Source organism: Equus caballus, chromosome 6 (genome assembly GCF_041296265.1).
Source record: "Equus caballus isolate H_3958 breed thoroughbred chromosome 6, TB-T2T, whole genome shotgun sequence".
In the NCBI taxonomy this organism is placed as follows: Eukaryota; Metazoa; Chordata; class Mammalia; order Perissodactyla; family Equidae; genus Equus; species Equus caballus.
Window position 1 is genome coordinate 14,582,715 of NC_091689.1, and position 72,089 is coordinate 14,654,803.

Genomic DNA, 72,089 nt, shown 5'->3' on the forward strand with positions numbered 1-72,089 from the left:
GCGGCCACCTCCTGAATGTCTCTGAAATATACTAGGTCAAGTCTGACTGGCTGTTTCTCAGAATCAAGAAGCTGCATTTTTCTATATGTGCTCTCAGTCTTCTCTTGGCTTTTACTTCTTGAATATGTATCTCTATTTTCTTCTAATGGTATTATCTTTTTTAAATCCTATTATTTCTAAATTGACAGTAGACATTTTAATTCAATTACAGTATTATCTCATCTACCTGTCACGGCATAGAATCAAAGTGTGCTACAAAATTGGATTTTCCAGATAACTGAATGTGACCATTTCAAGCCCCAACACTTTATTTAATTTTAATTATTTCCGTGAAACATATCCTAAACTGTATTCTAAAACTACCTGTACTAACAGAATGTACTGAGGATCTATACTTTTGTTGATAACTCCAGATGATCGTTAGAGAGAAAATTCATTTCCCCAGTCTTTAATAAAGAGAAGACTTTAGATGTGTCCTACTTAAAAAAATAACAAAAATACGAAAATGAATGCATCATTCAGTGCAAAAAATTGCGGCTGAGGGAGTGAGGGAATAGAGAGAAAAACAAAAAAGCTACAGAGGGAAATTCAGAAAATTGGCAATCTCCCCAAGGAGAGCTAATATTTCTCATTTCTAACACTTGAATTTTTCCCAGTCTCCAGCAAGCCCTATATGTATGTCTGTAAATAGACATGTGTGCTGTGTATAATGTTCTGGCATAGTTTTTTTTTCATTTAAGAATATGAACTACCCTGTAAAATGGGTAAACTGAGGCATGACAGATCTAAATGATAATGTCCTAGAATTTGGAATTCAAATAAGTGTCCTATATCCAAACCTACTTTCTGTGACTTCATATGTTCCCTTTGAATCAGGCCTAAGAATAGTTTGGACACCACGGAGAACACCCTCTCTGCCCACATGATAACTGGGGCAGGGAAAAGCCAGGCTCACCTTGAAAGGCATGTGGCTCTGCACCAGGCAGTCAGGGTCACTCAGCAGGATTATTTTTGCTATTCTACTTGCCTTTCCTCCTTGGCCATGGCCCAGAGCATTCTGGGCTCTGTCATCGCTCTGCATTGTGTGGAGTAGCGCTCTGCTCGTGGAGCAGCCCATTGGCCTTAATACCTGAAGCCACAGCTGCATTGTAGGATTGCTCATGATCAACCTAAGGCCTCCTAAGCCATTACTTTTTCTCTCTCTTCCACATATGATCACAGAAGGCATCACTGTGTCACCTTCTATCATCTGCTTTTGAGGGAAGTAAAGTTTGATGAGCCATGTAACAATCTCTATTAGAGCTTAAGAAGGCAATGGGCCAGACAGTCAAAGATGGGCTGCCCAATTTTCCAAAAAGAAAAAACAGGGATTTATTCTAGGTGAAACTGGCCCTGGGAGGATAAGGGAACATGGCATTCTTTCTTCTGACAAGACAAGAGAAAAATACAAATCTCAAATTTCTGGTGCTGCAGAATGAGGGTGATAGACACAAGTTAATGTAGATGGATATTAAAGTAGTTCATATTAAGGATAATATTAAATAATATAATAATATGAACAACAATAGACCAAATATGAGATTCATTAGTCCATGATGCCAAAGCTCCATCATGCTGAATGAAGGAGAGCACAGCATCCTTGGCACATTTTCAGGGCAAGAATTGCAAATCCTCAAATTACAAAATTTTTCTGTATTATAGTGTGTCTTGTATAATAATGTATCTTGCGTAATTGAAAAAAATTGGACTGAGATAAGAATACGTGAATTTTAATCCCAGCTTTGCCACTAGTCAATATCCAGCTTTTGGCAAATCATTTATCTTTCTTTGTCCTTCAGTATTTTTGCTAAAAAATGGGAAAGGAAAATTCTCACTAGTTGGTCCAGGAGGTCCCTTCCAACTCCAAAATTCTTTGATTTATGTGGAATCCATCAAGCCTTCAACACTGTGCAATTATAAAGGAGGTCATGTAAACACTAACATTGCAGTCACATATATGTTAAATAACTTTTGCCTATAGGGCTACAGGTTCTCAGCTTTCAAATTATTTTCTGTAAAGTCAGCCCCAGCTATTTCTGGGTAAGATGCTGTAGCAAATGCTGGTGGAGCTTTATCCAGATCCCCTCAAGTCCCTTTTACTGTTTCCATGTGCCCTCCCCCAGCTTCTGAGGGCCTTGCTTCTAAGGACTCACGCTTGCGGCTTCCTTCAGAGGACTGTCCTTGACCTAACTGAGTTGCTTTGTCTGCTCACCAAGTGCCAGGAGGCCCTGAGACAACGGCTGACTTGACAGATGAGTGAGGGGGTCTCAGAGCCCAGCCCTCTGCCTTAAGGCAGCACATAATCCATAAGGAGCGCTCTGTGAGGGTTGTTGCCTGAGATCTCACCCCTATCTGTCCTGCTTCTCCCATTCTCTAGGGTGTTTCACATATACTTAGGTGAAAACCTCTTCCTGCTCTTCTGAGCTGGCCTTCTTTTAGACATCCACTGCCTGCCAGCCACTTGAGGAATGTGCCTTGCCAGGATGTGGCTGGAGGTGACTTCACTGGGCACACTGCTCGCCTGCCAGGGATGCTGTCTCCCAGGGCATCTCCAGACTGTAAATAAGCAAGATGCCAAGAGGCCCTATCTCCTCTTCAGTCCTCTTTGCACCACCTGAATCACGGTGCAGTCTTGTCAGAGAGGAGGAGATGTGTTTCTCTTCAACTCTGTCACACTTTGTATCTACACCCCAGAACTGAGTTGCTGGTGCCCCGTGTTTCATAAGGCCTATTGTGCAATCAAGATCTTCCTCTTTACTGTGATGTTTTCAGTAGTCAAGCTTAGTCACTGACATGAAGCAGACAAAAGAAACATCATCCTGGTTTCTCCATTTCCCCATCACTCCTCTGCATGTCAAATTTTACAAGTAGGTTCCTCGAAAATCACTGGTATCTTGTTCAACCTAAATTCTTGCTGTTACATCTGGAATCAGGTACCACATCTAGAGAGATCGGAATTCCAGACTTAGCCTTCGTGATCTCTTTAAGGCTCTCTCATCTCCAAGCCAATCAACTTAATAAATTTGGTCCTCCCAAAGCAAGGAAGTGGTAGAATTACTTTTTTCATAAAGCACTACTTTTAAAAAAATCCACTAATAAAAAGTGATTAATAACTAACTTATTTTCATGGATTTTTACTAGAATTTCCATCCAGGTATATTCATTCTTTTTTGTTATCTTCTTCAAGAACCTTAAAGTAACAATATTGGTTAATTTTCACATTATTTATCTGGTAATCACCAGCAAATGTGTCATTTATTCACTCCAGAAGAAAGGAGACTTTGGTTAAGCTGGTAGTGAAACCATACCAATAGTCCTGTTTGTTCTGGACTTCCTCAGGCCAATTTGGCATAGTAGAAACTATCCGGGGCAGTGGAGCAAAATCTAGATTAAGACCAGCATTATTAACATGCAATATGCACAGAAGACCTGACTTAAATCACCATACTCGACCCTACTTTTAAATAGTCCACTCTACACTGGGATAAAAGAGGCATCACAGTCGCCTTCCAGCTCCTGTGTACAATACATCCATCATATAAGATTAGCTTCCCTATTTAAATCAAAAACATCTTATCGGTTGTTTCCTCTCATCCATCGTTTTGTCTCCCTACATTGAAAATAATTGCATGTGTCTGTCAAAGTTTATTAACTAGGCAGTGGAATAGAAAATACATTTTATTTCTAGTATGTCTGTTGACTCTTAAGTGAACTTGATCAGACAAAGCGTCAGCAGGAACCAATCACATTTTATGCTCCATCCTACATAGGACTTGGTGTGGGGTATTGTGATAAAAGAAAGCTTCCAAGAAAGGCATGGTTTCTCTTTTAATCAAGTTTATAATCTAAGAAAGCAACATGGAGACAGAACGAGCATTGTTCAAACACATTGTTCAAACACACTTTTAAAAGCACATTCTTCATCTGGCTTTTATAAAATTTCTCCTTGGTAATAACTTTTAAGGAGATGAAAAAAATTGGCAAGAACAAGATTAAATCAAAATGTCCCAAATAATATGACCAAAGTAACTTTAGAGAAGTGGTTCTTAAACAGTTGCAGGGTCATCAATCCCAGAAAAACATGTCAGTGTGTAAACACTGACATTTTGTAGAAAATGTTAAGGAATTCAAAAGCTCTGAAGCTCCCTGTTGAACCTCCATTTTAGGGTTTTCCAGAAACAGTTTATGAGATGTCCAGTCTTGTTAAAATAGAGGAATGTTTGCCCAAACTCTCTCCCTACACAAATTCTCTCTCTTTCCCTCTCTCTTTCTCTCTCTCTCTCCCCTTTTGGTCTTCTGTGAATCAGTTCAAAATACTAAACCACCCACGTTCTCCTATACTTAACAAGAGTTTGGTAGTGAGAAAATAGAAATAAACAAGAACTTCACAAAGCTTTTTGTTTCTCCTCTACCTCCTGACGATGTGGTGATGATGGATTTAGAGAGATCACCAATTCTAATCCATGCCATACTATCCACTCTCTTTGCTTTACTCTAGAGGCCATGCCTACCTCAGAGAACCTGAGTGTTGCTCAGAAATACAAATGCATTTGATTTTGACCTTTAGACACTGCTGAATATGTTGACATTCTCCATGTGGAATGTGTCTCATTTGAATTTTTTAAGCTATGCTCCTGTTTCCCCGTATTATTTAGAGTAACGCTAGCTGCTGTAACAAAAAACTGCAAGCCCCAACATTTTCGTGGCTTAACCCACTGAGAGTTCATTTTGTATGCAGAACAGATGTTCTGTTCCTAATAATTGAGAACAAATGTTTCTGTCCTCAATGAGCAAGTCAGCCCTGCTCTTCATACTCATTCAGGGATCCAGCCAGAAGATGCACAGAAAGGGTAGAGACGCCACATCTGTGTCCACCTCGAGCAGTGAAAGTGCCACACATTGTTCCCACACATGCTCCAGTGGTGAGAACTAGTCACATGGCACCGCATATGAGCGAAGCGGTGGAGGTGGGGCTGGAAAATGTAGTCTCTTGTTTGTCAGCTGTTTCCAGCAATCCTGCCCTGGAGAAGATGATCACAGATTTTGGTGGGCCGCTGGACATCTTTGCCTTAGCACCATTTTGATAAGCAGAGCGTTTCTCACCCTGCCTTGCTTGAGAATCACTGATATGCTCTGTCCAGGTGTGTGGTAGTTATCTATTACTGCGAAAAAAATTTCTCCAACCTTAGTGGCTTAAAGCAACAAATGCTTCTTATCTCAGAGTTTCTGTAGGTAAGCATACGGATGTGACTTAACTGGATGCCAGTGGAGGTATCAGCAGAGGCTGCAGGGAGGATACATTCCCGAGCTCCCTCTCCTGGCTATTGGCAGACCTCGCTTCCTCACTGGCAGTTGACTGGTGGTAGACATCTGGCTCCCTGCCATGTGGTCCTCTCCATAGAGCAGCTCATGACTTAGCAGCTCCATATGGCTCTCCCACAACAAGGCAGCAAGGCAGTAAACAAGAATGCCTGGGACAGAGGTCACAATCTTTTTGTGGCCTAATCTTTGTAGTTTCATCCCAGCACTTTTGCCATATTTGATTCATTTGGAACAAGTCGTAGGTCCAGGCCCTATTCAAGGGGAGAGAAAGACACAAGGGTGTGAGTACCAAGAGGCGGGAGTCTTCAGGGGCCATCTTTGAGCCTGCCTGCTAGAAGTGTGGATGCACAAGGGGAGGTGAGGTCAGGTGTGTTTCCTTCTTGTCTCTTTATCTGCAGTCTCTAGCATTTAAAAATACATAAACAAACATCTTTGTGCTTGCTCTGGTAACAGGCATGCGAGAAGATGGCTATGCCACAGTCCCCCCTACTGCAATTTCGCTTGCAGTCATTTCAGTTAGCTGTGGTTAATGCAGTCCGAAACTATTAAATGGAAAATTCCAGAAATGAACAATTAACAAGTTTTAAATTGAACGCTGTTCTGAGTAGGCTGATGAAGTCTCTCACTGTTCTGCTCCATCCTGCCCAGGACGGGAACCATCCTTTCTTACAGTGTACCCACCTTGAATCCACTACCTGCCCATCAGTTGCTTAATAGTCCTCTTGGTTATCAGATCAACTGTCCTGGTATCACGATGCTTGTGTTCAAGTAACCCTTATTTTACCTGATAATGACCCCAAAGTGCAAGAATAGTGGTACTGGCAATTTAGACATATCAAAGAGAAGCCATAACATACTTCTTTTAAGTGAAAAGGTAAAAGTTCTTGACTTAATAAGGAAAGAAAAAATACTGTATGCTGAAGTTGCTAAGATTTACAGTAAGAATGAATCTTCTATCCATGAAATTGTGAAGAAGGAAAAAGAAATTAGTGCTAGTTTTGCTGTCGCACCTCAAATAAGTATGTATAGGTAAAAACAGTATATACAGGGTTTAGTACTCTCCCAGGTTTCAGGCCTCCACTGAGGGTCTTGGAATATATCCCCCACTGATAAGGGGGGCACTATTGTACATCTAATTTCTGTTCCCAAGCACAGTACTAAGAGAACACATGGTAGGAGGCAGGAGCTGGTCAGGGTGGCCAGTTGCAAAGCCCATGCAGAACAGAGGCTCTCATGGAGCATGTTGCCTGAGCTGAGCTCCTTGTTACTCACCTGAGTATCACAGGCTCATGGATTCTTTTTTCTCTGCGTTACTTTACTTTTTTTACATGCTTTAACTTAAACAATGAAAACTTCATGATCCAATAATTGGTCTCAGATATGAGTAAACTGGTTAAATATTTATATTAAACATTAATGGGCCCATAGAGAGCTGTGTTCTTTAACTTACTAAATGTCAACAATTGACATATACAAATTTTTTTAAAACATCCACCATAATTGCTTCTAAACTCTATTTATTTATTACATTTGTAAAAATTGTTTTTATTGTGATACAATAGACATAACATAACCATTTTTAAGTGTATAGTCTGTGACGTTAAGTACATTCATATTCTTGTGCAACCATTAGCAACATCCATCTCCAGAACATTTTTGTTTTCTCCAGCTGAAACTCTGTATCCATCACTGATTTTTATAACAAAACCTCAACACTTACTGTCATTTTCTTCTCCTTCCTTGGAAATCTTTTTTTAATTGTTTTTTTATTAAGACTTTATTTTTACAGCCATTTTAGGGTCGCGGGAAAATTGAAGTGAAGGTACAGAGATTTCCCATATACCCCCTACCCCTGCACATGCATAGCCTCCCCCATTATCAATATCCCCGACCAGAGTGGTACATTCGATACAATTGATGAATCTATATTGATACAACACAATCAAAAGGCTACAGTTTACATCACAGTTCATTCTTGATGTTGTACACTTTATGGATTTTGACAAATGTATAATGACATGTACCCATCATTATGGTATCATATAGAGTATTTTCACTGCCCTAAAAATCTTCTGTGCTCTGCCTCGTCATTCTTCCCTGCCCCTCCCCCGGCAATCTCTGATCTTTTTACTGTGTCCTTAGTTTTGCCTTTTCCAGAATGTCATTTGGATGGGATCATACAGTATATAGCCTTTTCAGATTGGCTTCTTTCACTTAGTAATATGTGTTTAAGTTTCCTCCATGTCTTTTCATGACTTGGTAGCTCTTTTTTTAAGCACTGAATATTTCATTGTCTGGATGCACCATGGTTTATTTATCCACTGACCTATTGAAGGACGTCTTGGTTGCTTCCAAGTTTTGGCAATTATGAATAAGCCTGCTGTAAGCACCCCTGTGCATGTTTTTGTGTGGACATACGTTTTCAATTAATTTGGATAAATACCAAGGAGTGTGACTGTTGGATCTTATGGTAGGAGTATGTTTTGTTTTGTAAGAAACTGCCAAACTGTTGTCCAAAATGGTCTTACCATTTTGCCTTCCCACCAGCAATAACGAGAGTTCCTGTTCTTCATATCCTCACCAACATTGGGTGTTGTCAGTGCTTTGAATTTTTAGCCATTCTAATTAGTGTGTAGTGGTATCTCACTGTTGTTTTAATTTTGATTTCCCTAATGACATATGATGCGGAGCATCTTTTCATATGCTTATTTTCCATCTGTATATCTTCTTTTGGGAGTTGTCTGTAAAGGAGTTTGGCGTAATTTTTGATTGTGTTGTTCACTTTCTTATTGTTGAGTTTTAAAAGTTCTTTGTATATTTTGGATAACAGTCCTTTAATATGCAGGCCTTTTGCAAATATTTTCTCTGAGTCTGTGGCTTGTCTTCTCATTCTCTTGAGATTGTCTTTCCCAGAGAAGAATTTTTTAATTTTAATAAATTCCAGCTTATTAATTATTTCTTTCATGGATCCTGCCTTTGGTGTATCTAAAAAGTCATTGCCATGCCCAAGGTCATCTAAGTTTTCTCATATGTTATCTCCTAGAAGTTTTATAGTTTTGCATTTTAAATTTGGGACTGTGACCCATGTTAAGTTAATTTTTATGAAGGGTGTAAGGTTTGTGTCTAGATTCATTTTTCTGCTTATGGTTGTCTAGTTGTTCCAGCACCATTTGATGCTTAGAAATCTTTTAAAATTTGATTGTTTTCCTAATTGATACCCTTTGCCTTTCTGTCAAAAGCAACCACTCATTATTCAAATTAAGCCAGAGATTAGAGTTTTATTCAAGAAGCTAAGATGGCTTAGCTCCTTGGTCCCTTGCAGCTCCTCAAATCTGCAGCTGGGTTTCTTTCAATGACACCAGCAGGTTTAACTTACCTTAGCCTGTGGGACCTTATTAAGCCCCTAAGAATAATAACTAACATGAACTTACATGTTTATCTGGGCCACACTGTATTAATCTCTGCTATTGCTGATCTAGGTCTTTCTTTTCATCCTGATTGTAACAAATGAGACTCTTGCTTTTTTCTTGGTGGTCATATAGCGGGATTCTAGTAGCCATGCATTATTTTCCAGAACTAAGTTTCTGCCTGTTCCTCTGGTTCTCACCTCCAGCTGCCTGCCTGGCCTTCCTAGATTTTGCAGGAGCTGACGAAATGTGCCTCTCAGTGCTGGGCTCTGTGCCTGCATCCCTACTGCTCCCTGTCAGAGCCCTCTTATCCTCTCTGTTACCTTGTGCTAGGTCTTCCATGATCATCTATCTCGCCCAAAAGAGACTGACTTATCTCTGGGCTCTGGTTATTCTTTTTTGTCCATCTTGCTGAAACCCAAATCTATGTTCTGTAAATTTCCTTAAGCAGCTTTCACATTCCTCTCAGACAATGAGACTGTTTTGAATTTACAGTAGTCAAGTTTACCAAATGCCTCCAGAAGAAAGAGAAACAAACAAACTACTCATCAGGTCCCAAAAGCAATTGGTTTTGTCCAATGTTGATCCATGTGTCTAAATTCTAATTCTACACATCAACAGAGACTACTTGTCAATAAAAATCTGTTTTGCTTCTTCTAGAGTAATACGGTGTGTCTGGGTGCTCAGCTGCTCAGGTATACTCTATCTTTCTGTCTTTTGGTAGTTAGATGTGGCTGTGTCACTAAGTTCTCATCAATGGAGTATGAGCAGATGCGAAATGTGCAATTCCTGCCTCACTTGCTTGGAAAACTTTTGCTCTGGAATTGCTCCTCACTTTTCATTCTGCTAGCTGAAGATGAGAATGAGATGGCATCCCTGGAATCTACATGTTGAAGATGTCAGATCTGCTTCACCGTCCAGGGCATGACATCCTGGGTAGGAAGTCCTTCCTACCCTATACCATTAAGAGACAGACACAAAATGAAATTCTATTTTGTTGAACCATAGTAACATCAGCTCAACCTTCACTCTAATGAATACAATATAATTAATAGAAATCTTATATTCGTCATTTAAAAAAAACAAATCTAAATTTTTCTCTTTCTTCCGCAGGTTTAAATAGCTGATGAAGACCAAATGCATTTAAACAGGAAATAATTAAAATACCACATATGCTAGAAATCACCTAAACTTCTATTTTGCTACTTGCTTCACTTTACCACTCCTTTCTTAGGAGGAGGGGTGGAGAAGGGGAAACCCTAAGTGACATCTATCCTTCATACATCAGGCAAATAACAGGTTGCAGTCAGTTTGATATTTCTAGATATAATGATGATTGATTATCTCTCAATTGGCAAGACTGATTATATGCTGACATGAGAACCAAATAACTTGTTAAAGAAATCTGATTGACCATATTGGAGTCTCATGGGTAGATGTTGCATTTATAATGTTCACAGAAGGTGCTTGCAATTCTTTAGGCAACAGATATTGCACAAAACTGAAGAAACAAGAAAAAAAGGATGGAAATGTCTAAAGTATGTGTAATCCAGGGCAATTATCACTATAAAAGTTAATAATTTTTGGAAAACGATGTTCACAGAAAAAATATAGGAAGCTTATATGTTAATGGTTCCCAAACTGTTTAGAGCCACAGGCTGACCTGGGAAGTTAATAAAACTTCAGGCCCCTTTCCTGGGAAAATACAGAAACATAATTAATTTTGAATGCAATGTGAGATGGTCCACAACCACCCACCAGCTCAGATATATCCACAGATCACAGATTGAGAAGATGTTTTTACAGGGGAAAATTCAAAGAATAAATATCTTTCTTCTGTTCAATAATATTTACATCAAACCAGCATTTATTGTGTACTGATCTACCAGCAAAACCTGGGTCCGATGCTGAGATTTAAAACAACACATGGGTCCTCTTTATTGAGCGGCTGACAAAATACACCTAACAGATATTTACAATGAAATGTGATGCAATCGATAAGTGAGTAGCATGTAAAGAAGACAGAGAAAGGACTAAAATCTCTATCTGAAGGAGCTGGAGAAAGTTTCATTTTTGCCTGGGTAATATTTAAGAGCGATCTAAATAAACAAAGAGTAGCCAGTCCTGTGAAAGCAATATTTCCAAAGCTGCATTCATACATGGTGATAACAATAATTGTTATGGAGCGTTTATTATGTGTCAAATGCTATTCCAATAGATATTTGAGCCTCACAAAAGCCCACAGCCGTGAGGTAGATATTGTCTCATCCTCTTGGCAAGCTCAATTCAAGCGTCTTGTTATCATCACCCAGCTAGGGGGCCAGATTCCATCAAGTGTCTGCACACTCTTGGCCATCATGCTCTGCTAACCAAAAAACCATCATATTGTCTTAGATCTATATTTAAAACAGTATATTGGAGGACAGGAGGGAGTATGTTAATTGTATGCCAACTGATCATACAGATTCAAATAAGAAAGTTTGTGGACAGACGTTTCAATGCACAATAACCCAAAGGAATACGTATTATTTCCCAGATTTTATAGGTGAGACACAAAGAGTATAAATCAGTGGTTCAAAGCCACAGCCACATGAGAGAAGACCCATGTGTGAACACCGGCCTTCTGCCCCCCAGTGTACTCCATCTCCACTGCATCCCGCTGCTCCCCTGCCCCTGGGGAAGTACATACCATCGGGGATTCAGAACTTTTATGAAGAGCACAAGAAGTGAAGTGACTGCACCAGATTCAGATCCAGAATTTGGATTCAAGTCTGTACTGTACAATTAAACCTATACACAGTCATTTGACCAACTAAGATGACAACAAACTTTCCATTTCTATCGTCTTCCAGTAAGTAAAAACGCAAATAAGAGGTTGGGAAGAGGTGTGGCGTGAGATAATATTCATCTTAGCTGATTAAATCAAAATAGGTATTGAATAGCAGATGAATTAAAGCAAGTTTCAAGTTCTAAGTTCAAAACATCAGTTCCCAGTAGCCAGTAATACAATGAGATAGTAAAAAATCTGCACAAATCTTTTCTACATAAAGTGACAATCACTCTGCATAAGGTCTCTTTAATATATACACCTAATGTTTGGAGAATATTGTCAAGTTCTATAAAAAAGATAGTATAGATAAATAAGGGATGAATGATGCAGCATAAAATATAGGACAAACAATCCTTTCTCTTAAATTTGCTCTCTCAGACCTCCTGAGATTTTCCTTCTAACGTCAGTGTGCAGTATTAGAAGTTATCATGAAATTATACAGATTTCTATTCATCAAACCAACCTCCTTATAACAAATACTTTTAGATTTCCACTCATTTAACTCACAGTTTGGGTTTCAGGCCAAACACACTGTGCCCACACTGTTATATGTATATTAACACTTGCAATAAAGAAACAAACACTAGTTGATCCAGTCATCTCCCATTGACAGACCGTCACCATTCTGGTACACATAAAAACATACATTTCAAAAGCTCAAGACACATGGCACTTTTCCCCCTCAATACAGGTTCCTTGTTTATTACCACATGAACATTTCTCTGGTGTATTTTTAGTACAACGTGTTATCCTAGACTGATCATATGTTCACAGATTGTGGGGAGCCTGTGAAAGACTCTCCGCTGTACTTGCTATTGGGCGAAACCACGTCTGCTACCTGGTACTCATGCAGAGTAAACTGTAAGTAGAGACAGATGGTATGACCAAGTAGGAGAGAGACAGTCTGCAAAATCAGGAGAGCTTTGCTCTAGCAGGGGATGAAAGAGGAATGAACAAGTCCACCACAGCATGAAAATAAGATAAAATTGTAAAAGAACGTCAGTGTTGAAGGTCACTCCTTTCGATTTTGCCAAGATCTCAGTACCAAGTGAGCATGTGAACACTGCATAGAAGGCGATAACTCTATGTTCTGCACATGGTGAGCAGGGCCTGACTGTTCAAACCACAGGGGTTTAATACAGGGTTTAATACATGATACTTTGCATGAGATAATTTGACAAACACAGTCACTCAAGGACATGTTGCTCAATCTACTCCATTCTTCATTAGAGAATAAAAAGAAGTAATGTTTCACTGAAGGTTGTTTGTCAAATTATAAATGAGACCTGACTGGTATTATATACTGTATATTGTTCATGCTGCTCTCATTTTCATCCAGTCACTAAAACGGGGATCACATTGGTTTTCTTATTTTGAATCAGAAAACTCAAATTCGTTTTCTCCTCCCAGCCAGTTTACTGTGGTTTAGTACCTTCCAAGGGGTGAGAAGAGGTTAGCCAAATGGGATCTTCTTTACGTTTCCCATATGAACTACTACCCCTGGGCATTTTTTCCCCAGAGTATTTATTTATTTCTATAACAATAATGTTCATGCTTATGCTTATAAAACAGGCATACCAATTGGATTTTTAAAACACAAAAACATCTATCTGATAGAAGCCGTCCCAGTTTCAAGGAAGTCTTTGATATATTTATGTGGCTTCTATTCTCCCAATTATACACCCAGGTCACTAACTTGACAAAACATAGGTCATTGACCAAGGCATTCTGTCAATGGATGCAGAACGAATCAAGGATGAGAAAAAAATGTTTGCTTTGGTTATAGGTCATTATAAGTAAATGCTTATAGCTGAAACAACTTACACTTAGTTAAATGTTGTTTCTTATACTCTCCAATGGCACGCACTGCATTATGTTTGGCAACAAGAGGCTGCTAAAATTTCAAATTCAGCCAATGAGCTGATGATCCTAGAACAGGTATGACACACTGGAAGCAGTCCAAGGGCTGCAGGAGCGCCTCACCCTGGTCATTCTGGAAGCAGCTCTAGTGGATACTGGTTCTAACTATGCTGACTTCACCCATGAACCCCCAAAGATCTCACATAATGGCTTATATATGGCAGACAATAAATAAATATACACATTCTGACTACATGCAACAAGGCCCTAAACGTAGTAAAATTATTTCATTAAGATGAAATAAATTTATAGGTACAGAATGTCATTAGCTTCTGCTCCTCTGTGCAGGCAAATAGAATAGCAGGGAGTTTGAAGAGTTGTTAACCATCTGTTATTTGATATGACCATCCTGGTTGGTTGAATGGTCTGATAATTTGGAAATTATCCAAAGATTCAGTGTTAAAGAGTAGAAGAGCCCAGAGAAAGAGACAATGTGCCTGAGTTCTTCTTTGCTTAGCTCTCTCGGGCTGGCTCTTCCTATTATCAATGCACCCCAATTCCATCATCGGTAAGTAATGACCTGTTCTATTTTTCAGAGGTGTTCTGAGGATGTGTTCTCAGAGTACTTTGTTACTTCTTAAACCAATTATCCTTTTAAACAATGTTTACCTTGTTTAATTATACAAATAAGTACCCATTGTAAAATACTGAAGAGAGAGAAAAGCATGAAGTAGACAGTAAAACTCACTCTGAATCTTACTGTCTGGAAGTAGCTGATATTAAATAAATAATAGTTAAATTCTTGAAATATTGCTTTCCAGTACTTTTTTTTGCCCTGCATGTATAAATGTTTCATTTTAGAAAATTAGAATTGCATTTCACATACATTTTTAATCCTGTCTTTTTCATGTATTGAACATTTCTCTATCTTTATGAACATTTCTCAGAAGTCTGACTTTTTAAATGATATTTGAAATTAGTTGATGCACCACACCTGATATAACTATTCCTCCAGTTTTAAACAGTTAAATTGCTCCCTACTTTCCAAAATTATAAAGAAAATGTCATGAGTAGTTGGGCATATGAATTGCTCTCCACATCACTGGAGCGAAGTTGAAAAGGTGGAGTTATTGGGTCAAAAGAAGAGAATTTATTTTTTTTTAGGCTTTATATTAATGTTGCAATATTGTATCCAGATAAATGACATGAATTTGCTGCCAAAATTAGCTATGTGTATTCTATCAACATTGAATATAATCACTTAAAAATGCTGCCATTTTGGAATACGTGAAGTGCTACGTCAATCATTTTTTTTGCTAGTAAGTAAGGTGGTCGTATATGCGTGTGTTTGTTGTATGTGGTGTGTTTTTCTTTGGCTTATTCATTAACATCTTTTGTCCTTTTTATTTCCTCTACAGGTTTTAAATTGTAAGAAATATTTATATTAACTTAACATGATTCCTTTCTCATGTTACTTTTCTCTATGTTTATTTTAGCTAACAATTAACTTGAAAGTCTTTCATTATGTATTATTTCAAGACTTACTATAACATTACAGTAATAAAGATAGTGTGGTACTGGCAAAGGATGAACAATTAAATCAATGAAATGAATAGAGAGCCCAGAAATAGATTCCTACTGTATGATCATTTGATATTCAACAAAAGTGACACAGCAATCCAACAGGGAGAGAAGAAGCTTTTCAGGAAATGATCCTTGAACAATTAGATATTCAAATAAAAAATAAACCTTAACCTCCAACCTACTACAAACATTAACTTGAGATAGATCCTAGACCTAAACATAAAAGCTAAACTATAAAGCTTTTAAGGAAAACATAAGATATTTTTGTGGCTTGAGGATAGGCAAAGCTCTCTTTAAAAAGACACAGAAAGCAAAATCCATGAAAGAAAAAATTGATTAATTATAATTCATAAAAATTAACAACTTTGGCTCATCCAAAGACATCTTTAAGTCAATGATAAGCAAGCTATAGACTCTGAGAAAATATTTGGATTCACATACCCAACGTGGGACTGGTAACCAGAATAGGTGGGAAAAAAATCTCCTATAAGATAATCATAAAAAGACAAACTACCTAACACAAAATGGAAAAAATATTTAAACATATGCCTCACAAGCAATAATATATAAATGGGCAATAGGTACATGAAAAGGCACTGAATATCATTAAGCATCAGGAAAATTCAAATTTAAGCTACAATGAGATACCACCATGCATCCACTGAAATTGCTAAAATCAAAAGACAGACACTGTTAAAGTTTGGTAAGGATGGGCAGCCACCGGAATTTTCGTGTGGTCTGGGTGGCAGTGTCAAATGCTACCATCTTAGAAAATTACTCCTGCTTTCTTAAAAAAAGTAGGCAAACACCTCACCTACAACCCAATGATTCCAAAGAAACTATGTCCAAAAAGTCCTTGCACAAAATCGTTCGTTGAAGCTTTATTCTTAACTCAAAAAGGAAACAGCCTACATGTCCAGCAATAGGATGCATAAATAAACTATGCTATATTTCTACAGTTGGGTTCTACTTGGCAATAAAAAAGAACAAGCTACTGCTATATACATTAACACGGATGAATCTCAAAAACTGTGTGCTGAGTGAAAGAAGTTTTACACAAAAAGGTACGTACTCTGAGATTCCATCTATATGAAGTTCTGTATTAGGCAAGACTAATTTATGGTGTGCATGGGGATGAGGATTTACGGGGAAGGAATATTAGGGAGCTCTGGAATGACAGTCATGTTCTGCTTATTAATGGGGGGTTGCTTTGCTCAGGTCATCAAATGGTCACTTAAGATTTGTATATTTCATGGTCTGTAAATATTACCTGAAAGGAAGTAAAAAGAACTGTAAATTGAACTCTAGTTAATGATATGTATACTTAAGTATTTACAGTGACATGTATGAAAGCCTGCACTTACTTTGAAATGCATTTGAAAAATAAGACGAACAAGTGAATATATATGTGATGAAAACAAGTATAGTAAAATGTTAATTATGTTAATTGTAGAATCTAGTGGGTGTTCATTCTGAAATTCTTACAATTTTTCGTTTTGTTTGCAAACTTTCACCATAAAATTTGCGGGAATGAGGGAACTCGCAGAATAGGGCAGAAGAACCATTCCTATCTTTTTGATGTGGATCCTGTAACAGGTTGGAATAAAGACGAACCAACTGTGAAGGACTGTCTTATTTATCAAAAACTTCGTGATTCCTTTAAGATGTTATAGTAATTCAATTTTTTAAATGAAGAAGCTATAATTCTTAGAGCAGTTTTAGATTCACAGCAAAATTGAGCCAAAAGTACAGAGACCTCCCCATCATCACACAAGCACAGCCGCCCCCACTATCAACATCTCAAACCAGAGTGGTACATTTGTTACAACTGATGAACTTACACTGACACATCATTATCACCAGAATCCATAGTTTACATTAAGGGTCATTGTTGGTGTTGTACATTCTATGGGTTCTGACAAATGTGTAATGACATGTCCCCACCATTGTCGTATTGTACACAATAGTTTTACTGCCCTAAATATCCTCTGTGTTCTGCCTATTCATTCCTTCTTCCTCACAACCCCAGACAACCACTGATCTTTTTACTGCTCCACAGTTTTGTCTTTTTCAGAATGTCGTATAGTTGACATCATACAGTCTGTAGCCTTTTCAGATTGCTTTCTTTCACTTAGTAACATGCATTTAAGTTTCATCCATATCTTTTCATGGCTTGATAGCCCATTTCTTTTTCGTGAAGAATAATATTCCATTGTCTGGATGGACTACTTTTTATTTATTCACTCACCTTCTGCAAGTTTCTATTCTTTCTGGTAATATATATTGGGATAGGCCCAAAGATTAGGCCTTTGTCTGTCTCTCCATTGTATATGGAGAGAGCAGGGGATGTGCGCCAGGGCAGAGAGACCCAGGCCCCACAGACTCATCTTAACTGCTATACAAGTCTTCTAGTCAGAGATTCACTTTTAAACTATTTTAAATACGCCATATGAGAAAAGGCCTTCTGTTTAGTTCACACGCTCAGTCTAGGGGGTTGGAGGAAGAGGATTGAAGAAGTGAATGTCCATGGGCAAGGCAAGCCAGACCTTCATCAGCTGCAACCCTACTGCGCAATAGCACTCCTGGCCTCTCATGGCAAAGGAACAGAGAGTGATTATGTCAAGGTGGTGCACTGAAAGGTAAAAGCAGAACTAAGAAGCTTTTTCCTCCAACTTATTCTCACTAATCTGCCTCCTATCCCGGTATGACCTGTCTGCAAACACATCGAGACCCTCCCCAACAGGCAACAGCAACAGGCACTGTTTCTTGGTGGTCTTCACTCTCAACACAGTATTTTCTTACTTTTTGTTGGTTTCCCTCACCCGTGCCTTCCATGAACTGTAGTTTCTCTAGGATTGATTCAGGAAAATACAACCACCAGCCCATCCAAGTCCACCATTATGACAGGTACTAAAAGCTTCTATTAGAGCATTCTGTGTCTGGTTATGTAGATTATTATTTTTTTACCTCTGATATTTATTTAAATTAAAATTTAAGATATTTGTCTAAATTTTCATAAATAAGTAATCCTAAGACTTACTAAACTTAGTATTTCTCTTTTTTAAAAATATACTTATTTTGTCTTTTATCCTCATCATCACTTTCCTTGTCATCTTTAAGACTTTGGGAGGATTCTTAGGTTACAGGCTTAGTTCACATATTTTCTATTTTTCTGTGTGTGCAGTTCAATTTACACAGAATTTGACACAATGAACTTTCCTCTGAATACCTCTTTGGACAGATTTCTTGGGTTTTAATATGTGTTTTTTCCTCAATCAGAAGTAACCTATTTTGATTGCAGATTTTCTTCATTTTTCAAAAAATAAAATAAAATATATTGGTAATTAAGAAAACCCCCAAGCACTGATAGCTGGGGTGCCAGCTGTTACATAAAAGTTCAGAAACTACCAATATTCTAATCATAAGTAGGAAAAGAAAATCACTAGCACAGAGTTGAAATCCCATATATGCACAATTTTATAAACAGTTGATTTTCATTCTAAATTTTTCCTATTTTTGTACAATAAGCAATTTTTCACAAGGGATCTGTGGTGTGGTATTCAAAGAAGCAAGACTGTAACGCTTTCCCTCTGGTAGTGTGGGGGACTGGAATTGGCCACCCCAAACATGAGAATTATTTTGGGCTGGTTAATTTTAAAAACTGCAGACATGAGATAAACTCTGAAAAGTAGAATTTACTTACCCTTTGTAAGAGACATTTACATTTGTGAGGAAAATCTCCATCTATAAAGGTGTCTCCCTCTCTGTACCAGGAAGAAGGGGGGATGACCTTCTCTCTAAAAACTCTTGTCAATGTGGAAGGCAAGGGCTTAAATCTGCATAATAACCTTATTCTTGTTTACTGTACTTATCTTGTAATCTCCCATAACTGATTCCACCCACCCCTAATATCTCCCTTTGTCTGTAGCTGAAGATGGTATTTAAGATGAGAACCTCCACCATTTTGGTGAGTTGCTCAGTTTTCCTGAATCTGTCCCATGTATACATGTTAGAAAACTTTGTTTAATTTTCTCCTGTTATTCTGTCTCATGTGAATTTAATTCATTGCCCCGTCAGAAGGACCTAGAGTAGCTAGAGGAAATGTCTTCCTCCCTTACAGTAGCAACATGTCAATCATTTCACTTAATTAATCTCCTAATGATCCTGAAACATTTGCTTTACACCTGAATGATCTCATTCTAGCACCAGGCAATTTTCTGGAACATTTTCAACTTGAAATTTATTGGTAAACCCAAGCAAATACATTGCAGACAGTGTGGGGAGGAAAAACTTAGGATCAAATCTTTTGCCAATGAAGTGTATAATATTTTCTTCGACAGAAGCAAAGTGATCTATTGCATGTCACAGCTAAGCTGTAAAAACACCACGACCTTTCATCAGTCTCAATTATTAGAAGTAATAGCCTCAGGCTGAAACTACTTGGGAATCCCTGACCATATTTAACACAAAAACTGTAGAATCGAATGCAAACTGTACAGCCAAACTATGCCGTGTTAGGGCTGCCCAGTGGTCCATTTATCATTTTTTTCTGCTTACTCTGTGGCTGACATCTACTTATTAAGTCTTTCCCTGGGTCATTTCACACTGCTGAAGAGGCAAAGTGGAAATCCCATCAGGAGGCCTGCATGTCCAGAGGGAAGGGTGGCATTTTATTTGTGATGCATTTGTTTGTGGTCATCATCTTATTAGGCAAAAGGAAAACTGTTGGTCCTGATAGTCCCTTTCCTGCTGTTTCAAAAGTCATATCCAGTGTGAATGAGTGCCTCAATATTCAGGGAAATTCTAGGAAAAAATAAACTGCTGTTCTGCAAAATGGTAATATTTTTCAGTAGCTAGGGGCCACGCCTTGTAATGGGGGAAGCCAGGTCCAACTGAGGGCTGTAAACAACCTATGACAATCTCCCAGGGGACAAGCAAAGACAGTTTGAATCAATAAAAGAATGATTCAAGGAAAATAAAATTTTCCGTTGAATTCTACACTAACCATCCTTAATGGAGGAACTGGCAATATTTCACTGAAAGAGATAGTAACAATATGCAAACAGGTTGCTTTTGATTTTGGGATGGAATTCAGAAAGCTTTCTTTTCCCTATTCTTTAACTGAAATTTAACACTTTACTTAACTAAGGATTTATGAAACAAACCACAACGGTATTTGCTGTCCCTCTGTGTTACCAAGAGAAATTACAAATATCACCTATCACATGTCAGTTGTAGAGGTATTATGAAGTACCATTCACACTCACCACTATTTCAAAAATATAATATTTTTGGACCTGCCACTAGCTCTTGTTGTGTCATAAAGAAACACACACATTATTATATCACTTTTTAATGATTTGATAACCGTATTTCAATATTTGATTTCCTCTGGAATCCTTTGTATTTTATTCTGTGCATTTTAAAAACAGTTTTCTGAGAAGGGGGTCTATAGGTTTCACCATACTGTGGAGTCCACGGCACAAAAAATATTTAAGAATTTTTGAATCAAATGGGCAAAGTTACTACTAGTGTTCCTCCAGGGTGTGTGTGTGTGTGTTTGATTTCAATACATAGGCATAGACCCATTCAGATTGCTATAACAAACCAGTTTCAATTTCAATTTCCAAGAATTGTTTTTCCCACTTTTGAAGTTCTAGATGCAACTACGGCATCTAAAAACAATGATATGTACAATAAAGTCTATAAGATGTGTTTTTAAACGTACCAAATATTATGACATTCTAAATATATAATTAATAAAAGATGAAAGCTTAATATAGACCTAAGACTCTCCATGAGGCCCTTTTTGTAGAAACCTGGGCTGCGGGAGGAAGGGTAAGAATCAGATTTTATTTCCTTCACAGTAACCTCAGTGACTGGTGAGCTCCCCCAGACTGAGTATCCTGGGTTGTGAACAACGGGAGGACTGATGAGACCCAACAGAGTCTGTAAGGGGTGGATAGTCACCAGGGGGAGGTGGTGGCCTGCATCACTGCAACAGAGTCACGTGTTTCCCTCTAAATAACCCAGGTAGATACTTACAAGGTAAGAGACAGCTGGAAATAGCCCCCAGGCCCAGAGAGCACAAAGACATCTTGCAACAATGCGAGTCAGGTGAGACCTGCCTTTTATCTTCATTCCTTGAGAAGAGGCTGGAGCAGGGGTTGGAATCAAAAACAACTCTTACTAAGGTGGGGAGGGAGAGATGGAGGCAGTGAAGACCACACCACTCCATTGGCTTCCTGTCTGCAGCAATTCTCAGCTGGGGGAGACGAGAATATTTAACTTTAAATCAAGTTTGGAGTTTTGCATATTGGATGTATCTGGACATTCTAATTTCTGAATCAAGATTCTGTTTGGTGACTTAAGGATTTGTAGGACTTATCAGCTCCATCATCTCACAGCCTAAGACACAGCTCAGGTAGAGCAAGCGATTCTACTGAATTTTAAAAAGACAGTAGATTGTAAAGTTAAGTGGAGCTATGGTTACACCTTGTGAGTCTGTACATTCAGTATAAAATTTATATTGATTTCTGTCTCTTTCCTTGGACATATAAAATCTCTACTCCAGCTAATTTGCTGTAGTCATAGACCCCTAGTCAGGTTCTGCCTTCCAGACTCATTCTTGCCCAGAAAGCCTTTTCATTTCATTCTAATCCACTGTAAACCCCACCCCCCTCCAGTTGATCTGGCTCAAATCCATTGCTTTAGCAATATTTTATTTAACTCCACAGCCCACACTGATTTTCTCCTCCAAATTTCTACTGCTTTTTGCAGTACCATTTATTTGACTTATCATTACCATATTCTATTTTTACATAATTTTGCACCTTTATATCTGTGTTTATCAGTGAACTGAGGGCTACCACAAAGTTGTACATCCTTGAGCTGTACATATATTAGCTATAAAATTAAATCGAATTTTAATCTGTTCCACAGATATCTTATATTGAGTGTCATCCGCAGAGTCAATTATTTTACACTTAAAAAAATTTAGTACATAAGGCTTGTTTCTTCCTTATGTGCTTGCCTTTCAATACCTACAGAATTTTTTCTTTTTCTGAAATAAGTAATCATATTTTTCTAGATTTCTTTTTTGAAATTGTGGGCAACTTCTGGTCTTAGAAAATCTAGGGGTCCATTTCTTACCATTTCATACAGAACATAAATCTTGGAATATTATCTGTTTTTATGTAAATATCCTAAGGATATGCTTTAAGGAGTTCTCCGGGTTTTATTTAAAATCTCCAACATGAAAGGCTGGAGGCAGCAAAGAGATGTCTCAAGGGTCTTGTGTGTTTTAGAGAGGAATGTCAAGAATGTGGGCTTCTCAGCTTGTAAAACAATAACTTCTTTGATGGCATGTTCAGTTGTGCTTTGCCTGGCATTTTCTGTTTTTAAATCCAAAGGTAAATTTAACTTAGGGAGGAGATATTTCTGTTTGTCAGTTTCAAAAGGGATTTGTTTCATGGTGTTCTTTTTTTTTAACCAGTAAATCTTTTGAAATTTGATCTTTACCCTTGTTTACCATGGTGGTTTTTGCTTCAGACATTAAAATTTGTAACATAGCCCCTTCTCTATCCCTAAAAGCAGGAGAGAGGGAAGACTGTTCAAGAAATTCTGTTGGTAAAACTATTCCCAATGATCTTGTTTAAGGCAGATTATGCTTTTCAAAACATGCCACTAATCTGTATTTTCTTGTGTTGTAATAAAAGTAGTAGCTGTCATCAATAAAATATTCCTTTGCAGTTTGATCAAACATCTACTGAAAGAATGTTCCATTTTTGAACTCACGCAAGAAAAATTTCCATGGTTTTGGGCCTTTTGCAAATGCTTACCAACCAACACTAATAATTAATATCCTCATGACATTTTCCTATTTTTGCACATTTTTCAACACATCTTTCAGTATTTGGGTTAATTCTTTTCTGAGTCATAGTTCTAAAGCATTGAAAAACAACTGAGAATTCTCGGTATCCGTCACACAGGTTGATTCTAATATTGTATGTCTAACGATACCTAATGTTCCTTCTAATTTATGAAAGTCATCAACTTATACTTTTATCTCTTGTGGGGAAATTAAAAATTAAAAAAAATAAACCAATCTCTTTTTGAGTCAGCAAAAATGTAAAAGTGAAAGCTAAACCTGAATTTTAATACTATAAATACATCATTTTCAAATGATTCATCTACTAACAAAGGAGTAAAAGTCAGATACAGGAAAATAACCATGGCTTTTTTTTACTGTGAGAGTAAGAACCATCTAAAGGCTGGACATAGCTTTGAGGTTATGGGGTGGGCAAACTACAGCCCATGGGGCCAGATAGGCCCACCACCTGTTTTTGTGTGTGGGCCAAGAATATTTTCTACATTTTTAAATGGTTGGAAAAAAAAACAAAAGAAAAATAGTATTTCATGAAATCTAGAAATATATAAAATTAAATTCTCAGTGTCCATAAATAAAGTTCTTTTGGAACGTAGCCATGCTCATTCATTTACATATTGTTTATATTTACATATTGTCTTTGTTCATTTATTTACATAGTTATTTACATATTGTCTGTGACTGAATTTACGCCACAGTGGCACGGTTGAATAGCTGCAACAGAGACCCTATGGCCTACAAAGGCTAACATATTTACTATCTGGTCCTATACAAGAACAATTTAAGATTATGTCCGGTTTCTGGAACCATTCCATTGATGCCAGCACACGTGCTTATGGACCATTAAGATGTGATTGCTATAGATCAAATCTTAAAATATCACTTGTCTGTTCTTCTAGGAATGATGACTTTAACAACTCTTTGGCACAGTAAATGGTGATTCATCCTGATTTTTTAATTTAGCTTCCCTTTGACCAACTACATATTTATTTTCAAAGTAGATGGGAAAAACTATCAAATACACCCTTACTATCATAAAGCAAACTCCTGATCATAGCATGATTAGGTCCATGCACTGAAATACCCACTGATATGTACTTTGGTCAGAAAATATACAAAATCTGATATGATGGACACCAAAATTGAATACATAGCTAAACTTGCACTCCAAAGAAGTTTTATTATTTCACCTAATTTCTCCTGTCAAAAAATCCTAGTAAAAAAAGTTTCTAATAAATTTCCCCAATACACACTGTTGGAATTTCAAGAAAAGCTTCACTATAGTGCTATAATATAATCTTTTTCAAAATGAGAGACATAAGCTGTTTATTTAGCGCTCAATCAATTGCAAGAAAATAAACTCAAACTGAAAAATAAAAATAATTTATTGGCTCATGTAATTGAAAAATCTAGGAGTTAAAATGATGCTAAGTGGGAAGAGGTTTCTCTCTCTTTTGGTTTAACTTGTCTCTACTCTCCTCCAAGTGTTGCCTTCATCCTCAGGCCATAGCTGATGAGAAGAAGCTAGCAGTGGCTTGTCACATACGTTCTCCCCGATTCAACTCCAGCAGAATAAAAGAACATCTATTTCCAATTCCTATAGCACAAAAGAGCAGATTCATTATGATTGGAACAACTTGAGAAATATGAAATACTTAAATATGACTTAGGGGGATTTGAAGTTTGGATTAGCCAAGTCTGGGTACTATGCCCTACCCTGGTCAGCATTTGCACCCCAGCCAACAACTGACTCTAAGAAATGGGAAGAATGGGTCTTCAAAGGAAAGTTGAGGTTTTCTTGTCATAAAAAGGGAAAAGGAATATAAAACCAACAAAAATAACTATTAGAATTAACTGATTCTTGCCACATTTAGAACTTTCAGATAAATTACACATTTTCTATTGCCAATTCTTATTTTTCATGAAGAAAGTTTTAAAATGTTATATGTTGGGTGGGACTGAGAAAAGAGAAAATAAGAGGGGCTTGGAGGTGGCATTTGGCCCTTTTTCACTAAGGCTTGCCCCTTGGCCATCCCCACACATGGGGCCAGCCCACTGAGAACAGCTGTTATTCATCCATTTACTGCATTTTGCCACTTGCCATCCCTGCCATGTCTCAATGACCCCACTTCCTTCTGCAACATAATAACGGGTAAATAAAATGCTGTGCAATGTACTCTAGAAGAAAGATAGTAGCCACACGACTGGCCTTCAGCAGACTGGATCTGAGAAGAAGAGCTAATGCTACCCAAGATCAACCCAGACCCAGTTGATTGACTTATGAGTAAAATTCAGCTCCCATCTGCTCTTTGGGTTCTCTTCAGTTGTCGTAGTCCGTTTTCTCAGAGTTGAAACAACAACACAACAACACAAAACGAAATCTTTTACTTCTTTTGGCCTTAAGAAACAACCATACTCTGAGTCTTCTCTCCCAACTCAGTGTTGTGTGCCTACAAGTTCCTTAAGCTGACATGAGGTCCCACGACATCATAGACATCCATTAAAAAAAAACAACTTTCAGAATGTAGTCTGCATATTTGGATTTGCAATATCACTTCAGCAGAAAAAATATTAAGATAACAGAAATATATAACTATTTTTTAAAAGGTTAGAAATGCTTTGACTCACAAATTTGGCCAGCTATCTTCTTTAAAATAATAGGCCAAGATACAGCGTATTCTCACTGTCAGGAGGGTTTATCTTAAGATAAAAAGGAGTATTTCACTTAATACTTTGTGATGTAAAATAGTTGCTTAACCCGTCTTCCTTGGGGATCCTATTGGCCAGAATTCAGTTGCTCTAAGAAAGTCAGAAAGCAAAATTTTGTCCTTCTGTGTACCCAGAAAGAAAATGAAATGAAATTTGAGAGTCACTTTGCATCGTCTCTGCTATAGGGAACAAGGAGCCGCTCTCCGGAAGAGGCAGAAATTAATCAGGCCTAGAAAGGTTACATAAGCACTTTTCATCTCTAGCTTTGGAATTCCAGTAGCACTTTCAGGAACAAGAATGTCTAGTGTTCTCCTAATATTGACTCTAGGATGTGAGATGATGGTTATGGCTGCATATTTAGAAGTGTGAGCCATCAATAGCATCTCCCTTCCTAGAATGACGGTGGAGCCTGTCAGCTATAGCTGACAGTATTAGTGATTGCTGGAAACCTGAGTCAGTCACTTGATTCTATCATAAACCATCTGCAGCTAATCAATTCTACCATTCAGTGGAAGTTGTAATGATTCTGAATCAGTTTTGTTTCTGGATAGATAGATACAATTGAAATCACACTCAGCTTCTAAAGTTTCTACTTTCTCTGCCTGTGCCATGTGTAGTATATATTTGGAAGCATTTGATAGATACTTGATAGATAGATAGATAGATAGATAGATAGATAGATAGATAGATAGAAAAATAGAGCAAATGATGTAGAGAAATAGCAAGGGGGAAGACATACAGCAAAAAATCACACTTTCCAAGGATATTTTCAATTCCCTTTGGATTTTTTTCCCGCAAAGGATTTAGCAGGATTAGAAATCAAAAAGCAGTGAAATTTTATAAAATACCTGGATGTAGTTCTGTGGAATTACGCAATATGTATCAGTGTGATTATTTTTGTCTAGTAATCTTACTGTTTTCACTGCATCTGAGAGATAAATATTTACAAGATGCCGGTTATATATTTCTCAGTAAATACTAAGAGGCACGGTCTGTTGATATGCTCCTACTATACAATGGGTATTCCAAAATATTAAACAATCATTAAACAATCTGGGGTATTATAAGAATGGAATTTTGGAACTTGAACTAAAAGCGCTAAAGAAAAACAACTTAATGTTTTCAAATAAGCTGTAGATGTTTGTATAAATTGGCAGAATTAAATTTTGGAATAATAACTAATCTGAACACTCAGACATCAGTCTTGGTGGATAGAATTGCCCCGTTTGAAACATTTTGACACAGCAATGTTCACAACAAAAGCACAAATTTTTCCAACTGCAATACAAGAGATTGTCAGAAGCTTACCTTGTCTTGGAAAAAATGAACCCCTTGATTATTTTTGATTGCCTTGTATTCGGTGTAGCATGTTTTCTCTCGCTTTTTAATTTACTTCTTCATTAATTCATTTTCTTGAAAAATTATTTCGTTCAAAACATTTTCTTTGGTGCTAAAATTTAAAACTGTTTCCAGTAATGTGCTGCCTATGTAAAAAGAAAATGCATACGGGAATGTGTAAAATTACAGCAGGAAGTGAGGTACAGTGGGTAAGACAACAGGTGCAATTTTCAGACTCCTTAGCAAAACCTAACTCTATGACTTACCAGCTAGGCCATGGTGGGAGATTACTATACTTTTTTGCACCTTAGTTTCATCATTTGTAATATAAGAACAACATTAGTAATCACTGGTTAAGTGATGTGAGAATTAAATGAGATCATCTATATAAAATACTAGCTATGATGCCTGGCAAGAAATAAATCCTATAAGCATTAGCTTATTTAATATTTTTATCAAATCATTATTTGAAAAAGTAAATTAAAAAATGATTCAAAAGTGATCTGACAATCTCAGTGTCTGATAAGGTACACTTAGACGAGTCCATCATGGTACACTTACATTGAAACCCTGGTCTGCGTTCCACTGATCTATTTATGAAACATTCTTTAGAAAAAAATGTAGGAGACAGGAAATTCATGTTATCAGGAATTGTCTAATAAGTCCTAAATACTTATTAATGAGTCTGTTAAAAATCCCAGGAATAAGAAAAGCACGAGGTTTTAGATAGTGTCCAAAAAGATTATTTGACACATTTTGTCTTTAAGTTTTCCACACAATCCTTTTGATCTTTAACTCACTGAAGTTTTATTTCCATCTGGACCACAAATTTAAAAAATTGATGAGTAAGATACCCAGTGATATCCAATATGCTAAATAAACAATTCTGAACTCATACCTAACTTGACCTTCTTTTTAATTTTGGTCCTTCTTGGTCCCACTTTATGTCACCAAGTCAGTTGAACTTAATGAATACTCATTGACTATGAGTGTGTCAGTTACACCAGGTCTTAAACTTTATAATTCTTATCTCTCCTGATTTCCCTCCTACATTTCTGATTATAGCATTCCAGTCTTCCTTATAGATGCCTTTCTTGACTGGTCTTCAAATAAATTTCCTATATTTGTGATCCAATATCTGCTTCTCTTTTCATTCTAGATACCTCTTATCTAAGACCATGATTTATTACAAGACCATTTACTGAGGAATCTCCAATATGCATAACTGTTCCAGCTCTTTCTATTGAACACCTTCCCCATATTCCCTTCAACATCCACCTGCAAAGTTCTTTTGAATCACAATTTCAGCATATCTCAATCTGAATTCGTTATCTTTCCTCCAGTTTAGCTCTTCTATTATTTCTTCTCTGGATTATGGTAACATCAGCAACCCCATCATCCAAGTTAGAAACCTGGCTCTCTAAGCATCTTCCTCTTCATCACTTTCTAGCTCGGATCCATTAAAAGTTCATATTGATTTTCATTCCCAAATACTTGTTCATTTCAATCTCCATGCTTCTCCTCTAATACCGTTGATCTAGTTTATTGTTTTTCACTTATATGACTGCAAAAGCCTTGGAACTGGTTTTCTGTCATCCATTTGTCCTTAATTAATCCAGTTGTCGTGATACTCCACAGTGTTTTGTTTTAAATTTTAAAAGTGTCATTCCTTCAATATCTAGTTTTAAAATTCTTAATTGAATCCCCAAACCTTTAGGTGAAGCTCTGTGTGCACGGGGTTGTGATGCTGTGATTTGACTCTCCGGTCTCATCCGTTCCAACTCTCTCCCATGGATCTTCAAACTCTTCTTCTCCACTGAGTTTCATCCCTTCAGCCTCATCTGAAAAACAGTGCAAAACAATTTTTTCATCATGCTTGGATCTTTACTGCCCTGTCACTCACAATTTTCATAGCCAATCTTCTTAAACAAGTTATAAACTCTAATCCACATTCTCTAGCTCCTCACTTTCCATTCACTGATAACTTCACCTTAAAATCTGGCTGCTGTTACTGGGATCATAAATGGGCCAACTGTCAAATTTAATACTGATCCCTAAGTGTTTCTGTTGTTGGCCTTGTCAGTATCTAGCACAAGTGGCCACTCTTGCTTCTTGAACCTTTCAAGACTCACAATTTTAGAGGCATTTCTCTGGTTTTTGTTTTCTTTGTGTTTATTCTCCTACATTTTGCAGTAATAGGTCTCAATCTCCTTCCCAAGTCCCTCCTTATGGGTCAAGTCTTAACATTGCTTTCCTTGGTCTTCATGTATCATTCCAAGCCCAGTGCTTCACAAGCTTGTTTGAAGCCCAACACACTGAGGGTTCAATATGCAGTAGCAATGTTACATTTGTAAAACTAAGTTGGAAGAGGGAGATGGTGTCCAATTTGAAAAAGCACCTCAGGTAATTCTGACATGTTGTCCCTCTCTGGTCAAGTTTTTACTCTTTCTGGCTGACCTCATCCCTGCCCAGTCTTTCACCATCACCTATGTGCAGATGACTCACAAATTTTTACCTCCAGTTCTTCCCTATTTACTCAGTTCCAACCTCATATATTTAAATTTTACTACCTCAAACTACACGTCCTCCCAGCACTTTTAACTCAAACTATGTAAATTGAATCCATTATTTTGTTCTCTCAAACCTGTTTACCATCCAGCACTCTTATATCCATAATTCTCCAAGCAAAACACCTGGGGTTCATTTTACCCTCTTTCCTCTCCATTATTCCTCACATCCAATACGCCCTTAAGTCCTATCATTTCTTTTTCTTCAATCATGTTCATTACTTTCCACTGATACTCTCATTGTTTAGTCTTCTGTCTAGGCTATTATTATCATCTTCTAACTAATTACCATGCCTCCAGCTTTGCTTTCTGTAACCTATCTTTCACTCAGCTCCCAGAGTAAATTTTTGAAATGCAACTCTTACCATGTCAATGCTCAGATTGCAAGTCTTTTGAACTCCCACCATCTGCAGGACAAAGTCCAAATTCCTCAGCCTGATGTTAGATCTCCACTGTCAGCTGAGTAGGAACAAAGTTCACTGACTACGTTTCATTTATTTATTAGACAAATATTTATTATCACCAGGCAATAGTCTACACACCAGGGATACTGTAAGGAAAAGATAGGAAAGCTCCTAACACTAAGGGAGTTTACATTCTAGGTCATGGAGAAAACAAATAAACACACGCATACACACACAAAGTGGTAAGTTTTATGTGAACAATTAAAACAGAATGATTAATTGAGATTAATTAGATGATTGCTTTTATAATGAGGTTGGAAGTCGGGGAAAACATCAATGGGAGGTCACCTTTAACTTGACACCTGAATAAATGGAGGGAGTCAAAAGTCCAGGGAAGAGCTTTCCTTGTGGAGGAAATAGTATTGCAAAGATCCTAACGCAGAGACAAGCTTGGCATGTTTGAGGAACAGAGAGAAAGGCAGTGAGATTGGAGTGTGAGAGTGAGTCAAAAACTAATATGTCAGAGAAGGAAGCAGGGAACAGATCACGGGGCTTTACAAAACTTGCTAAGGAATTTGGATTTTATTTTAAGTTGAATAGGAAGCCAGTGAAAAATTTCAAATCATCAAGTGATATAACAATTTATATTCTGAAAAGATCATTGTGGCAACTCTGGTACAAAATGGTAACAGGAAGATGAATTAGATTAGAAAAGTCATAGTCATTGAGTTGGAGAGAGATGTTTGGATTTGAAATATGTTTTAAGATGGGGTAGATAAGTCTTGTTAATGGCTGGATGTGGTGGAGGAGAAAATGAGAAAAATCAAGCAAAACTTCTAGATTTGGGAGATATTAAGTGAATATACAAGTTTGAGTTTTGGGGAAGTTGAAGTAGGATCTATGGATTATAGACAAATAAGTATTTAGATGCCATTCAAAACAAAAAGAATGAATGAGATCCCCTAAGAAGGGTAAGTAAATATAGAAAAGGACCTACTACCAAGTTCAATAATAGACGGTAAAATCTAGGCTGGGTAAGTAGTGAGACTATGAGAGAAGTGGTTGATTTAAAAAAAAAAAAAAAGAGAACACTAGAATTGAGAATATAATGAAGTTGAGGAATTGCAGGTGTCAAGGCACTTGGGTAGGTGAACTGAAAGGACAGGAGGTGGTATTCACAGAATGAATGGCTTGCGTACAGAGTCTAGAAATGATACACTGCTTGTGATGACAAGCTTGAGGCGTAACCATGGAAATGCTTGGCTGAGATAAGGTGAAGGATAAGCTCACTGGAAGTATGGAAATCAATAAACTAAGAGACCAAAATCTCTCTGCTACTTTCTATCACTATTTGCAGCTTAAGCTCTATCCATACAAAACAATTTTCCATTCCCTGAAAAATGCCATAGCATTTCACATCTCTGTGCCTTTGTTCACATCATTTTCCCTCTTTAAAAGCCTGTTCCAGGTCCCAGGAACACATGCACCTTCTTCCTTACCTTGCTCAAATATCTCGTATTCTCTGCAGCTTTTTCACTCCTAGCCCATGTCATCTCTTCAAGGAAACTAATCAGGTTCTCATTTTTCGCCTTGTATGTAACTCAATTTTAGCATGTACTATTAAAGGTGTTTATTTAAATATCTATATCTCACACTGGATTCTCAACACCTTGAAGGAGAGAATAAATATTATTGAGCTTTTCAGGCTCAGCACTTAGCAGTGCCAGCACATAGTAGAATTTTCAGCAATGTTAGTTGAACATACTCACTCGAGAGTGTTTGCAAATATTAACGTTGACTGGCCTTGGAATGGGTAAGATATTAGGTGAGGGATGGAGGAGAGAAAAGAGAGAAGAGAAGAGATGTTTCACCACGCAATTCCATTAAATATATCAGGATATAGTAGTAGATTTTCAATGTCAAAATATATATCTCTAATTTTAAAATTTAGGCAACAAAGCTCCAAAATGGGCAACTGACTTAGTACTTTTTTGTCCAGTAGATTTGTTCATCTGCCAAAAGTAGACCTTGATTTTTCATGTGTTTTATGTTCTACCTAGCTCTCTACTTATCTTTGACTACCTGATTCTTATGTTATATGCTTGTTAGGCTATGTAACATTAGCGCTGTAATATACCACTTCCTAAATCTCAGTGGTTTAATAAATCCCAGTTTTATTTCTTGCTCATATTAAGTCCAGTGTGTATTAACAGGGGGCTCATCTTGTATATTCATTCCAAGATCAGAATCCTTCAATTATATAACTCTTTTACCTCTTAAGGCTTTAGAATTCTCCACTAGATCCCATACAATCAGCAGACAGTGAGGAAAGGTGGAAGAATGGCCAAAAGTTTGTAGAAATCAGACCTAGAAATGATGTATAACAACTCTGTCCACATTATATTGGCCAAAACTCAGTGATATGGTCACAAATAACCTCATGCATCCTGCGTAAGTCAGATTGTTTTTGAGGAAGAAGAGGAAACAGATGGCTATTGATGAGCAAGAGTTGAGAGTCAAGGAGTAACTTGTCCAAGAGTGATTCCTTTCAGATTAGCCACTCACAAAGTGCCATGGGTACCATCTACAGCCAATTGTTTAAGACACTTAATCCTGGAAGAGGTCTGAGGTGGTGAATTAGGTAATGCAGCCACTACTTCACATGCATTATCCCCACAAGTCTTGTTTCCAGCCCACTGATTATACCATGGTAGAACCCAGGACTGCTACAACCATGCAGGCTGAGCCTGTGGAATTAGGCTGGAACCAAAGTTCTGCCACATGATACTGATCTCAGCTCCAACCTCTAATTGTATCTGGAGAGAAGCTGATGCTTAAAAACTTCACAGCTTTGTAAAGTCTTTCTTTTGAAGTCTGATGCTAGTTCTGTTAGTTGCAAGATCGTCACAGAGGACTCACACTCCTGCTAATGCTCCCGTTTCTTTTACTTTATCCTAGCAAAAGCTGTTCCAATAGACCTGCTGAATGCTGTCTGGCCTTTTGCCTTTGTTTACTCAACACTGGCATTCTCTGCCACAATATTTATGTTTCGTTCTTAGGCTACCATCTAGTTTCTGGCCAAAGCTGCCTTCCTGTGTGTCTATGTGGCCAGCCAGATCTGCCCAACTTACACTTTTTTCACAGATTCAGCCATCAACCACCCTTATACAGACTGTGTAGGATCTTACTAGAGTATCAGACACTTCCCCCACTATACCCCAACCCTTTCCATCCAAAGAATCACTAAGATCTCAAATATAAGAGAATCAGGCTTTCTACAGACAAGTCATCTGACTGATTGAGTCTTCTCTCTGGCGTAATCAATACTCTAGCAGGAGAATTAGAATCTGAACACATTTGTTGAAAAGTTAATTTATAATTAAAAGTGCTATTAAAGGAAAATCCAGGGTATTTTGGAAGATAATAATGTGATGCAGATAGTTTAGGTGGGTTGGTCAAGAAAGACCTCTTGGAGGAATTTGCTTATAAGTTACAACATGAACGATGAATGTGAGTAAGTGAAACAACAGAGAGAAGAGTATCTTAGACAGAGAACAGAGCACATGCAAAGGCCCTTAGAAGAACTGGAAGAATCAAAAGATAACCAGGGTGACTAAGCCCAGTGTGTGGATATGGTGGGGGTTGTATATGGGGTTGACACAACATGAAGCTGGAGAAGGGGTGGGTTTTGAAAGATGTTGTAAGGTGTACTTTTAAATTTGAATTTTATCCTAGGGAAAATTAATGGGCTTTGAAGGGTTTTAGACAATAGCCTCAGGTTATCAGAACACAGTGGCTGCTGTATGGAGAATTAATTCATTAGGGAAAGTGTGGAAGCAAGGCGTGAAGGCTATTGCGGCGGCCTAAGTAAGTCACGGTGTGGTTTGGACTGGGGCTGTGTCAGTGAAGATGGCGAGCTACACACTTATTGGTGATATATTTTGGTTATAAAATAGGCCATACTTAAAGTCAATAAGTCATGTGAATCCTTGATATGAAAGGCACCATTAGAAATAAACTTAAAGCGTTATCTTAAAGATAGCTATATTAAGCATGTAAAAGACACTGCAGCCCTCCATACCTGCAACGTGGTCTTTTGGTTATTACTGTCCTTTTTTCTATCTAGGAATAGTCAACAATTCTTATCAAAGTGCTATGTCAAGAAAACCAAGACAACATTGGCTCAAAAAGTCATATTGCTAGACCTGAAAACAATAACATATACTGAATGGATCTTTCAGAATGGTACACGCTCATGAAAATATCATGATAGAGAGTTTTAAAGAAAGGCCAACCATGTGGGCTTGGGATTTGAACCCATTTTTTCAGTGACGTTTGAAGGTGAAGCTCTCCCCTGGAAATGGAGAGCTACAGATCCTCAGAGAGGTGCTTCAGTGGTTCCATTCAGCAGTGATTGCAAGGGGTGTCCAGATGAGTCCAATGACAGCCTCATGGGGTCCCTTAAAGGATCTGACCTACAGGATCAAAGGAGACTGCTTTGTTCTGGGCATTTTCAGAGTTTCAGGGACAGAAGATAACATATTATTTTATTATCTTACCTTAATTTATGAGAATCCCAAACACTCAGTTCCTAATAATATGTTTTATTACTTCTTCTGGTGGTGTGTTATTTTCCCTGCCAGTCTTCTGCTTATAATCACTGAGGCTGGGTGAGGATCTGATTATAATAGGCTGGGGTTGTCTGTTTCCTGTTGTTGGCATCTCTGACTCTCCTTAGATCACTTTGCCCCCAAGTCTGAGCCCTAGACCCCGATTCCAGGAAAACAGGATAAAGCCTATACAAAATCCCATGAAGATGGAACAAACTAACAGATTTTTAAGGTAACACTGTTGTTAGATTTAAAACAAGAAAAAGGTTCTGAATTTGAGAGACTCAGTTGCAGGAAGCATCCTGGCAGGGTGCTAAAGGCTTCCAAGCGTCCTGACTCTTATTAAATCAAGTGGTACTTTCCCAGCATTGTCGGAGCATCTCCTACTTTCTGTCCCTCAGGGAGAAGTTCACAACTGTATCTTGGCTCCCTGTTTTCTGAAAGTCCTTGAAAGAGAGGTGATATCAGTTGGAAGCGATTGCCTTTTGTGTAGCACTTTTATTTTCACATTCCCAGGGAGAGAGCAGGACGGGTACCTTACCAGTAGACAGTAAAATCAAATGAGAGAGAGATGCTATTATCTTAGAGCTGCTGAGGGTTCTGTGTTGACCAGTTAGACACCAAGAAACCTGACCATCACATTGGGGTACCCTAAGGAAACGTGGTCTGCATCTGCTGTCCTATAAGTGCAAAGGATTTTGCAAGAACAATTTTCCTAAAAAGTTATTAGAGTAAAATTTTATTTCCTTCTTATGATTTGTAGTGCCATTAGCCCAAATGGATTAGTTATGGAACGCTTTCATTCCAGAAAATTGTATAAATTTAGACAAATGTATATACTTTATTTATACTTTATAAAATTTATATAATTATATATAATTTATTTATACTTTATATAATTTATTAATACTTCTATTGCAGTTGGTAAATTCTTAAAGTGTATGATGATCACTTTTCCATCTATTTTTCATATTTGTAAAAAATACATATTTCAAAAACTTCTCATGTTTGTAAAATTTGTAAAAGAAATTGTCCCATATTTGTAAAAAATTCAGTATGTTTACATACTTTTTTTTCTAATGATATCCACTCATACTCTCTTGCTCTGTAATCTTCCCCATGTCTATCTGGATTCTTTCTACATCAGGGCAAATTTTATTCTATGGAATCACGCAGTGTAAGGGTTAGGAGAAAGCAATACCTTGGCCACAGTAAGGATACATGTAAGTTTCCAGGATGGAGAACATCAGTTTGCTGGGTTAGAGATCAGCGATGCTTTATTAATTACTAAGTACAATTCCTTCTCTTTAACAAACTTGGTAAGTTATTGTTTCCATCAATAAACATTCATTTTTAGTCAACTCTGTTCCAGGTGCTCTACAAATTTGAGTGAGGCATAATTTTTGCCTTAGTGGCTCATGCTCTAGAATAGGGTTTCTCAACCTCTGCAATATTGACACTGTTGACTGGATAATTCCTTGTTGTCAGGAACTCTCAGGTTCCTTGTAGGGGGTTTAGCACCATCCTTGGATTCTACCCACAAGATGACAGGAGCATCCTCAAGTCATGGCAACAAAAACATGTCTCCAGATTTGCTAACAAGCCCCTAGTTGAGAACCACTGTTCTAGATGCACAAATAAGCATGCACGTAAATACTTAAAATAGAAGCAGAAAGTGCACTGAGGCATAGTCTATACAAGCACAGTCTCTGGGGTGAATTGCGCTGAACTTGAACTTTGCTTCTATCAAGCTAACTGCTTAACCTCTCCATTCTTCAGTTTCGTCATCTGTAAAACTAGGCTAATTATAGTATTGACCATATCTTGGGTTCTAGTGAGTAGTAAGGCATTATGTGGGTGTGTGGGAGAGAGAGAGAGACAGATTAGAACAGATGTCTGCACCACATCAGCAGCACTAATTAAATGTTAGTTCTTGTTATTCTAATAGAGAAATATTTCACAATTTGAATTTAAAAGAGGTATGTTGGAAGGGCCAGTGGAGAATCTGTCTGTACAGTTGCATCTTTAATTAAGACATTGGATTAGGAAATGTCTGAGTACCTATAACTTTATGGATGAATATCCACATGAATGAATGATTCCAATATAATCTCCTTTTAGAAACGTGAACAGAAACTGCTTTCAAGTGATCTAAGCTATCTAAAGATTAATCCCCAAGCTTCTTCTTCAAATGTCCATTCAGTCTCCACTATTTATTATAGATTACAATATAGAAAGGTCACTCCACAACATCGTTGTTGAAAATCTTTAGATCTTCTTTACTGAACAGGGTAAATAATTCAACTGTGTTCTTGCCATTCTCAACAGAGAAATCACCTATCAGTTCTGCATATTTCTTCTTCCCTTATTTCTTCCCTCCCTCCCCACCCTCTCTCATTATTTTCCTCCTTCCTCTCATCTTCTTTCCATTTAACAAATGTTTATTGAGCGTCTACTATGGTTACCAGGCCAAGTTCCAGAACTATAATTGTTATGAAGAAAGGCTTAGCCTGCCCAACAGACTCTTGTAGTCGAGTATCACATGTAATTTAAATAGAAAAAAAAAAAGAACCCACTCTGCAGCAATTAATTCATTTAATCCAAGTACTTATTTTCTTTTTATGTTTCTTCAACTCTACTTTCTAATTCCATTCTGCTACCTTGTCCCAAAAACCAATCCCTAGGTCAAAACAAAGATTTCTCTCTGGACTGTCTTTCCTGCTCCTGTCTGAGTTCTGGGTTCTGGCTGTGCTCAGTTTAACCCATCCTTTTACCAACCAGATACCACCTCCGAGAGCCAGGCCTAGGGATAACCATGCTCAATAAAATTCGGAAAATAAAACTTGAGAAGCACATTTAAGATAAACACTAAAAATCATTTAAACCTGATTTTAAAATGGATTTGAAATTTTATACTTCAAATGAATTTATAATTTATTTTTATTTATAATTTGAAATTAAAAATTAAATTAAATAATTTAAATTTAAAAATTAAATTAAATATAATTAAAAATTTATGATTTGAAATTAGATATCTCACCAAAGAGGTTATATGAATGGCCAATAAGCATATGAAAATGGAAGAAGGGAGGGAGGTGTGGGGAGGGCATCAGGGGTGGTTAAGGATATGTGTATGCTGATGACTGTGATTAGTCTTTGGGCGGTGAACATGATGTAATCTACACAGAAATCGAAATATAATGATGTACAGCTGAAATGTATATAATGTTATAAACGAATGTTACTGCAATAAAGAAAAATAAAGTCAAGAAATCAAAAAAATAGAAAATTGTAAACACATTAAAAATAAACTTACTGAAAATAGAAATAGTCATAGTAAAAGTTTAAACTACTTGATGGATAATCAATTTATACAAAATGTGCATGACAACATAAGCAGATTTTGTGGCATAAGCTCCATTTTTCCAATATAGTATCCTAGAAAACAGCTATGTCTGTTCAAAATATTCTGTGATAACATCAATGAAGTCTGAATTTTTGGTGTGATGCATCTCAGTTCTGAGCATCATTATACATCGAATATTCAGAGAGCATTTTTCAGCCAACTCAATGTGCTATTTGTTATGTAACTTTTTAGTCTCCTATTTTTTTCATTTGGAAAATAATTGTCTGCAAAACTTAGGAAATCTGGCCTGTGTTCAATATAAAACTTGACAGAAGAAGCCAAGGAAGGAAAGTTGGAAAGTCTCAAATTAGGGTGAGAGATAGAGAACGTGCCCTCACTCTTGACTCATCTCTGAAAATTATCCTCCGCCACAAAATTCTATTTAAAATATGTATATATTGCTTTTTAAAATCTTCTAAATTTCCTTTCAAAGTCTTTACAGCCAGTCTTGCCACTTTCTTTCAATTCCTTCTGCCTATTGTAGCCCATTGAGTCTAGCTAAGAAGAATCCAAAGTTCTCATTCATTACAAAAAGTAATCAAGATAAATAATACTGTAATAATACTTTATTGCAATATTTTTGAAAATCCACATTGAACAAAATATCAGAATTTTAAATTAAGACAGGCTGTTATTGTTTGTTTTATGACCCTGTTTTGTTGGGCAATGGGAACAGTCGTTTTCAATCAGCCCCCAAATTCTGGGTTGCTGGCTTCCACCGATGGGCTGGTTTATGAGGGTTGACAATGGTGAACAAACAGATTGGGCAATGCAAAGCTTTATATATAGTCATTGCTTTGATTGTGGGCCTTTTATTAACTTTTTCCACTTGGTTCAAATTAAGGGGGGTATTTTGATAAGGGTATATAAGGGTGCACCTTTTCATTTGGCTGCAGGCTCCAGTGCGGTTCAGCAGGGCACTGAAGAAAGGAATCCTTACTTGGCAGCCTACATTTTAGTAGCTTGTGGTGGGAGGGCAGTGTGAGGGGGGGCGAGTTCATCTTGGGACTTTCTCTAGGGAGGGGCCACATCATAGGGACTGGACCAGATGGAGTTTTATCAATTCTTGGCCATTCTTAACTACTTTTTTTCCAGTTTTTGACATTTTGTCCCTAATTCAACAACACATCATGAGATAATTTCTCAAAATGGAAAATCAACTCAAAGCTAAAAAATCATATCTTAAAATTTCAATGTCATATCTTTGCAAGAAAAGAATGGTTAAATATTTAAATCCTCAGTAACTAATCTCTATTGACTAAGATACGGACCTGTTTAAAGAGATGGTGCAATCAAAAGCTGGCCTTCAAATAACCTCCATTTTCATTTTCCATGGATACTTTCTCTGTTGTCAGTGTCCCCACGTATCAACACTGAACTTGGGTGTGTTTCTTTAGTTGGGGGGATTGGCTAATACTTATACTCGCTCTATCAAAAAATCTTCAGAGCTGGCTTTGCGTGGTTCCTCAAATGTTTATCTAACCTAGTCCTTCGGGTTTAAGGACATTTGAGTTTTTTAAAAGCATAAAATGCAAATATTATCCTGGGAGGTTAAGAAGAAATAATGTCAACCATTAACCTTAAAATCAACAATTAATGCTTCAATCCAAATGAGTTTATAATGTTTCTTTAATAATGAATGGACCACTGGTTGTTAAATTTTACGAGTTACTAGTACTGGAATTTGAGGTGACATTGAGGCTAAAAGGTGAATGCCAATTCTTTAAAGAGCACTTTTTAACATATTCCATCGTAACCCTATTCACCCGGTATTCTTTCAGTACTATTTGGAGGTTGAGTAGAAATGTTTATTTCCCTGACTTTGTCTTATCAGGTAACATACAAGTCCAGAGGAGTTAAGAGTTCTCATGGTTTGTAGCAAACAGGGATCCTTTCGGTGGCATCAGCTTACCTCTGACCTAAAGGAGCATGTTCTGCCCTATCCTACACCACATATCCCAACTCAATGTTTAGGCTCAGTTTTCTGACTGACATCACAATATATAGTATGAATCCCCAGATGTTACAAAAATGAATTTTCACATCAATCAAAACGTTTTGTTTCATGTTTTAATGAAAATAACTAGAATAAACCTTGAGTTCTTCCAGGGCAGGAAACTGTCTTTGTCACCTTCTGCAACTAGAACTCTACACAGTGCTTGGCACAAGAGATACACTCACGAACTATCTCTTGGCCTGTATGGTGCCAAGTCCTTAGGGTAAGCGTCTTGTGAGAGAGAACTTTAATGGAGATAAAAGGTTTAGAAGGTCTATTTCTTGAGATAGTGGTGGTGATAGTATTGTGCTGTGTTGGGCACCATATTTCTTGGTGAAAACAACAAATAGAAAAGATGGATGAAGGGGTCGATGAGCATATGGGAAGGCCAAGGATGAAAGAATATGAAAAATCAACTTTATTTTCTTTACAATTTTGCTTATGCACAATTTCTTTTACAAACTCAACAGAAGGTTAAAATGGTGGCTCTTTCTAACTTAGCTTGAATGACGTCCCGAGAAAATTAACCCCAGATAACAAAATGTGTGTAAAAGAGTGGCAATAAACAGATTTTACAAAGGAAATGGGTAAGAATCTGTTGTATGATTCTTGCATCTCTTCATTTATCTCAAGAATATAGAACTTTATACAGAGAGGATGGAAAGACAACACACTGCAGACCTGTCTTGGGAGGGAAGATGGTGGTACTCCACCTGTTCCAAGTCTAGTGAGGGATGACCACACAATGACTTAAGAGTGTTATGCAATGTGTGTAAAATGTGGGCTCGGCTTGAATCACGACTGAGAAAGGCACAGCGGCCTGAGATGGGAGAATAAAGGTAGCTGCCCTGGAGTGGACCTGCTTGCCTTCCAGAGTTCTGGTGTAAGGATGCACACACGTCTCATTTATGCATGCTACATGGGAGAGAGAACCAAGGTGGGGTCCTGAAGTCCTTCTAAGAAGGACAACTAGATGGCTGGGGATACCAACAGAAGAAGATAGAAATGGACACCACGCTCCTGGTGCTGCAAAGCTTTTCAATCTATCATCATAATTAGAGGTGCATCTGCCCAGGTCAAGGAGATTACAGGAGTGGGGTCATCTGCTCATCCATGCAAAAGACTCTTGAGGGGAAAATGCCAAACTTAATCATCTGTTAAACCTAGAAAACTTGAAGCCTGCTCAAGCAAAATTTTTCCTCTGTTTGCCCTACTGCTGTGACCTGGAAGACAGACACTGGCTGGTGAGTTGTTGGAGGGAGAGGAAGGACATGCTGTAGAAAAGAGAGAGGGAATCAGATGCTTCCTACATGCTGCCCCCACTGCCCTTTTCCCTTTGTGGATTTCCAGCCAGAAGCAGGTCTAAGCTTGGAAGGAAGAAGATTTGATATTTGGGATGTCATAACAAGCTACAGTTTTGATTAATATCTTGGACAGGACATTCCATTTTCTAAAAGGAGACTGTGTGATATAAAATATCTATAGGACCAAAAGTGAGTAGCAAATTCAATGACCTCTTGGAGTTTTCATTTAGGATAAGATGAGATTACTGTCTGTGATTATATTTTTAAAATACAAATGAGCAACTAATTAACTAAATAGATAAATAAAGTAAAATTGCATTTTGATCACATCATGAGCTGTACTCAAGTGAGTTCATTGCATAGAACTACTCTCTGGCTGGTGGCAATAACATTTAATGTTATTATAATTACCCCTTTCACTCACCTTATTGTTATGACATATGCCCCTCCACCTACTTATCATGGCTGAGCTCTTTTTGGTCTTATATTGGAGTCACTATTTTGGAAAAGCCAACCATGGTGTGGGCTTCTGATCTCAGGTGTGAATATGAGGGATAAACAGTCAAACTCTGCAAATGAAAAGACAGTCTCATGCCTCCCCATTCCTTCATAGGCACCACAGCCTCCTCTTCCAAGGCAAGGCTGCCTTAGCATGTCAGACCAGGCAGGAAATGTCACCTGGTAAACCACCAGCGATAAGCATGAGCTAAGATCCCCGGCAGCCGAGGATGCTACCCTCTGCCTCCTGAAGGGTTTAATTACGCTCTCCCTGTCAGGGAGGGAAGTTGGATTTGCATCAGTGGAGTTGCGTTTTCCACATTCGGATGATTTGTCTCTCCTTATAAAATCGTTTCCCAACACCACTCTGGAATCCTAGAAACTATTTACTTACAAGCCTGCATGGCTCCCTCTCAGACCAAGGGCCAATCGGTGTCCTCGTGTTTACATTTCTACCTTTCATAGGTGGCCTTCTGAGAGGGCTTTGTGGAAACAACAGAGTCCTCATGGGTAAGCACTCAACGTTAGTGCTGTCAACTCTGTTCTCAGGCTCTGCTGCTGCACGTTCAACAATAGCCCTTAATTCCTGGGTTACGATGTCAAAGACACCGTCTTTTTGCTCAGTATCCCACACAGAACAAAATTCCTGTCTGCCTCCCCTGACCTATCATGTTTGGGATGCAAGGCTGACTCCCCGAGAATCTCAGCCATGGCCTCCTGGTACCTTCTGAAAGAAACCTGCCCTCAGAAGTGAGCATTTTGGAGCTGGCCCGGTGGCTCAGTGGTTAAATGCCCACATTCTGCTTCGGCAGCCCGGGGTTCAGATCCCGGGTGCGAACATGGCACGGTTTGGCAAGCCATGCTGTGGTAGGTGTCCCACATATAAAGTAGAGGAAGATGGGCATGGATGTTAGCTCAGGGCCAGTCTTCCTCAGCAAAAAGAGAAGGATTGGTAGCAGAAGTTAGCTCAGGGCTAAGCTTCCTCAAAAAAAAAGAAGTGAGCATTTTATGGATGAGGAGTACGTCTGTGATATTTTCTTTAAACAGTGCACTGTGTTAAAAATGTTGTCAATCAGGCTATCTTAAGATTGGCCAAAGGCCAATCCTTGGTCAGGGCTTCAGGAACTCACCTGGATGCAGGTCACAAAATACTTGTCAGACTAGGTAAAACCAATAGAAAAAGAAGTGAATAGCTTAGAATTACTCCTTATGTAACAATCATATGGATGAGTTCATACTCATATACACCCTGTTTCTATAGCACCTGGAAAATGTTTGTTTTGAGTGTGAATGAATATTTGGTATTCCATCTTTGGAAGTTTCAAACTGTAGAGATTGCAGAAGTGTGGGTATAGATCCAGACTATAAAAGTGTGTACTTAGAAAAGTGGGAGATTCACTATAAGATGAATAACGTCTGAGGATCTAATGGAAAACCTGGTGACTATGGTAGATCACACCGTATTGTACAATTAAAATTTGCTAAAAGAGCAAGACTTAAATATTCTCACCAAATAAAAAAAGACAAATCCCTGAGGTGAGAGATATGTTACTTTCCTAGATGGGAGGAATCTTTCACAGTGTATACATGTATCAAATCATGATGATGTACATTTAAATATCTTACAGTTTTATTTGTTAATTACACCTCAAGAAAGCTGAGTAAAATTAAAAAATAAAAATTAAGAGAAAAGAAAAAAAATAAATTTAAAAAGATGGGAAAAAATAAATGAAAAGAGGGAGACATCACGCACTTCTACCTTAGTCATGTCATTGTCTCTGGCGGATGCAGCAACAATTGCCTACCTCCTCTCCTTGATTCTGTATTTATCACCTTCAGTGTCTTCCAGTGGTTCTCATGCAGGGCTGATTTTGCCCCTGAGAGACATTTAACAATGTCTGGAGACAGTTTTAGTGGTCACAACTGGGTGGGAGGTGTTATAGCAGTATAAGGTAGAGGTCAGAGATGCTGCTAAACCTCCTATGATGCACAGGAAAACCCTCCAGAACAAAGAATGATCCAGCCCAAATGTCAATTGTGCTGAGAAATGCTGGTGTAGTCCCACATCGCAACAAGAATGATCTTTTTAAAATATATAATAGATAATGTTGTTCCTGCTTCGAACCTTCCAGTGGTTTCCAGTTTCCCTGGGAGTAAATGGCAGTGTTTCTCATGGCCTATGTAAGCCCAAGATGACCTGCTCCTGCTGCATCCCTGACCTCACCTCTTGCTGCTCACCTCTCACTTGCTCCACCCCAACCACAATGCTCACCTTATTCTCCTGGCTTCTCCCTCCCTCCCTCCATGTCTCTGCTCAAATGTCATTCCCTCATTCTTCTGGCTTCTCCCTCCATCCATCCATGTCTCTGCTCAAACATCATTCCCTTGGAGAGGACTTCCCTGACGACTCTGTCAAAAAACAAGCAAACAACACTCTAAAAACAAACAGCCAATAACTCTCGCTAATTCCCCTCCCTGGGGCATAAAATTAGAGTAATCATAATCCTTGGCTCATGACATACATTCAGTAATAGCTCATGAAAGGCCCTTCTCCCTTCCCTTGTTTCTTTCTTTCCTCCTTCCTTCATTCTTTCCTTCCAAAATAATATAATTAAACACATGACTCCAACATCCAACATGGAACCTAGAACACTCACAGAAATCTGTGTGATCACTCCAGTGTTTCCTGGCCTCCCCTTCATCCAAGATAACTACTACCCTAAATCTTGTGTTAATAATTTTTTAAAATTCATTTTATGTATTTTCAATACATCTGTGTATATGCATTTAAAAGTCTATGTTTGGGTTGTATGTGTGTTCGACTTTATGAAAAATGCCTCATGATGTTTCTAATATCTAGGAACTAATTTTGCACTCATATTTATATTGGTAAGATCCATCTATAATGTTGCATATAGTCGTAGTCACCCATTTTCATTGGTGTATAATATTCCCTGATGGAGTGTGTCACGTTTTGCCTCTCCAGTTGCCTCTACAGCGTGTATTTATTTCTAGGCATTTGTCATCATCAACTGAGTTGTTAGTGGGGAACATGTTGCAGAGATTCCTTTGGGTTTCTCTAAGTAGAACTTAGCACTACCTGGTATTTTATATATACATTGGCTTATTTGTTGACGTCCGGTTCCTCTCTGGAGAATGTAAACCCCCTGGACACAGAGCCTCTGCTTTGCCCCTGCTATACGTACAAAGCCCAGAAGTGCACCTGGTATATTATAGGAACTTGCTTAATATCTACTATCTTTCTTTTGTCCACTTTGGCTTCCTGTCCAGCTTATTACAATAGCTTCCTAACTGGTCTCTGCTTCCTCCCTTGCTGCCTCTGAATCACCTTTCAACATCACAGAGTGATCTTGTTAAAAGGTATGTCGATTCTGTCATTTTTCTGTTTAAAAATCTCCAATGGCTTCCCATAACTCAATGTAAAAGCCAAAGTCCTTATAATAAACAATGGCTTTTCATGATTCGACTCCTTCCTACTTCTCTGACCTGATCTCCTAACACTTGCCTCATTGCAGTCTGCACTCCAGGCATACTAGCCTCCTAGCTACTCTGAACATACTTGGTTTATGCCTCCCCAGGACCTTTGCACTTGCTATTCACTTTGCTTAGGGAGTTCTCCTCTCAGACATCCATATACCTCATATCTCATTTCCTCCAAGTATATGCTCAAAAGTCACTATTATGGGGTCTTCTCGGCTACCTCATGTAAAATTGTAGCCCTCTCATCACTTTCTGTCTCTTTACAGTGCTTTATTTTTTCTCCTTAGCTCTTATTGCTATTTAACTCAATGTTGTTTGGGGATTGTTACTGATATGTTTTGTTTGTTTGTTTCCTCTTACTGAATTGTAACCTACAATGAGGCAGAGATTTTTGTCTGTTTTGTTCATTGTTGAATCTTTGGGCCCAGAAAGTGCCTGGCACATAAAGATATTCAGTAACAAAAGGAAACAGTCAATAAAATGAAAAGGCAACCAAATGAATGAGAGAAAATGTTTGCAAACCATATATCTAGTAAGGGGTTTATAAGGAACTCATATAACTCAATAGCAAAAAAACAAATAATCCAAATAAAAAATGGGCAAAGGCACTGAATGGACATTTTCCCAAATAAGATGAAAATGGCCAACAAGTAAATGAAGACGTGCTCAACATCACTAATCATCAGGGAAATGCAAATCAAAACCACAGTGAGATATCCTCTCACACCTGTTAGGATGGCTATTGTCAAAAAGAACAAGACAACAAGTGTTGGTGAGGATGTGGAGGAAAGAGAACCTTTTAATGATGGTGGGAATGTAACTGGTATAGCCATCATGGAAAACAGCATGGAGGTTCCTCAAGAAATTAAAAATAGAACTGCTATATGATCCAGCAATCCCACTTCTGCATATATATCCAGAAAAAGAAGAAAACAGGATATCAAAGAGATATCTGCACTTTCATGTTCATTGCAGCATTATTCACAGCAGCCAAGATATGGAAACAACTTCTGTGTGCGTCGATGGATGAACGGGTAAAGAAGATGTGATATACATACATACAATGGAATATTATTCAACCATACAAAGAAGGCTATCCTAACATTACGAACCTGGAGGACATTATGCTGAGTGAAATAAGCCAGATAGAAAAAGACAAATGCTGTATGATCTCACTTACATGTTGAATCCAAAAAATAAAAAGAGTCAAATTCATAGAAACGGAGAAAACATGGTTGTTGCCAGGGGCTGGGTGTGGAGGAAATGGAGAGAGGTTGGTCAGGATGTACAAGTTTCAGTATTAGATGAATAAGTTCTGAGGATCTAATGGACAGCAGGTTGATAATTAATAATACTGTATTATATACTTGAAATTTACTAAGGCAGTAAATCTTAGGCATTCTCGCCACACACACAAAATGTTAACTGTATGAAGTGATAGATGTGTTAATGAATTAGAATATGGTAATCAATAATGTATATGCATATCAAATCATCAATATTGTATACTTTAGATATATACGATTTTATTTTTCAAGTATTCCTTAATAAAGCTGGAGAAAACAAAATAAATATTTGCTGAATGAATGAGAGTAATGAGGAGTGTGAGCAATTATTTATCATACAGTTATTTATTTTGACATTCATCACATCATATTTATAGCTTTGGTGGTCTAATGGATATCAAAATGACTTAAACCTTTAAAAAGAAAATTTTCTCAATGCTACTGATGTAAACATTGGAAGAAACAGAATATGAGGTAGGAATAGACACCTGGATTCGAAATATGTTACTAATTCTGAAAGATCCTAATTCTCAAAACTTGCTTAAATATGTTAAATGTAATTTTTGCCTTTCATAAAGCAGGAAACAATCATTTAGTAAAGAGTAAAATCAGATTTAGACTCATGCACTGCAACTATGAGGAGTGAAATACAGACCCCCTTATTGTGGTTGTCACACATGGAGCTTCTAACTAAAGACTTCAGAGGAACAAGAGTTTCTACACCATTGCTGTCACTGTTGTCGTTTGTCAAAACTGACTTTAGTGGAGCCATTTTATTTATTTTTATTTATTTAGTTTGTGAGGAAGATTGGCCCTGAGCTAACATTTGTTGCCAATCTTCCTCTTTTTGCTTGAGGAAGACGATCTTCCTCTATTTTATGTGAGATGCCACTACAGTGTGGCTTCATGAATTGTGCTAGATCTGAACCCAGGATCAGAACCTGTGAACCCCAGATCACTGAAGCAGAGTGTGCAAACTTAACCACTATGCCACCAGGCCAGCCCCAAGTGGAGCCATTTTAAAATGGAGTCAGAACTGCCTTTGCAAAGAAACTATTTTGCTCTCTTGAGCTTTGGACTGGGCCAAACCTTTGTACTGGGCCAGAATAGCAATTGTTTTATAAGCAACTTTTTGAGAAGTCAGCAAGAGAACAGACATCCTGATCACAAAGACTGAGGATGGTGGACTTTCTGAAGACAGAATCAACAGTCAATCAATGTTTAGACAAGACTAGCTCTCTGCTGCCAACCCAATTAACATTCGTTGTAATATAAAGAATATTTGTTATGGTGATCTGTGATCAGTGATCTTTGATGTTACTATGGTAATTGCTTTGGGGCTCCACAGACTGTGCCTACGTAAGACCACAAACATAATCAATAAATGTTGTGTGTGTTCTGACTGCCCCACCTGCCTCTCTCCTTCTCCTCAGGCTTCCCTATTCCCTGAGACAAAACAATATTGAAATTAGGCCAATTGATAATCCTACAGTGGCCTCTAATTGTTCAAGTGAAAGGAAGAGTCTCATGTCTCTCGCTTTAAAGCAAAAGCTAGAAGTGATTAAGCTTAGTGAGGAAGGCATGTTGAAGCTGAGACACGCCAAAATCTAGGCCTCTCGTAACAGTTAGCCAAGTTGCGAATACAAGGGAAAAGTTCTTGAAGGAAATCAAAAGTGCTGCTCCAGGGAACACATGAATGATAAGAAAGCAAAAGCAGGCTTATTGCTGATATAGAGAAAGTTTTAGTGGTCTGGATATGAGATCAAACCAACCACAACATGTCCTTAAGCCAAAGCCTAATCCAGAGAAAGGCCCTAACTCTCTCTTCAATTCTATGAAGGATGAGAGAGGTGAGGAAGCTTCAGAAGAAAAGTTTGAAGCTAGCAGAGGTTGGTTCACGAGGTTTAAAAAAAGAAGCCACCTCCATAACATAAAAGTACAAAGTGAAGCAGAAAGTGCTGATGACGAAGCTGCAGCAAGTTCTCCAGAAGCTCTAGCTAAGATAGTCAGTGAAGGTGGCTACGCAAAACGATGTATTTTCAATGCAGATGAAGCAGCCTTACATTGGAAGAAGATGCCGTTTAGGACTTTCATAGCTAGAGAGGAGAAGTCAATGCCTGGCTTCAAAGCTTCAAAGGATAGGCTGACTCTCTTGTTAGGGGCTAATGCAGCTGATAACTTTAAGTTGAAGCCAATGCTCATCAAGCATTCCAAAAATCCTAGGGTCCTTAAGAGTTATGCTAAATCTACTCTGCCTGTGCTCTGTAAATGGAACAACAAAGCCTGGATGACGGCACATCTGTTTACAACATGGTTTACTGACTATTTTAAGCACACTGTTGAGACCCTCTGTTGATAAAAAAAAAGATCCTTTCAAAATATTAGTGATCATTGACAAGGCACCTCATGACCCAAGAGCTCTGAGGGAGATGTACAACGAGACTAATGTTATTTTCACGCTGCTAACCCAACAGCCATTCTGCAGCCCGTGGATCAAGGAGTAATTTTGACTTTTGAGTCTTATTATTTAAGAAATACATTTTGTAAGGCTATAACTGCCATAGCTAGTGATTTCTCTGATGGATCTGGACAACGTAAATTGAAAACCTTCTGAAAAGGATTCAACATTCTAGATGCCATTAAAAACATTCACAATTCATGGAAAGAGGTCAAAATATCAACGTTAACAGGAGTTTGGATGAAGTTGATTCCAACCCTCATGGATGACTTTGAGGGTTCAAGACTTTAGCAGAGGGAGTAACTGCAGATGTGGAGGAAATAGCAAGAGAACTAGAATTAGAAGTGGAGCCTGAAGATGTGAGTGAATTACGGAAATCTCGTGATAAAACTTGAATGAATGAGGAGTTGCTTTGTATGGATGAGTAAAGTGGTGTCTTGAGATGGGTGCTACTCCTGATGAGGATGCTGGGAAGATTGTTGAAACGACAACAAAGGATTTAGACTATGACATAAACTTAGTTGATAAAGCAGCAGTGGGGTTTGCGGGGATTGACTCCAATTTTGAAAGAAGTTCTGTTGTGGGTAAAATGCTACCAAACAGCATCGCATGTTACAGAGAAATCACTCATGAAGGGAAGAATCAATCAATGTGGCAAACTTCACTGTTGTCTTATCTTAAGAAATCCCACAGACACTCCAACCTTCAGCAACCACCACCCTGATCAGTGAGCAGACATCAACATCGAGGCAAGACCTGCCACCAGCAGAAAGATTATGACTCGCTGAAGGCTTAGATGATGGTTAGCATTTTTAAAATTTTTTAAATTCAGTTGTATACACTGGGGATTTTTCGACATAATGCTATTGCACACTTAATAGACTACGGTATAGTTTACACATCACTTTTATATGCACTGGGAAACCAAAAAATTCATGTGACTGGCTTTGTTGTAATATTTACTTTGTTGCGGTGGTCTGGAACTGAACCCACAATATCTCTGAGGTATGCCTGTAAAGGAGACATCCATTTTGCTATCATCTGTCTAATTAAATTAACTATGTATGCTATATAGAACTAGTATTTTCATTCGCACACGGGGATTTCACTTGGTGTTCTTTGCTGTTTAACTAATTTTTTAAAAAGTAAAAGCCCCAAAATGAAACAGTTTAATGAGTTGGAAAAGTTTTGCTTTTAAAAATACTTAAAACAATTTTTTTAATGTAAAAATCCTCATGTGGTGATTTCCAGTGCCATTTAGGGAGATACAAGAGCAGAGATTCCAAGGCTGAAACATTTTATCTGCAAATGAAATGATAGTGTAAACAAACACATGTTTGATCTGTGTCCCGGAGCTTGGCATGGCTAAAGAGAAGGATGCACCCCTTTTTATCATTTGAGTCCCCACCCAAACCCAACCTTCAAAGCAGAAAATTTACATGCTGTGAAAGACAGAGCTAAGATAAGTGAAAAACTCTTCAGATATTTGTTTTAAAAATCCTATGAGAGCACACTGAATTTGGACCGTGAAAGTAAAGCTCAATTTGTACTTTTGATTTTTCCCAGTTTCACATTTTTAGAAAATGTTCTTTCACCACCTCCATGTGCAGAAGGCTAGGAGCTTGCTTTGTTTCCCAACTGACCTGTTCATACCAAGTTAGCTACACCCACTGAAGTCCCCCCTCCCACCCCCCACTTTCGGCTAGTCCCACGGAGTCCTCCTATCGAGCTGATATGGAGACTTTAGTTATTTTTATAGAGAATTCAATCCTTCAGTGCCACAAGACACCTTTCTTACTAAAGAACAAAATGCAAGGAAGTTGTTAAAAACAAATCATTTCCATTAGAAAAAGTTACATGATTGGGAAAAGAGAAGAGCACATTGCTGTAATTACCAGTACATTAAGCAGGGAATGAACAGCTGCGTGAACTTGGAGTTCAGTAGAATAACAGCCCCCGAGCCAGCTTCCCCATATGGTCCAAGGGAGGAGGCGGGGCTTCTAGCTGCTTGGGGTTGGAGAGGTGAGGAGGGGGCATGCTCGAATCCCATTCAAGTGAGAAACTCAGGCCAAGAAATGTCTGGCTTCCCAATCCAAACCCAGTTTCCTCCGTGTTGCAGTGGGAAAATCCCCCTGGCCTCCATAACAAAAGCCTCTAAAATCAATGTTGTTTTTTCCTAAAGAGAGCAAGATGTGAGCGTTTTCAGACTTTTGGCTACATTGCTACTAATAGAAAAGATGACCTCAGAAAGACTGAATCACTTCCTCAGCTTTCTTGGGGTGTGGCTATCACTTGGAATGATTGATATCACTTCATAAACACTCTATTTGATCGAGCATTTGCCTCCTCTCCCATTCAGAAGTAGGGTCCAGCCAACAGAGAATGGGTCCTCACCACCAGGTATTGGTCTCAATCTGTGGCAGTGAAAAGCATTACAGCTTTCTAATTGGCATTCCCTTCAGAATTTGGCAAATTTGGTAAAAGCAGACCAACACTATGGTAACCTTTCATTATCAATGCAAATCCTAACAGAAAAGCATTCCATTCTTCTTACATTGTATGTCATAAATTAAACACAATAAATTTTATTGTGAAACCTCCTCGGAAGACATTCCTGAATAGCCGAGGCAGAAAATGCTTGCATTATACTAAACAGAGCTAAAATTTGATAGTCGCTGGAAGAGCTGGCTATAAGGAATCGAGCTATTTACAGGGGGAAATACCAAATAGGCTACATCATTTGCAAGGAGATGTTTTTGTAAGTACCATGTCCAAAACCATTTGAGTTTTGACTATATGAAGGCTATTATCATGGAGGATGGTGGCCAGCTGTTCCTCATTGCCACCGAAACAGAATGAGAAAAAATGGCCTTAAAATGGAATTGGAGGAATTCAAGCTTCCTGAAAATTTTAGTTAACGGGAGAGGGATCCACTCTAGGGAGTTATATAATAGATGCCTTTCATTGGCTGTAGCTATTTTTTTAATTGAAAAGAGGCCCTTTTAAGACAGCTTAGGTAAAATATTGTCCATTAGTAAAATAATGAAATTTGATAATCTTACAAAATTCTCCTACTGAAAAAAAAAAAACGGAAAGATCTTCAAGAATTGTAACTATGGGAAATCAGGCCATATACGGAGTATAATTTATTCAGTCACGCTATGGTGCCATGAAATCTCATAAAATGAGAGAGTATTATTAAAAGAATCCTGTCAGAAATGGGTGCATTTCATGCCATAGATTCCAATAGGCATATTCCAAGAAGAAGTATAATAATTTCCCTGTAAATTAATACTTGATCATCTGTGGAAACATCTAAATTTAAAAATAAAATAAAAACACAGTGTTCTACTCAAATTAGGCACACTCCTGTTTCTTAGGAAATTATTAGATAGATAAATGTAAAAACATCATTTGATGGGTATTGGAGTAACCATTCGTATTTGACTCATGGGCTCTCTATTTAGCAATTTATAATGATAGTCAAGCAGGTACTGAAATATTAATGTATAGGACTTTCTTAATAAACCAATTAATAAATCAACTATGGGAAGGACACTCATTCCAGTCTTTCACATATGGAGTAAATCCATCATTGCCAGACTTCTGAGCTCCATAGAACACTCCCTTTTATGTTTTCCATTCAACTTGACTGGAAATTTCTGCTAGATCTCCTTCCAGACCCCCAGGAGACAGAGCTACCTCTCAGCAATCAGTACTTCACCGAGGGCTGCACTCCAATTTGAACATCTCATTAGACATGGAATCAGAAATGTGGGATTATTAGATTTCACCCTGATAGCTTTTCTTCTCAGATGCCATAATAAAACAGCATCCCCTTCATTTGTGCTTTTCTGACAACTAACATTTATCTTTGTGGACCTCTGCTTTCTAGGGAAAAGATAGGAGTTGTAGATATGTTTAAACTTTAAATTTCTTCCCAAGCAGGAAGGAAAGGGTAAGACAACAATAACCACAAAGAAATAGTTTCACGACATAAGTCTATCTTGACTTAAAACTCTAGGGCATTTGGATCACATGCCATGTCCCACTGCAGGGGTTAAGTAGAGTCAAAAATTGTTGTCAAATTACAGGACTAGTTACTTACTTCAGGAAATATTTAGTTATGCAGTTTGAGGTACAAATTGCACGAGCATTCAAAAATTTGCCCAAGTCTAGAATTACAAATGAAATTATTATTTTTCTCTTCTTTTTATCATTTTAGGGGGCATTTCCAAGGGATTCTTTAAATTAGCTGCTCAGTTTCCTTCCCTATAAATAGCTTTTCCTATGTACAGTGTAGAGTTGACTTTTGAAAAGCAGACAGTTCATCATGGCAGCTAAGAGCACAGATTATGGACCCAGGATGACTGGGCTCGAATTCCACCTTTGTCGTTTACCAACTATGTGCCCTTTGGGCAAGTTACTTGACCTCTCTGAGCCTCTGTTTCTTCCCCTGTAAAACTAGGATTTCATAGCACCTCCCTTATATGGTTGTTTTGAGGATTTTTAAAAGTGCTCAGAACCTTTCCTGGAACTGTTTGCCTATAGCTCTGTGAGATGAGCAGAGCGGGAAGAAAGAAAGATGAAATCGGCCAGCAGAAGAAGACTGTGGGATCAAAAATAACTACTTTCCACACAGTGAGAAAAACACTAGAAAACAAGTACTTGAAATTAGGAGCCTCCCTTCTCTGCGTTCCTCATTCACCATCCTCTTCAGATTTGGAAGCTGCCTTCATCCTCCAAAACCTTTCAAGATCAATTGTAAGTACAGATTTATTCACTCAGATCTTCACTCATTAATTTAACCAGTATTAATTAAGCACCTACTATGTGTTTGGGATTCTGCCAAGCAGCAGGATGGGAGATAGGGCAGGAGGGAAAGGTGTGAAGAAAGACCTAGATTCACAAAGATGAATAAGATACCATCCTTCTCCTCAAGGAACTCATGGTCTACTGAGACACATAAAATAAATGATCCAAAGGAAATAAAGAGCAGAACAAAAATTATGTGATGTGTGGCAAAATGAGATGTGAGAAAGAGACTAAGAGAGAAGGAAGTGTCTAGTTCTGCCTGTGAAAGTTTGGGAAGTTTTCTCAAGTGAGAAGAAGCTTGATTTTAGGGCTACAAGAAAAGTAGGAATTAACCAGGTGAGGAAGGGTAAAGAAGGCATGAGTAAACAGTACAGACAGAGGAATGTCACGTGCAAGGCCCCAAGGCCTGGAAGAACTCTGTGTGCTCAGAGCGTGCTTGGAAGTGTTTGCGGTTGGAATGCAGGGCATTTGGTGGCCGCATGGGGTTTGCAAACATAGTAAGGACACAGGTGTTTTCAACAGGCCACAAATGACAATATGGTGGGAGGCCATTTCTGAAGTCTTGCTACCATCCTGGTTTATCCGATTTCCTGCCTGAAGGAAAGGAAGAAGAGTCCAAAAATACTGACAGCCTTAGGGCACTGAAATGAAGAACATGCCATTTTCCTTAAGAACTAGCTCCCAGGAATTCTGGAAGACAAGGAACAGGATATTGTCTCCCATGTGACCCATATCCCATCCAAACATCTTAGAAGAGACGATTATGTCTCTTAAGAGTCATTAAGAATGTCACAAAGGAATTATATTAACTCTCAGTCACCTTGTTAGTCTCATAGCTGCACTGAATACATAGTATTTACTTATTGTATATTACCTAAATCAGAAAAGTAACATCTTCTGCTCATGATTTATAATATGAATTTGTATTAAATAGTCTTTAATTCTGAAAAATATTGCTCTTTGCCCTAAATCCCGCAAAGAAGAGAAAAACCAGTGAGACCCAAGCCAATGCGAGAAGGCCTAAAGGGTTGTACATGGGTTTGACTTGTGGGAAAAAAATGCTGAGGCCGTTCAAAGAGGAATTTGTACAGATAGATTTTAGATTAGAAAGTGGTACAAACTCTGGCAACTTAGAGTTGCCAATATCAGAAGAGGTAATAATGGATCATGGTGATCTGTACTAGACAGACCATGTCTGGACCCCTCCATCAGCCTGTAAGATCATTCTCCAATGAAAATCATAACACTCTCCAAAGACATATTTGAAGCAACAGCGGAGTCTGTAATAAACACTATGATATTTGACCCTTTGCATCTATATAATAGAGCTATAAAAAATCGATCTGGATTAGCCCTACCAACAATAAATTTGATAGGACTAAACCAGTTCAGGTTTTCAAGGCTCCGTGATATGGATGAAAAAGACAATAATCGTGGCATTTACTTTACTTCTCCAGTTTCTCAGAAAGCAGCATGAGTCAGCCTTCTCCAAAAGGCGAGATGGAATCTGAGCCGGTAAACACATTGTGTGTTGCACCTCTGAGCCGCACCACATCTCTTGTTCATTAACAAGAAGCAAGCAAAAGACAAAAAGATGGTGCGCTACATCTGGAAGCATGTTCACAAAGCTGAGCTACCAAGCAGGTGAAGCATTTTAATCCCTGAGACTCTGCCGCCTGTAAAATCTGTCCAATTCCTTCAGCATTTGTGAACAACCCTCGAAGAGGAATTCTTAGGACAAATAAATGGGAGCGCATGTGAATTAAAAGAGAATAACACCTGTCTCTGCAGCTGGCCAACAGACCTCGCTTTAATGTGCTGTCTGCTGGGAAATTGAGGCGTCTCATGTTACCCGGAGGCCTTAGCCTGCAGTGGAGCCTGGAGAAAGGAATTCTATGACCAGAAGATGTGAGGCTTGGTTTGCAGCCAAAAACAATGGTGAAAGGTACAAAATGAAAAGCTCTGTCAGGACAAAGGCATTCAATCACAGAATAACACACAACTCAGCCGTTTGAAGAAATGAACCCCAAACCAAAGTCACAACTGGATTAACAACTGGTTGATCCCCTTTTACCTTCTAATGCTTCTCTGGCTGGCGACTACTTGTTGAAATTAGAATGAAGAGAATACAGCCTCCAGCAGTGTACAGTGTCTTCCTTTAGGACTAGTTCTGGCTGGTCTCGGAAAAGCAGCTTGCAAGATTTATGCTCCTCTGCCCTCCGTCCATGTTTTTTTCCATTAAAGGGGGAATTTAGAGCAAAGTTACCAACATACTTCCAACCCAGTGCTGGAGACGTCCTCGCTGACTTGCAAAATAACTGTGGCTTCAGCAGAATCATGTGCCCAATAGTAACAGAGGTGAAGCCCATAAAAATTGTGTGCATGTATTGTTCAAAAACAGGAGAAAAGATCCTGGAATTTGGTCCATATTGGACCTAGTGGATGGTTTTGCCCTACAGAACAAGCGAAGATTGAATAATGGAAACAAATAGAATCAAAGGGGAGGTTCTTTCCAAGAAAAGCTTAGAAGAGTCCAAATGTAAGTATGTATACATATAGCTAGAAACAGAGATGCACAGATTTTTATGTAATGTACAGAACACAGAGAAGCTATCAAAGTTAACTGAAGAAATATAGAAGGGTTAAAAGTTAAAGGAGAAAATATCTGCTGATGGTCCTAGGTCACATGGTCCTGAACATCCATGGAATCACCGGGAGTCAGGACAAGCCTGTGTGATGTGATTTCTGAGGGCCAGGAAGGTACTATTGCTTTCTCATCTGCACACTGATGCCTGAAAATCCTATAATGGGAGCCAGAGCCATTCATGCCCCAACCAGAGCTTAGATAAAATGCAACAATTCTGGAAATGTACCAGCAAAATAAAATTCACAATGAGCCCTAAATGTCTGAAAACTACCTGAAGCATGGGGAAGGGTGGCAGAGGCGAACCAAAAATGCCTCAGCTCCTTGAAAGGACAGCGCTTTAGAGTGGGGGCTAAAGTGGGGTCAATGAAGCAGGAAGAGAAGCTATGGACATGAATGCCAAATTTTTTCTCTTTGAATTTGGCTGTATGTGGGTTCTGACTACAACAGCTGGAATTGATTGGGTCAACAGTATATGAAATGAGAAGGAGGCCTGTGCCCAAGGAGGAAGCAAGTGCCCCAGGTGATCAGTCCCAAATATTTTGGCAGTCAACTTAGAGACAGGGGAAAAAGTCATTTATTCACGGAAAACTCTCAATGAACTGTTTTTTAAAAATGCCTAAAATATCTGTTGCCATTTTCCATTGTCAATAGATAAAAGCTAAGTTTCATTGTTAGTTTGAAGAAATGCTTCCACTCTATTGAAATTTTGCTTAATATTCTGCTTAAAGCAATCATGACAGGGAACTCATTCATTAAAATACATTATCATAACCCTAACACAAAGAAGTATTTGTTTTTCCAATGACATTCTCCTCCTTGTGTAACACTTGAGGAAATTAAACCATTTGTAATACTCAGAAATAGATTTTTCTCTAGAATCACCTATCTTTCACACACTGTCTCTCACACACACTCACGCACACACTAAACTCTATAAGAGAGGTCACAAATTTGATTCATGTCTCTCTCTGCATCTGTGAGCATATCCCACCTCCATCATTGTAAAGAATAATTGGAGCTTGGCTCTTACTCTGCTTCACTGAATATACCAAAGAAAACGTTCCATTATATTAACACTACCTCTACTGAATGAGATGTTGACCTGCTTGGGCATTTTCATTGAGTTTGAAAATGCACCATTATAAGTCTTCCTCACTGTGATGAATTATGAATCTGCATTTGACATCCATCATACCATTTGCACTATGCTCTGTCTGGTGGGAAGAAGAATGAGGTCAAATAGCAATTAGAGCATGGGCACACTTCAAGAATTTGTAGCACTTTCCAGTATTTCTTATTTTCATCGTCTTCTGTCAAGTATCAGTTTGCTCACAGAAAGGCAATATTTTGGATAGAAAGGGAAAAAAATCCAAAAATTCACAACTTCTTTAAAGCTATGGCTACATTGTAAAGTTGCAAAGTTTTAGTTGATGTTCAGATCTTATGACATTCACGCACATTGAGAATTCATTTGACACTTGAAAATTGATACCTGTTTCAAATGTTGCCCTACTGCAGAGGGACCCTGTCACAAATCCAATGTTACATTGGCAACAATCAGCTTAAAGTATTGAACATAACCCTTCTAAGTCTGAGACCATAGAAATAAAATTATATCTTTCAAAAAGAGAAGATTGGCAGGAAACATAAACCTCATTTAGTCAGTAGCTGGAATTTCTTTACTCAGGAGCACAATTCAGCTCCAATATGTTCTTTAAGGTAAAGATCACAAATGAGCCCATCCTTCTTAGTAGGAAGTCTCTTATTTATCACATGATGTAAGCTGCCTATCCAAAGCAAACCCAGTTATAGGCAGGCCCAAGATTACTGCGCACTTTTTGGAATGCTGCCTACAGACTGCAGTCACAAAGTATTATTTATTGAGTCTATCTGTCTCCTCTGCATGCAAGAAGTATTAGCTGAGCCTTTCTCAGACACAAAAAGTAGAGCTCTACTTGATTCAGAACTATTTCTACAGGCAGCAGCCTTCATAGTATGAGGAAGAAGCAAAAGTGATCCAACTGTCTCATAATTGTTTTTTTTTTTTTTGCTACAAAAATATAGCTCTCTCACCTGAAAAACTAAATCTAGACTTAAAAACAAATTTATTGTAATCAGACAAACTATGATATATAAACATTTCAATTCAATTTCATAAACAAGGATTAAATACCTCCATTTCCCTGGGGGCCGGCCCCGTGGCCAAGTGGCTAAGTTTGCCCACTCCACTTCGGCAGCCCAGCGTTTTGCCAGTTCTAATCCTGGGCACGGACATGGCACCACTCGTAGGCCATGCTGGGGCAGCGTCCCACATGTCACAACTAGAAGGACCCATAACTAAAAATACACAACTATAGGGGCTGGCCACATGGCCAAGTGGTTAAGTTTGCGCGCTCCGCTGCAGGCAGCCCAGTGTTTGTTTCGTTGGTTTGAATCCTGGGCACGGACATGGCACTGCTCATCAAAACACGCTGAGGCAGCGTCCCACATGCCACAACTAGAAGGACCCACAATGAAGAATATACAACTATGTACCGGGGGGCTTTGGGAAGAAAAGGAAAAAATAAAATCTTTACAAAAAAAAAATACCTCAATTTGCCAGATGAAATCTGGAGTAAAAAGATAAATAAGACAATGTCCTGAGAGAGGAATACAGACATATGTATATTTAACTATATTATGAAGCAGAATGTTTTAAACACTTTTTGAATTTATACACAAAATCCTCTGAGAACACAGAAGAGCAATAATTCTCTTGTGAAGTGAGGATGTCTTTAGGAGGAAGTGATATTTGATCCGTTTCTTGAAAATGATGGAATTTCAACCAAGAGATGACAGGTAGTTCAATCATTAGAAGAGTGTGGGGCCTGGGACAACTGGCTATGACAGGGAGCCCAAGATAATCACACTTAAAAAGAGACTTTGCTGCTGCCATCTTTCATAGGCTATTGGAATTTCAATAAAGATAGAAATGTCAAAATTGACTTGTACTTATGGTCAAGAAGAAGAGTAAGGTGTAGTGGCCTGTGGTCTCTGCCTCTTCCCACAATTACCACCAAGTGCAGGGCCAAGGATGCTGTCTAGCTGGCCCACCCAAGAGTTGGACCTGAAAGTAGGTGAATGATGAAAGCAATGCAGCCTCCATCTCAACTCTCTACTGAAAGTGCTTTCACCAAGGTCACTAAAGATATCCTTGACACTGAATTCTCCCTCCCCAAAAAAGTAATTCTTATGTCTCCCCTTGGCTGTATTTGACATTTCTAACTTCTTCCTTATTGAAACAGCTTCACTGACATTCCTGGGACCACCATTGTCCTCTTCTTTCAACCATTCTTGATATGTTGGCACTCCTGCAAGTATTTCTTAAGTACTATACTCATTCTATGCACTCTCTTTGAGCAATCTCATCTGCTTCCATAGCTTTAGCTAAACATATATGCTAACGAATTTCAAATCTACATCTTAAACCCTCATCCCTTTTCTAAGCTCCAGACTTAGATATCGCCTGCCCATAGGTCATCATCCATTCTACTTAATCCTATACCACCAACGATAAAGCTATCACTAAATCCTGATTTTTATACCTCTTAACTGCTTCCTAAGCCAATCCACCTTTCTCTGTCCTTATAACAAAGAATCCAGTAAGTACTCCTAAATACTCCCACTTCCTCTGGTCTTTTCTTTCAGTTTTATCCTTCACACTGCAGCCAGAATGATTCTTCCCAAAACAAATATGATTCTATCATATCCTTGCTTAAAACAGACGTCCACTTGCTTGCTGTAAAACGTCCAAAGTACTCATGCTGGTTTACAAGTATGTTCAATATCTGCTGTTTTCTTACTCTTCCAGCTTCACCCTAGTCAGCATTCTCCTCTTCATGTTCTGGGCAATCATTATATTGAATATCTTTGATTTTTATATTATGCTAGCCTGTTTTCTCTTGCTTGTAATCAGCCCACTCACCATTTCTCCTTCTTTCATTGGCTCAACTTAAATAGTGCCTACTTTCATAAGCAACTTCCTGCCTAACACACCACCATCACTACCACTGAGCACAAGGTAAGGTGCCTTACTGTATACATTTTAGAATCTTTTACTTTTATTTATTTATTTATTTTTGTTCTTTTTTCTGTGCTAGGACTATGATCTCTATATTAAGGGAAGTTCTTTTCTTATTCATTATTATATCTTTGGCACACAGCATAGAATCTGGTATATTATAGTAAGTGGCTAATTATTATCTCTAAATAGAGAAATAACATGGAAATGTCAGATCAGGTTCTCACACAACTAGTGTTCTAATAATTTTTAGATGTAATTGGAAAAATGAAGGCTGAAAAAAGAGATTGATCCAGAAGATGACAAATGTTAAGCTTCAAACTAAAATTTTTAAAAGATTTTTATATTTTAATATTATTTTGTTAGCAAACAGGAAACAACGCAGATCGGTAGGCAAGAAAATGATGTGGATAGGTCTTGGCTTTTAGAAAAGGTAATGATGGCAACAAATAGAATCATTTGGTGAAAAGGTATACCAATGAGGCATCAATTTAAAAGCTTAAAAGAGATATTGTGAGTCAATATCATGGCAACAGGAATAAAAAGGAGAAAAAGAGTTTGAAAGGCATTGTGGTAATAGGATTGCCAGTACTGAGAGATCATCTGGATGTGGAGGGCAAGGAAAAAGGCTGTGTAAAGATGAAGTTAGAGCTCCAAAACATAATTGATATGGAGGACACAGGAGAAAAAGATTGTTCAAGCAAAGAACAAGATAAGAATTGGTTAGATCCTTTTTATACTTTTTGAATTTGAGAGATACTCAACAGGTAATTAGAAATATAGATTTGAAGTACAGAAGAGGAAAAATAAGGAAACTTTAAAAAATATGCATTTGGGTTTTATCTGTAGAGAAGTGATGGTTGTAGGTATAGTGTAAGAAAATAATGAGAAAAAGAGAGGGATAGTTACTTAGGGGAGTTCCTGTATATGGGGACAAACAGAAGAGGAACAAGTGAAGAAGCAGGAGAAGGGGGGATGGAGTTACAAGAGGAGAAATAGAATGGTGTATTGTAGTTTAATTACATTAAAGAGAACTTCAGAGAAGAGAAATATGCGTTCATTTCAATTATTTCAGGGGGATTGGATAGGATAAAGACAAAAGTGTAATCTTTGGCTTTAAATTCAGCAAATAATTGATGACATTAAGACAGCAGTCTCAATTATGTGTTGCCATTTGAAATGACATTACAATGGGCTGAGGAATAAGTAGAAGGTGAGAGAATTGAAGAAGCCTGTGTAGCCTACTCTTCCGATATGTGTGATGATAAAAGAAAGAAAAAAGATGCGAATAGGATCAAGGAAAGACTTTTAGAAACATTTGAAAGAGGAGATCACATTTGGAGGCTGAAGGGAAATATCCAGTGGAGCTGAAGATCATGTCAATGCATAAAAGCAAGGGGTAATTTCAGAGGCCAGATTGCAGAGCAGAGAGAAGGGATGGAGCTAGAGCACACGTAGAAGTAGCGAGTCTTCTTTGGAGAAAAAGAACATGGAGCAAAGAAGAGAGTAAAATCATCCAATCTGTAGGTGAATGTTATGGGAGTGGAAGTAAGAGTGGGAGGCAGCCAAAAATTCTGAAGTCTTTAAGGATGAGTAGAAATCTTATGCCGCTGAGAGTGGAGCACTCTAGGTAGAGATATTAATGTCAGCCGAACATAGAAACAAAAAGCATAACATTGGGAATGACAATTAGAAGTGGTTCAGTGTGGATGCTGATTAAGCGCAAGGTAGATGGTGCAAGAGATAACACAGGAAAGGAAAGTGAGGATCAGTTATATTGAGATATTAAGGAGCATGGACTTCAGTCTCTTGTAGGTAAGTCTCTCGGTGAAGAGGTTTAGGCAAGGGAGTGGTGTGGGAGGTTATATGCTGAAGATAGATTACTCTGGCAGCTATTGTGTAGGTGTAGGGGAAGACACATCCAATTGCAAATTTGCACGGCAGTCTAGCAAAAAGTAATGCAGGAGAGAGAGGGTGCAACAGAGTCAACACACATTTGGGGGAAAAATTCTACAAGACTTTGTGATCACTTAGGGATTTAGGAAAAATGAGCAATCAAGGAAAATTTCATTTCTCTTTTGGATGATTGGATAGAACTTGATTTCACTTACAAAGGAGTAGGAGAGTAAAGTAGATATCAGAGGGGAAAAGTGAGCTCCATTTTGAGCATGTTGGACTGCAGGTTTTGTCTGACTGTTGGATAGAGAAGTTCAATGGGCTATTGGGTAAGTCTCAGAATTATGGAAGTGGATAAGTTCAAAGAGGAAAGTACACTAGTGGACTAAGAGTGTAACCCCCAAGAAACATCAACAATTAAGGAGAACAGATGGAGGAAGATTAGATATGGGACTGGTCAGAGAGGGGGAGGAAAATCAGGAGAATGTGTGTGTTCGGGGGGTTCCCACAATCCGATAGTATAAGAAGAGCTCCAAGACAAGGACAAAATCCACAGTAGCAAGCACAGCAGTTGTGCCAAGTAAGCTAAGCTCCAAAATCCAATGGACTGAGCAAATTTAGCAAACTGAAGAACATTTTGAGTTTTAGCAGAGCACTTTCAGAGGTATAGTGAAAGTGGAAGCCAGCATACAGTGGGCTGAAAAGAAAATAAGACATAAGAAAATAACAGTGCGACAATAAGGTTAGACTGTTTTGGGGATCCTATGTATAGGAGAGGCCCACAAGAGAGTGAGGCCTAATAGCCTTTTAGCGTAGACTAGATATGTGCCACCTGGATTGGGGCGGGGGCTCTTCAGGGAAGAACACATGCAAAGCATGAAGGCATGAAACAACTTAGTTGGCTCAGAAAACACAAGATGTTTAGCATCGTCAAGGTGTTCAAGCAAATGGAGTGTCTGGGTAGCACAAAAGACATGAGGTGGGACAGAGACAGAAGTGAGATCAGAAGAGCCTTTCGGGCCTTACTAAGGAAAAGAAATTTTGTCCTGAGGCAATAGGGAGTCACTGAAAGATTTTAATCGTGCTGTTTGTGATTTAAACTGGCAGAATGAGGAGTGAAAAAAGGCTGGAGGCAAGGTGAGCAGAGCAGGAAGGAAGATTCGACTGTAGCACAGGAGGAAAATGACAGTATAAATTAATAGCAAAGATGGGTTGGAGTAAGAATTATCAAGAGTTGATGATTAAGTAGATGTGGAAAATGAAGCATGGAAGAAGCAGGAATCAAGAAGACCAATGTCTTTGGTTTAGTTGATTAAGGGGAAGGACAATATTACCAGTTGTGGAATGAACAGAAAGGGAGATTGTGTTTGGAAGGAGAAAAATAATGATTGCAGTTTGGAACATTTCACATTTGCGATTTCACTTAATGTCCCCATGGGGAAAAATCCAGGCAAGTTCCTGGAGCTAGCACTCCTGGTGTATTGGATAAGTCATTGAAATTTAGAGCCTGAGATCAAGGGGAACTAGGGATCGTGGAGAATCTGGGCTGAAATTCACTGCATTGAGGAGATCCCTAGAGAAAAAGGATGCTTTTCTCCTGTTAGTTACCACTTTGTTAACTAACAGCGCTTGAGTATCCTTCACACGCTTAGAGCTAGTTCTAATTTTCCCTCTTTAGAATGGAACTGGTTCTGAGAAGTAAGCCTCCGATAGGGGGGTGGGATTGAATGAAATCAGCTATGAGTTGGGGTAATTGAGAAACCGAGAATCAAATAGGACCTGATGGATCCTTAAAATTTCTCTTGTTATCCTCTCTATGGCTACTCAAAACAAAGGTGTAAGAATTGAATCGATGAACCTGAACCCAGAGCCTTTGGAAGTCCATAGAAACAGAGGATTAGGCAGTGCCTTGGGAGGATAGCCAGTAGAAAATAAGACCCCATTGTCACAATATATTGCAAACAGCCTAAGATTAAAATCTACCTGCCGTGATAGGACCCAGGCAAAGCAGGTCACTCTATCTCCTGCAATTTCACTTAGCCTCTTTATGTTACTTTGTGACCCTGATATTCATATTAACCTGATTGCAATTGTACACTCATTTTGGGTATGGACAACTAGTGTCATAAATTGGCTTTTAAGCCATGTCTCTCTTTCCCCCTGGCCTTGATCCCTGTAGATTGAATTGCTTTCAAGTCAATGTGAACTCTATGGTGAATCTTCAGACAGAAGTATGATTTACTTGGAGCATAGATATTGTGCAAGAAAGCAATCGCTTTTCCGTTTTAAACACAAAGTGTCATTTTGCTCCAGAATAACTCAAGGCAATTTCTCATGTGTTTTTTTCCAGGCACCCCTCTCTCTACACCCCCAAGTAGCATTTCCAGTGGGAATTTCAGAGGCTCTAAATAGCAGCCAAAGAATAATTTTTCATTTAGACAGATGGGAATAAAGGTTTTGAGTTATGGAGGACTAAAGAACAAGCAAGGATCATGTGGCCAAAGTAAGAATTTCCCAGGGAAATGTTTCAGGTCACTAAACAGAATGGAATTCATTCCAGGTTTAAGCTCTTTGCCTCATGCTTGTATTATCTTTGTAATTAAAAAAAAAAATTATAGGAAAAGAAATCTCAACAAAGACATTGTCAGAATTTGTTAATTTGATGAAGCCAAGTTCATCTATGCTTTTACTTGCTTTAATATAAAATGTAACTTCTGTATTCAAAGAATATCATTATATTTTATATTAAGCATGACAATAAGAAATTTTACAAACTTAACTGTAATTCTGGCAAGGGCTGTCATTGCCAAATACTTTCCACTCTAACCTCATTTCTTCTTGGTTGAAATTTGTACAAATGCTTTCCCTCAAAGGGGCAGGGGTTTCTCTGCTCAGAGGTGAGATGACTTTCTAAAAAGATAATTTGAAGTCTTCTCAGTCACTTTTAAGTCATAAGTCCAAAAAGCAATAACCCCTATTGAACCTTTAAAATGTCAAAATTCTTAACCTTTACACAAAGACCCATGGAATGAGAATTAATTTATTTTTCAGGAAAAATTTAAGAAAGTTTAAGAATGACTTAAAATGATATTAGAATATTAGATATAGTCATGATTGAGTAATTTTAAATGGTTTTTAGAGATTGATACATACACATATTTAGCAAAAAATTCTGTGAAACAGATATTTTAGTGTCAAAATTTTGTTGAAGTTAAGAAGAAAAATACTAAATCAGGCTACAACTTTTATTATATTATTTTATACATGGGCAGAGATTCGCAAGTCAAATCATTTTACAAACTTTGCCCTGAAACCAGATGTCTCCTACTTCACTTTTATTGTGCATACTGCTCCCCCAAAGTAACTACCGACAATTCTTTAGCAGTTTATTCTGGTATCCACCTGCATAATTCTAAATAAACTTTTCCTGTTACCTCTTGATTTATAATTCTGAGGCATCATCTATTAACTTTCTATTGGAAAACAAGAAACCTTCAAGCATCCCCCATGTCCTGCATATGAAATGATACTTATATGATATTTATATGATACTTATATGATACTTTTATGATGATTATTAAGCATGGTTTACTTTGTTTTTCCTGCAGCTAATAATTGTATCTTTTTTATTTGCTTTCATGACTTTCTGTCATTATCATTTATGCTTTCTAAGCTCTCCAAGTGAATTAAAAAGATCCTGATTGCTCTTTATCACATGGTCAAGCCTTTCAGGGAATGAGCAATTCAATTGTTTTTCTTTTTTCCTTGCAACGTCTTCCTTGAGTCCTCTGTCCAATCTGGAAGTTGTGCTCTATGCCTGCTCCTCAGTTTCTGTCCTGAAATTTCATTTATTCTGGGTCCTTGTACATCTGGTGTCTTTCTCTTCTTGTTCTGCTTCTCTGTTTTAATGGAATACATCCTCTAATACAGTGCTGCACAGAGTGGGGTCCACAAACCACTCCCTGATCCACAGACGATCATTATTCATGACAACATAAGAACAGAAATCAATAGGGGACATTTAAAAGCTTTTATAATAATTTGGTATTGCTACTCCATCCACACATTTGATCCAGCTGTAGACCAGTTCAGGTATCATTGAACTAGCATGGTAAGGCACATAATTGACAGGTGCAGTAGGACCGCATCACACAGGGTGATATTCCAAGGTCAGTCAATGGTACCCCAAAAGTGTATAAAATCTGAAAAGCATGTGAGCATTGATTTTAATTTGTTACTTTACAATGATTTTAATTTTAATATGCTCTTTCTAAAAATACAGCTTATCACTTAAATAAGGATGCTATAATTTATATTATTTATTATTATGGTGAAGTAAGGTTTACTGGACTTTTTGTCAAGAAGAGCAATAGCTTTTCTGAATGTGGCAGTTAACAGGGAAGGGATTCCAAAGAAATGAAGATCAAAAGAGTTCATGCTAGTTTACTTACAAGTCTGTACTGAGTTTGTTCTTTTTAAATTATAACTGATGGTGATATGCAAAAACCACACTCTGCTATTTACACAGATATACTGGCTAATGAAATAATGAAGGCCTCAACAATTAAACACCATTTACATATAAAAGTATAAGGAAATATATTTAAAACTAAACGTTGAGTGAAGAAGGTAAAGAAGGCAGATCGAGGGGCACCTTACGATTATACCACAGCTCCACTAACTCAGGAACTGGCATGTATGTAGCATAAAAGCCCAACTCAGAACGAATCAAGTTAGAAAGTATTTTTTACTGCAAGTTGACAAATGCTCATATGTTGCTAATGTGGTAGTTCTTTCCGAATATGTGAAATTTGACTCTGATGGTACTCTAAGGGAAAGGTTTTCATTGCAAAAGGATGCAACCAGCTCAGAACTCTAGAATATAAACTATACAATATTACACTGTCTATTAATGTGTCTATCAATGAAGGATCATTCTTTATGAAGAAATTCTTACTACAAAAAAAGAATGTCAGCTACACTATACAGCATCAATTATGTAAAGCATGCATTAAATTTTAGCTTACCCTACTAATTATGGGGTAACATGGAAACCAATCACAGCCTCTGTGCTTGCTCAGCTACAAAGGTTTTTGAGGGAGAAGTTCTGTCTAGATTGATTGAACTAGGAAGTGAACTTGGTTTTCCTGTAAAATAAGAAAATAGTTGAAACTCAAAATTCTAAAATATAAATTGGATAGTCAAATAAGATTTGCTTATTTGTTTGATATCATTGATATTTTTAATTACTTTAATACTCTCACATGCTTACTATGGCAGATCACCTTGGAGAATATTTGCGATTGTTATGCGTTATTTCATAACTTAACACAAGTATCAGTGAAGTAGGGGATAACCTTGAGATTGCGCATCTGGGAAAAGTTACCACTGAACACCTCACAAACTTGGTAAAACATTTTCATTTTACATTAAAGAATTCATACAATAGGATATTCATGGATCTGGATCCTTTCACTGAAAGATAATTTAAACTTAAAGCTTTACAGGATAGATTGCTGGAACTATCTATTGGTGGAAAAATTGAAGATGAATGCTGAAAATATAGCATCATTTGCTTCATTCGAAATAAAGCATATAGCTGAATATCCTGGGCACGCCGAAATTACTCTGAAATCTCTTCTCTTTCTGTTACATATTTTGGGAGACTAGTTTTTTCTATTACAGATGCTATCAAATTAAAAGATAGAAATATATTGTTTTCCTGGAGTGTCATTGTCACCAATCCAACCTCCAGTGGATAAATTAACAAGCAAAAAATCAGCACATTTCAGACATTAAAACATTAAATACTAATATAAACTTTTTTTTAAACTACGCATATATGCATTTAAAATAGGGAATCACTATTTCCCTATAATATGTTGTTTAGTTACTAATGTGTAATAAAGACTTGATTTTAATCATCTCTACACTCACTTTCGATGATAAACATGTACAGATTTTGTAATTCTTTTTTCCTTAGGTTTGTTCAGATCATATTTATTGAAAAGTAATTTGTCTGTTGAATCTAATAAACATATGGTCTACACAGGTATTTCATTTTTGTTAGTAATTCACTTTTAAGTGTATTTCACAAAGGAATTTGCCCGTGAAGCACTGCCTCAGTAACTTTGGAGGAAGCGGGCAAGGTGCATAGCTTTATTGGGAGGAGAGAGGGATGGCCGGAGAGGGGTCACGTGGGATTGGTGAAATTTTGGAGACCTTGCAGGTCTGAAAATATCTCTATTCTACTCTCAGGTCTTCTTGATACTGTGCCTAGGGATAGAATTCCAGGACAGAATAATTCTCCTTCAGGAATTTGAACTGGTTTATTTATTTATCTTTTTATTTCCAATGCTACTTTGAAGAAATTTAAAGTTTACATGTGATTCTGAGCTTATATATGCCCCTGGTTTTCTTTCTTCCTTCCTTTCTTTCTTTCTTTCTTGCTTGCTTGCTTGCTTCCTTGCTTGCTTTCTTGCTTTCCTTGTAAATATTTAGAATCTTCTCTATCACTGGTATTCTGAAATTTCACAATGATATGCATTAGAGTGGGCTTCTATTCTTTCCTTGTACAAGTCAATCCGTGGATCTTTTCAATCCAGAAATGAATGTTCTTCATTTTTGGTTTTTATTTGCCTGTTTAAATCTTTTCCATTGCAATTCTTCCCATACATGTCTGCTGATCTTTGGCTATTCAGTCATATTTGAGAGTTAAAGACTTTTTAAAAGCTGATTAAATGGTTAAAAAATCTCAGCGTACTAGGAACACAATGGAACTTCTTAAATCTGATAAAGAATATCTACTAAAAACCTCAGCAAACATCACTCTCATTAATAAAATATTGCAAACGTTCCCCTTGACATTGAGAAACAGACGAGGACATCCACTGTCACTACTTATATCCAAAATGTACTGCAGGTCCTAGGCAGTGCAAAAAGGCAAGAATTAGAAACAAAAGTCATAAGGGTTGGAAGTGAAGAAATAAGACTATGCTATTCATATATGACATGAAGATGTACATTAAAAAATCCAAAAGAATCTCCAAACAAACTATAGAACTAGTAAGTATAAGTACCAGTGTACTGGATGCAAGTTTCTATATTAAAAAACTCAATTATCTCTATATACCAGGAGCAAATAATAAAAAGTGAAATTTAAAATAAAAATCTGGTGGTTACCAGAGGGGACGTGGGGAGGGAGGAGGGGAAAAGGGGTGATTAGGCACATGTGTGTGGTGATAGATTGTAATTAGTCTTTGGATGGTGAACATGATGTAATCCACACAGGAATCAAAATATAACGATGTACACATGAAATTTACAAACCAATGTTACCGCAGTAAAAAAAAAAAAAAAAGAAAAAGGGAAAAGAAAGAAAAAAATAAAATAAAATAAAAATCATATTTACCAAAGCATTTTTTTAAAAGAATACATAGGAATAAATCTAAGGAAAGATACGTAAGATCTCCTCACTGGAAACTCTAAAATATTATTGTGAGTAATTAAAGAAGACCTAGATCAATGAAATAAAATCCCATATTCTTGGATTGGTAAACTGAGTATTGCAAAGGTCCAAATATAGCTAAGGCAATGTGGGCAAAGTACAAATCCAGTAGACGAACACTACTAGGTGTCAAGGGCTGCTTAAAAGCCATAGTATTAAGGCAATGTGATGTTGATACAGGGATAGACAAAGTAATGGGACAGAACAGAGTCCCAAGACAGACTTGTGGACATAAATCACCTGACTTATTACAAAGGTGGCACTGCAGAACAGTGGGAGAGGGGACTTCATTGATTAAAAAATGGTGATGAGCTAGTTGGATGTTCCTATTGAGGCAAACAAATAAATCTTTACCCTGTCCCTCATACACAAACAAAAGTGAAATTACAAGTTCCTTACAAAAACATAATGAGTATAAATTGAAAGTCCTAAAATCAACTTAATCTTACATATAGTTGACAGCATGAAAACACTTTCACATATTACTTCATTGGATTTTTATGATACCCAGTGAGATGTGCGTGATAAATATTATTATCTCTGTTTTACAAGTGAGGGAACTAAATTTTGAAGAAGTTAAGGCATTTGCTACAATTACACAGTCATTAAATGAATGCAGAAGGGTGTCACCCAGTCCAACACCAATAAGATTAAAGAAAATGGAAAATCAGCAGGTTCATGTAATTTGCCTAAGTTTTACACTGTGCTTCAATTTACTCCTTTGTAATAGGTTAGTAGGGTTATTACAAGAAATAAGTAATATCTACTATAACGCCCACCATTTAGTAGGCACTCAATAAATATCCATCTCTCATCTTGGCCTAGCCCGAAGTCCACTGGCCACTCAGGAGTGTAGACAGGACTGGAATGAATGTCTAGTGCAGTGCAACATTCCCTGCTGTCTCTGATAAATGAGACTGATAAGGCTCAAGAAACTATTTTTAGTGGAATTGGCCACCTGTGCAATGTGAAATTCATCACTTATCAAACAGCAAAATGGAAATTTTTAGAAAGTGACAGGATATTTTATAAAACCAAAGGTTCCAATTTTCAACACATTTCACAAAGTATTTTCTTTCTGTGTCTTCATTTCCTTGTATGTGAGTCTATTTTTTTTTCTGTGTCCTTTGTCAGTCAGTCTTGTTCTGGCTTAGACTTCAGAGCCTCTCAGCTTCCTCTCTTGACCTCCTAGTGACAGCGTCATCATTGTTCCTGAGACTGTGATTAGGACTCGTGATGGTTGCATGACAAACCTTCCCAGGGGAGGACGCTTACTTGTTCCAGAGCATTTGTTTTACTTCAGTGAACATGACCAAGAATGACTTCAGGACAGAACTGACCATTACCTGAAAGTGTTGGGGTTTTTTCTAACAGAAAAAAAAAAAAAACTGGAAAGCTTTTTCCCTTAAATAATCATTAAGTTAATAATTTAAAGCTAATGCATGAAATCTTCTGTTTACAGATAAGTCAAGGGCATTTGCTGAAGATGTACAGACCATAAAATCTTAACATTTAAAGACTGGGAATGATTTTAAGAACTCTCTAGTTCAAGGTTGCAAACTCAAATGCCAGTGGGAGCCAAACAAGTGACATGAGTGAAGCTGCCTGTGTTACAATGACAGCCTGCCTTCTGGAGCTGGTGGGGACGGCAGCATAATACCCAGTGTTGCCTTGTTCCTATTAACAGAAATCCTATTTTATTCAGAATGGCTGTTTGCTCTGTTAAAATACTCATCCTTGTAGAATCTCTTGCAGCTCATGGTGGTCACATGACAGTCGTAGCAATGAGATATAAGCAGCAGTCTACAGGGTAGAACCACTCAGAAAACTGGTTTTTCCAGACAGGAAGGACAGCCCCAGCAGGCACAAGACTTTTACCATTTCCCTTTCTTTCTGTCTAGAACATAGTTGTGATGCCTGGAAATACAGCAGCTATCTTGTGGCCATGGACACAAAAGTCACATACTAGTGATAACGATGCCAGAACAAACTCAGTCAACAAATGTATTTTGAGTATTACTGTGTGGCAAGCACTGAGGAGAAGCAAGGCTCCATTTTCATGGACTTTAAAATTCTAAGGGGAGTGAGAAACAGTAAGGATTCCAGGAACTAGTGAGTTCTACAAAGAACAAAATGACAACTAGGTAAGAGGATAGA

The 72,089-nt window shown here is 37.9% G+C and overlaps 1 long non-coding RNA gene across 1 annotated transcript; it reads right to left on the bottom strand.

The window, feature by feature from the left end:
* Positions 1 to 24,297: 24,297 nt before the first annotated feature.
* LOC138924570 (uncharacterized) lies at positions 24,298 to 56,130 on the bottom strand. The gene is made up of 4 exons (XR_011439516.1): positions 55,897 to 56,130; positions 28,689 to 28,818; positions 26,948 to 27,123; positions 24,298 to 24,527 (listed from the first exon to the last, which is right to left on the bottom strand). It is a non-coding gene; the product is annotated as an uncharacterized lncRNA (long non-coding RNA).
* Between the last annotated feature and the right edge of the window lie 15,959 nt (positions 56,131 to 72,089).